At 39.7% G+C, this 67120-nt stretch overlaps 1 protein-coding gene across 3 annotated transcripts; it reads left to right on the top strand.

Moving 5' to 3' along the window:
* The first annotated feature begins 33669 nt into the window (after nt 1-33669).
* LOC100674450 (flavin-containing monooxygenase 3) lies at nt 33670-66893 on the top strand. Of its 3 annotated transcripts, XM_023554257.1 has the most exons (9): nt 33670-33801; nt 46752-46940; nt 50529-50691; nt 53085-53227; nt 56752-56951; nt 58776-59131; nt 61834-61906; nt 62639-62882; nt 66888-66893. In XM_023554257.1, exons 1-9 carry the CDS (start codon nt 33670-33672, stop codon nt 66891-66893), a joined length of 1506 nt encoding a protein of 501 aa, XP_023410025.1. The 3 variants fall into 3 exon arrangements, with proteins under 3 accessions (XP_023410025.1, XP_003414926.1, XP_010593267.1); XM_003414878.3 differs by lacking the exon at nt 66888-66893 and having other exon boundaries at nt 62639-62981; XM_010594965.2 differs by lacking the exons at nt 46752-46940; nt 66888-66893 and having other exon boundaries at nt 62639-62981.
* Nucleotides 66894-67120: the final 227 nt, after the last annotated feature.

Raw genomic sequence — 67120 nt, 5'->3', positions numbered from 1 at the left:
GTCCCTCCTAATAACATTTCTGAAGTATGTGAGATGAAATCTCACCATCCTTGTTTATAAGGAGCATTTTGACTGTACTTCTTCCAAAACAGACTTGTTTGTTCTGGCGGTCTATGCTATATTCAATCTCTTTCACCAACACCATAATTCAAAGGCATCAATTCTTCTGTCTTCCTATTCATTGTCCAGTTTTCACATGCATATGAGGCGATTGAAAACATCATGGCTTCTGTCAAAACCCAAACCAAACCCAGTGCCGTCGAGTTGATTCTGACTCATAACGACCCTATAGGACAGAGAATTGCCCCATAGAGTTTCCAAGGAGTGCCTGGTGGATTCAAACTGCTGACCCTCTGGTTAGCAGCCATAGCACTTATCTACTACACCACCAGGGTTTCTGGCTTCTGTCAGGCACACCTTAATTCTCAAAGTGACATCTTTGCTTTTGAACACTTTAAAGTGGTTTTTCTGCAGCAGATTTGCCCAATACAATGTGTCATTTGATTTCTTGACTCATGTTTCCATGGGTCTTAATTGTGGATCCAAGTAAAATGAAATCCTTGTCAACTTCAATCTTTTCTCCGTTTATCATGATGTTGCTTACTCACCCAATTGTGAGGATTTTTGTTTCCTTTATGTTGAGGTGCAATCCATACTGAAGGCTATAGTCTTTGATCTTCATCAGTAAGTGCTTCAAGTCCTCTTCACTTTTAGCAAGCAAGGTTGTGTCATCTGCATATTACAGGTTATTAATGAGTTTTCCTCCAATCCTGATGTCCCGTTATTCTTATAGAGTCCAGTTCTTGGATTATTCACTCAGTATACAGACTGAATAGGTGTGGTGAAAGGATACAATCCTGATGCACAGCTTTCTTTACTTTTAACCATGTAGTATTCCCCTGTTCTTTTCGAATCACTACCCAATCTGTGTTCTTCATGAACACATTTAAGGGTTCTAGAATTCCCATTCTTCACAACGTTAATTGTAATTTCTTATGATCCACACAGTCAAATGTCTTTGCGTAGTCAATAAAACATAGGTAAACATCTTTCTGGTATTCTCTGCTTTCAGCCGTGTTCCATCTGACATCAGCAATGACATCCCCGGTTCCACATCCCCTTCTGAGTCCAGCTTGAACTTCTGGCAGTTCCCTGTCAATGTACTGGTGCAGCCACTTTTGAATGGTCTTCAGCAAAATTTTACTTGCATGTGATATTAATGATATTGCTCTACAATTTCCACATTCAGTTGGATCGTCTTTCTTTGGAATAGGCATAAATATGGGTCGCTTCCAGTCAATTGGCCAGAAAGCTGCCTTCCAAATTTCTTGGCATAGATGAGTGAGCACTTCCAGTGCTACGTCAATTTGTTGAAACATTTCAATTGGTATTCTGTCAATTCCTGGAGGTTTGTTTTTCCCTAATGCGTTCAGTGCAGCTTGGACCTCTTTCTTTAGTACTGTTGGTTCTTGATCATATACTACCTCCTGAAATGGTTGAATCTCAACCAATTCTTTTTGGTATAGTGACTCTGTATATTCCTTACATCTTCTTTTGATGCTTCCTGCATTAAATTTGAATTTCATATAAAGAGCAAATACTTTTTTTAGTATAAATGTGTGACATTTGAGACATAACTTATACTAAAAAAGATGTATTCCTTGTTTATATGAGATTCAAATTTAACTGGATGCTCTGTATTTTGACTTGTGAAATCTGCCAACCCTGCTGAACACAGTATGAGAGCCTAGGCAGAATGAGGCTTTCAGACAAAGGCCTGATAGGAGATGAAATGGGAACTTGTCTGTTACTGATTCCTTCCTGTAAGTGGGTGGGTTGTAAATAAAGAAAAGAAAATCAAGCTTTTAGAAAAGGAAAAAGGACATTTAACGTCACTTAGAACTCCGGTTTTGGGTGGGCTGGGTAGAATACTTTAGAGAGGAATTATCATCAATTGATAAACTTAAGGAATCTTTAGGAACAGAAAGTGTAACTAGTTTATAAAAGTTATAAAATGCAGCATTTTCAAGGACTTGGGATTTATGTACCAGTTAAGCAGAATTTCACTAATCACTTCTCCCGACAGGTTGTGACAGAACTCCATTTTGGGGTAGAAAATATAAAGACATCCTCAATGGAAGCATCTTAACAAGACGTAAGAAGATAGCTGTGAAGTCCCTTCCCAGCACCTCCACCAGTCTGTGGGAAACCTTGCCTGAGAACTTCCCAACTCTGAAGGCTTGAAAAACCCTTTGGGGAGTGCCCCTAACTCTTTACCTCTGTCTGCGATAATAATCACGTCCCGGGGTGATGCAAATGGTTTGCACTTGACTACTAACAAAGGTTGGCAGTTTTAGCCTACCCAGTAACATTGTGAAAGAAAGGCCTGGTGATCTCCTTCTGTAAACATTATAGCCAAGAAAAGCCTATGGAGCGGTTCACTCTGTAACACATGATGGGGTCACCAGGAGTTGGGATCAACTCAATGCCAATGTTTTTTTTATGTTTTGGGGTTTGTTTGTTTTATTGGTCTCTGACTTAGTTGTTTCCAGAAAGCCCACTTGAGTTTCTTGAAACAGAATAATCTTTTCTTTCTTCTCTTAAATAGGACCAAATCCTCTACAACCATATTTTGTTGGCTCTGTCCCCCATCCAACCGATTCACTGAAATCAACAGCACAGAGATTACACACGCTGTGCTGTTGTGCTGCCCCTGTTTACGACGCATAGTTTCAGAATCATACTCCATTTCTGCTCAAATAAAAAGGCTCATCTGCTGCTCTTTCTCTAGAAAATTCTAGGATTTTTCTGTAATCTCAACATCAGTTATTAGGCAATGGAAAAAGTTCTTTAAACCCAGCCATGTTCTGTTGGGGAGGATGAAGGAATGAAAGCTATTCTTGGAATGATCAGATTATGAGATTGGACAGATAGAATTCACAGATCCATCACTGTGCATATTTTGGCATAGCTTGTGATCCATTTTGAATGTCAAGCTGGCTGTTGGTTTAGTAATATTTAATACCCCAGTATGTCCAGACTAACAAGTGTTAAAATATCTGTTTCTAATGTACAAAGATTTAACATTAATTGTGTGGCTCGTGAAGTCACTTATCCTCTGAGCTGTGGTTTGCTCATTTGTAAAATAGAAAAGGTAACATCTATCTTCCAGGACTGTGAGGATTAGAGGCAACGTAACCACTTAACACAGTGTCTGGCACATAGTAGGGACTCAAAATTGCAATTCTACATTAAATGTTTGCAGGGCATCGAGTAACGTCACATATACCTTATTTAATCCCCAGGACGACACCATGATATAGATATTATTTTGCACTGGAGGAAACTAAGGATCAGAAAGAAGTGGCCCACCTGTGGTCACAGAGCCAGGAGCTGGTGGAGCCAGAACTCATACTTTCTCACTTCACTGGCTGAAGTGTCTGCTGGCAACTATGAGGAAATGTACTTGCTACATAAAGGAACACACTTTTGAGTGTTCTGGTGACTTCCACTCAATGCAAGCACAATCTAGTAACTGTTAGTTCTTCAAAAAACGTTAAAGGGCCTCACCTGGCTTGACACTTCCTCAGGACCTAGGAAGATTCAAAACCCAGCATACAAACTAACTTCCTGGAAGCTAGGTCAAAACTGGACTCTTGGGTTGGAGCTGGGGGCAGAAATGATACATTTTACTAGTTTTCATCACAAAATACTGTATTCCAGGCTGGGGATAGAGCAGTGAATAAAGGCAAAGGAAATCTTTACCTTTATGAAACCTCCTTCCTAGTAGAAGGTAGAAGAACAGATACAGGGCAAAATAGATAAATAGAAGATGGTTTATGTCAGTGATGGAAAGCGCTGTGGAGAAGAATCTTCTCTGGGAAGGCGGAGAGGAACCGTGGATGGAGAGCAAACTGTTCCAAGCAGCCTCTTCTGTCCTGTACATGCCTAAGGCATAAAATCAGAAAGGTGCATCTTATGGCTGAGAGCAGCCCAGGAGGCCTGGTTTGCTTGCCCCTGACCAAGGAGATAATGGCAAAGAGAGCTGCTGTTATCAGAGCAGGGCCTTGCACTCCAGTCATAAAGTGTTGCTTGCAGGAAAGACTTGAGCCTAGCTGCTTTGAGAACAGGACTGTGGAAGTTCCAGATCTGAGGGTTTTCCTATCGGGGTTGTTAATTTCCTGTTATTGCTGAGGTTGCTTATTTTAGATGGTCCAGATAATATGGTGGTAATACCACTGGGAGAAGGAATTGGATGGCCCACCTTTCCAGGGTAACCTACCAGTTCAGCAAACACACCATGCTGTGTGCCAGGCTCTGTACTGCCCTGGGAACTCTCCACCTATATAAATCGGTTGGCACATCCGGTTGAATTTATAGGGTAGGAAAAGTCATAGGAAGATAGTATCTTATAGGGTAGATAAATCAGATGGTGTTTCAAAGAAAGTTTATTTCTTAATAGGCCTATATTCATGCATATCAGGCTTCAGAGATTTTATTTTTATGGTTTGAAAGCACTTTCACATTTATTATCTCATGTTACAGTTTTTATCATAAAAGATATTTACAAAGTATATTGTAGTTTGATTTCTCAATTGCCATCAACACTGTTAAATTTCTGTTTCTTATAACACCATAAAATTGGTCTTTTAAAATATTTACTTTTATATTGTATGATTTAGTGTTTTGTGTGATTTACTCTCTTTTGCATCTAGTGACTTTCCCCTCCTTTCAGCCTCCACTCCCGGAACTATACCCTGGACCTTGTCATCACCAGGAATGACCTCATGCTGAAATCTTAAATTCAAGTAATCTTGCTTTGAGGCTTCAACCTCTTGTCTTTCCAAAACCCTGACACCTTCATCCCTTCTATACCTGGTCTTCAACTTCATTGGGATATTCAGACTTTTGAGTCATTCATTGTTCCCCTATCTCAACAATTCATATCTTAATTTTCTTCTTTGTATAGTCTGCGGCTTTTGTCTTTTACTTCGGTCTCCCTCATATCAAAATCTGCAACTCCATCATCCCTCTTCCATTAGAGCCATCTAAGAAAACCTTGGATCAATTCACCCTTTGCACCTCCCTCTCCTCTCCTAGGTCAGCGCTGCTCCTGGAGAAAAACCACACAAGTACACAGAATGGTGCTACTGCACACGAGAAAGTCATGCTCTATTAGAAATTCACACTCCTCAACCCCAATTAGAGTCTGATGCCCCAGGCAATCCTTATACCCGGTCCCTAACTTTAACACTCTCCTGAAGTCTACTACTATACCACTTCCCCACTCATTCTCAACAGATGGTTTTGCTCCCTACATCATAGAAAAAATAGAATGCATCATCCAGGAAATCCCTCAACTCCATGTCTCCCACCTACCAACATTTGCTTCTATTTGCTTTCTTATTCCAAATCTATATAAACTGGAATATACTTAGAACGAGAGGCAGTCGGTTGAGCAGAACAAGGGGATACTGTGTGGTTTAAAGAAAGGTGTGTGTCAGGATTGTATCTTTTCACCAGACTTATGCAATATGTATGCTGAGCAAATAATCCAAGAACCGGGGCTATAAGAAGAAGTACGTGGCATCAGGATTGGTCGAAGACTACTTAACAACCTGCAATATGCAAATGACACAACCTTGTTTGCTGGAAGTGAAGAGGACTTGAAGTACTTACTGATGAAGATCAAAGACTACAGCCTTCAGTATGGATTACAACTCAACATAAAGGAAACAAAAATCCTCAGAACTGGACCAATAAACAATATTATGATAAATGGAGGAAAGATTGAAGTTGTCAAGGATTTCATTTTACTTGGCTCCACAATCAACAGCCATGGAAGCAGCAGTTCAGGAAATCAAATGATTTATTGCATGGGCAAATCTGTGGCAAAATAGCTCTCTAAGCGTTAAAAAGCAAAGATGTCACTTTGAGAACTAAGGTATGCCTGACCGAAGCCATGATATTTTCAATCACCTCATATGCATTAGAAAGCTGGATGATGAATAAGGAAAACCAAAGAAGAATTGATGCCTTTGAATTATGGTGTTGGCAAAGAATATTTAATATACCACGGACTGCCAGAAGAATGAACAAGTCTTTCTTGGAAGAAACAGTACAAGAGTGCTCCTTGAAAGTGAGGATGGTGAGACTTCGTCTCACATACTTCGAACATGTTATCAGAAGGGATGAGTCCCTTGAGAAGGACATCGTGCTTGGTAAAGTGGGGGGTCAGCAAAAAAGAGGAAGACCCTTGATGAGATGGATTGACACAGTGGCTGCAACAATGGGCTCAAGTGCAACAATGATTGAGATGAAGGTGCAGGACTCAGCAGTGTTTCTTTCTGTTGTACTTGGGTCTCTACCAGTTCGAACCGACTCCATGGCACCGAATGACAACAACAATGGTATTTCTATTTCTATCTTCTTAAGGATGTGCCATATCATTTTCCAAAATAGTTATATCACTTTGAATTCCCACCAGCAGTACATAAGAGTTCCAATCTCCCCACAACCTCTCCAGCATTTATTATTATCTGTTTTTTTGATTAGTACCAGTAATGTTGGTGTCAGGTGGTATTTCATTGTAGTTCTGATTTGCATTTCTCTGCGGGCAAGTGATCCCATTTCCTCATGTCTCTGTTAGCCACCTGAATGTCTTCTTTGGTGAAGTATCTATTGATATCCTTTGCCCTTCTTTGAATTGGATGATTTGTCTTTTTGTTGTAGAGGTGTTCACTTTTCCTATACATTTTAGAAATTAGAACTTTGACAGATTTGTCATAGCCAAAAACTTTTTCCCAGTCCATAGGTTTTCTTTTTACTCTTTTGGTGAAGTATTTCGATGAACATAAGTGCTTAATTTTTAGAAGGTCTCAGTTATCTAGCTTATTTTTTGGTGTTTGTGTATTGTTAGTATTGTTAGTTATGGTTTGTGTTTGTGCCCCATATTAGGGCCCCTAGCATTGGCCCTATTTTTTCTTTCATGATCTTTCTCATTTTTCTTTTTATATTTAAGTATTTGATCCATTTTGAATTAGAACTTGTATATGGCATGAGATATGGGTTCTGTTTCATTTTTTTACAAATGGAAATTCAGGTTCGCCATCACCATTTGTTAAAAAAGACTGTCTTTTCCCTATTTAATAGACTTTGGGCGTTTGTCAAAGATCAGGTGACTGTAGATGGATGGGTTTATATCTGGGTTCTCGATTCTGTTACACTGGTCAATGTGTTGTTGTGCCAGCACCAGGCTGTTTCGACTACCATAGCTGTATAGTAGGTTCTAAGGTTAGGTAGCACAAGGCCTTCTGCTTTGTTCTTCTTCAATAATGTTTACTTATCCGGGCCTCTTTCCTTTCCACATAAAGTTAATGACTAGTTTTTCAATCTCGTTAAATAATGCTGTTGGCATTTGGGTTGGGTTTGAATTGTATTTGTAGATTACTTTGGGTAGAATTCACATTTTCACAATATTGAGTCTACCTATCCATGAGCATGGTATGTTTTTTTCACTTATATAGGTTTCTTTTGTTTTCTTGCAGCAGTGTTTTGTAATTTTCTTTGTATTTGTATTTTATGGCCCTGGTTTTATTTGTTCTTAAGCATTTTTTTTTTTTAGGGGCTATTTTAAATGATGGTGGCTCGAGAAGACAAAGTAAAGTATTATAATGACATGTGCAAAGACCTGGAGATACAAAACTAAAAGGGAAGAACGCACTCAGCATTTCTCAAGCTGAAAGAACTGAAGAAAAATTTCAAGCCTCGGGTTGCAATATTGAAGGATTCTACAAGGAAAATACTAGATGATGCAGGAAGCATCAAAAGAAGGTGGAAGGAATACATAGAGTCACTGTACCAAAAAGAATTGGTTGATGTTCAACCATTTCAGGATGTAGCATATGGTCAAGAATCGATGGTACTGAAGGAAGAAGTCCAAGCTGCACTGAAGACATCTGCAAAAAACAAGGCTCTAGGAATTGATGGAATACCAATTGAGATGTTTCAAAAAACAGACATAGTGCTGGAAGTGCTTACCATCTATACCAAGAAATTTGGAAGACAGTTACCGGCCAACAGACTGGAAAAGATCCATATTTTTGCCTATTCCCGAGAAAGGTGATCCCATCAAATGAAGAAATTATGGAAGAATATCATTTATATCACACAAAATGTGGCTGAAGATCATTTAAAAGCAGCTGCAGCAGTGTATCAACAGAGAACTACCAGAGCTTCAAGCTGAATTCAGAAGAGGGTATGGAAACAGGGATATCATTGCTGATGTCAGATGGATCTTGGCTGAAAGCAGAGAATACCAGAAAGATGTTTACTTGTGTTTTATTGACTATGTAAAGGCATTTGACTGTGGGGATCATAACAAATTATGGTCAACATTGCAAAGAATGGAAATTCCAGAACACTTAAGTGTGCTCATAAGGAACCTGTACATAGAGGCAGTTGTTCAACAGAATAAGGGGATACTGTGAGGTTTAGTCAGGAAAAGTGTGTGTAAGGATTGTGTCTTTTCACCATACCTATTCAATCTGTATGCTGAGCAAAAAATCCAAGAAGCTGGACTATGTGAAGAACAATGCAGCATCAGGATTGGAGGAAGAGTCATTAACAACCCACGATATACAGGTGATACAACCTTGCTTCCTGAAAGTGAAGAGCACTTGAAGCACTTGCTGATAAAGATCAAAGACCACAGCCTTCAGTATGGATTGCACATCAACATTAAAAAAACAAAAATCCTCACAACTGAACCAATAATTGACATCATGATAAACAGAGAAAAGATTGAAGTTGTCAAGGATTTCATTTTACTTGGATCCACAATCAACAGCCATGGAAGCAGCAGTCAAGTGATCTCAAGATGCATTGCGTTGGGCAAATCTGCTGCAAAAGACGTCTTTAAAGTGTTCAAAAGCAAAGGTGTCACCTTGAAGACTAAGGTGTGCCTGACACAAGCCGTGGTATTTTCAATCGCATCATATGCATGTGAAAGCTGGACAATGAATAAGGAAAACTGAAGAATTGACACCTTTGAATTGCGGTGTTGGTGAATAATATTGGATATACCACAGACTGCTAAAAGAACTAACAAATCTGCCTTGGAAGAAGTACAACCAGAATGCTCCTTAGAAGCAAGGATGGCGAGACTGCATCTCATACACTTTGGACATGTCCCTGGAGAAGGGCATCATGCTTGGTAAAGTAGAGGGTCAGAGAAAAAGAGGGAGACCCTCAACAAGATGGACTGGCACAGTGGCTGCTATAATGGTTTCAAGCATAAAGCTTGTGGTGATGGTGCAAGACCAGGCAGTGTTTCATTCTTTTTGTGCACAGGGTAGCTGAGTTGGAGCAGACTCGACAACACCTAACACCAACAAACATAAAGATACCATATTCATGTGCAAATAGGGATAGTTTTACTTCTTTCCAATTTGGATGCCCTTCATTTCTTTTTTTTTTTTTTTTTTTTCTTTTTGCCTTATTCCTCTAGCTAGGACTTCCAGCACAACGTTAAATAGGAGTGGTGATAAAGGGCATCCTTGTCTGGTTCCCGTTCTCAAGGGAGATGTTTTCAGCCTCTCTCCATTAAGAATGATGTTGTCTGTTGGTTTTGCAGAGATGCGTTTTATTATGTTGAGAAATTTCCCTTCTATACCTATTTTATTGAGAGATTTTTTTTTATATCAGGAATGGATGTTGGACTTTGTTGAATGTTGTTCTGCTTTGATTGAGGTGATCATGGGATTCTTTTGTTTTATTTATGTGGTGGGTTACGTTGATTGATTTTCTAATGTTGAACCATTCTTACATACCTGGTATGAATCCCACTTGGTCGCAGTGTATTATTTTTTTTTTATATGATGCTGAATTCTATTGTCTAGAATTTTGCTTCTACATTCATGAGAGATATTAGTCTTTGATTTTCTTTTTTTGTGTGTTTTTCTCTGGTTTTGGTATCAAAGTTATGCTGGCTTTATAGAATGAATTTGGAAGTATCACCCCCTTTCCCATGTTCTGTAATTGTTTGAGTAGTACTGGTGTGAGCTTTTCTCTGAATGTTTGGTAGCATTCTCCAGTGAAGCCACCTGGGCCAGCATGTGTTTTTTTTTCCTTGGGAGTTTTCTTTTTTACCTTTTCATTCTGTTCTCTTGTTATGGATCTCTTCGGATTTTCAACCTCAGTTTGTGTTAGTTTAGGTAGATAGTGAGTTTTTAGAAATTTGTCCATTCCCTCTAGGTTTTCAAATTTTTGCAGTACAACCCTGGTGGTGTAGGCGTTAAAAGCTACAGTTGCTAACCAAAAGGTCGACAGTTTGAATCCTCCAGGCACTCCTTGGAAACTCTGTGGGACAGTTTTACTCTGTCCGATAGGGTCACTATGAGTTGGAATTGACTTGACGGCAATGAGTTTGGATTTTTTTTTTTTTTTTTTTTCCTTTTATGATCCTTTTTATTTCGGTTGAGTCTGTTGTAAGGTCCCCCATTTCATTTCTTACTTTGGTTATTTTCATCCTCTCCTGTTTTTCTTTTGTCACTTTGGCCAATGGTTTGTTGATTTTATTGATCCTTTCAAAGAATATTTTGGTTTTGTTGATTCTCTCTATTGTTTTTGTATTCTCTATTTCAGTTATTTCTTCTCTGATCTTTATTATTCCCTTTATTCTGGTGGCTTTAGGATTCTTTTGTCGTTCTCTATTTGTTTGTGTTGTATTGTTAACCTTTTGAATTTGTCCCTTTCTTCTTTTTTGATGTGTGCATCTATTGCCAGAAATAGATCTCTGAGCAATTGCCTTTGCTGTGTCCCAAAGGTTTTGCTATTATGTGTTTTCATTCTCATTTGATTCTAGGAATTTTTTTATTCCATCTTTTATTTCTCGTATTGCCCAGTGTTTTTTAAGCAAGGTGTTATTCGGTTCCATTTTTTTTTTAACTTGCTCTTCCTGTTATTTATTTCTACTTTAGTGGTCCTGTCATCAGAGAAGATGCATTGTATTATCTCTATGTTTTGAATTTTGTTGAGGGTTGCTTTGTGGCCTAAGATGTGGTCTATTCTGGTATATTTCCATGTGCATTGGAAAAGAATATGTACTTTGCTGCTGTTGGGTAGAGAGTTCTCTATATGTCTACGAGGTCAAGTTGGTCGATTGTGGTCTTTAAAACTGTATCTTTGTTGAGATTCTTTCTAGATGTTCTGTCCTTTACCAAAAGTGGTATATTGAAGTCTCCTACTATTATTGTGGAACTGTCAGTTTCTCTTTTCAGTGGTGTTAGAGCTTGTTTTATGAATTTTGGAGCCCTGTCATTGGGTGTATAGATATTTATTATGGTTACGTCATCATGGTGGATTAACCCTTTAATCATTATATAATGTCCTTCCTTGTCCTTTATGGTGGATTTTGGCTTAAAGTCTATTTTATCTGAGATTAGTATTGCCATTATTGTTTTGTTTTGTTTTGCTGTTCACTTGAGACGTATCTTTTTCATCCTTTGATTTTTAATATATGCATGTTTTTGATTATAATGTGTGCCTCTTGTCGACAGCATATTGATGGGTCATGTTTTTTTGTCCATTCTGTCACTCTCCGTCTCTTCATAGATGCATTTAAGCCACTTATGTTCAGTGTGATTATTGACAGGTGTGTTTATCGCTGCCATTTTGTAGTGCTTTTAGTGGTGTTGTTGTTTTGTGGTGCTGACATTTTCTTTGTTCCTCTTCCTCTCCTTTGCTGAGTTCCTTTTGTTTGTGGTTTGCTTTTGTTCCTTTTTGTTTTTGTAGATTTTGTGTTTACTGTGATTTAATGTTTTTCTTCTTTATTTTGATGAGTAGGCTTGTTAACTTTCTGGGTGGTTACCTTGAAACTTACCCCTGTCTTCTAAGTTTGAAACAGTCTTTTATTACTTGATATCACCTTGACTTCCTCTCCATTTGAAAGTTCTATATCTACATCATTTTATAGATCTGATTTTGCTATCATTTACAGATTGATATTTCTGGTTTCCTGTTTTAAATCTTTTCATTATTTTATCCTTGAGAATTCATTACCTAGGTTGCCATCTGGTTGATGCTGTCCTGTGTCCCAGATTCAGATTGATGTCTGATGTTGTTGGTGTGAAGGACTCCCTTAATAATTCCTGTAAGCTTGGTTTGATTTTTACGTAGTCCCTTCATTTCTCTTTATCTGGAAATGTCCTAATTTCACCATCATATTTAAGTGAGAGTTTTGCAAGATATATTAATCTCTGTTGGCAATTTTTCTCTTTCAAATTTTTATACATATCCTCCCATTGCCTTCTTACCCGCATAGTTTCTGCCGAGTAATCAGAGCTTATTCTTCTTGTTTCCCCTTTGTATGTGAATTTTCTTTTTTTCTTCAGCTACTCTCAAGATTCTTTCTCTTTGGTTCTGGCATGTGTGATTATGATATGCCTTGGTAACTTTCTTTTGGGGTCTATCATATATGGGGTTCGTTGAACTTCTTGGATGGTCAGCTTTTCATTTTTCATGATGTTAGGGAAGTTTTCTGTCAGGAAATTTTCAATGATCCTCTTTGTGTTTTCCAGTTTCTCCCTTTATTCTGGAACTCCAATCACATGCAGATTTTTGTTCTTGATTGTATCCCACATAGTTCTTAGGTTTTCTTCATTCTTTTCTCTGTTTTCTCCTCAAAAATGATACCCATTGATTTTTCTTCAGTTTCACTGATCCTGTCTTCCACTGTTTCAAATTTGTTCTTAACACCTTCTACCGTGTTGCCCATTTCTGAAATTTTGTTGTTTATCTTTTGAATTTTTAATAGGAGCTTTTGTATGATTTCTAATTATTTATTTTAACATTTTGTTCTTGTATTATTTTCCTGAATTCTTCCATTACTTTGTCTGTGTTTTCCCTGATTTTGTCTGTGTTTTCCCTGATTTTGTCTGTATTTTCCATGGTTTTGTCTATCTTTTCCTTAGTTTTGTCTGTGTTTCCCTTGATCTCTTTCCTAATATCTTGGAGTGCCCAAATATTAGATTTCTGAATTCCTTGTCAGGTATTTGCAGTACCTTTTCTTCTACCAGAAGGTCATCTGGTGTTTTGTTTTGGTTGTTTACTGGAGCCATCCTTTTTTTTTTTTTTTTAATGTTTTGATATTGTCTATTGTCCCTGAGACATTCAGGAATTATTTTCTCCATTTATTGATTGCAGGTTTGTTTGTTTCATTCTGTCTTATTTGGTTATGTCTGGGCAGGAGAGCAGTGTGTGTTTTATAGCTTGCTGGTCTGTGGGCATGGTAGTTCTCACCACGTTGTCTAGGTGGGCAGGGTCCATTGCTCAGTGGGTGATCTCCATCCTGTTGGGAGCTCGGTGAAGTTGCCATCCTGAACTCCCTGTCCAGGGTCATTGTTGGCTGTGCTCCAAGATGGTGAAACTGTTCCACATTAGCTGGCAGGGGACCTCCACTTCATAGCTCTCCTCCTTTTCTGTTCTCTGTCAGTTTCTTCTTCCATCCAGCACTTGATCTAGTTCTTTATCCCTTCATTTGGTGCTTAGGGTTTCAGGATTGATGTTCGTATCTGTTTTACTTAGTTTTTCAGGTCTTTACTGGAGAGGTGAGGCATGGTGCTTCTGCCAATAATACCATATTGGCTCCTGAGCTAAAAAATTATTTGTAACTTCTAAGTGGCTTTTGTCTTTTGGGAGGCTAATAAATGAATGATCTCCTCCTCTTGAGGGTATTCTAGGGTAGGGAGGGGTAGTGAAATGGAAGAATATCTCTTCAAAACTTACTCTGGGATACTAAATTTTACCATTATACTACTATTATCAGTCATTTGGGATAGAACTGGAAAAGCAGCAGCAAAGGAAATCACTTTAATATAAGCTACATGACAGGAAGAACTTAATCTGATATTTACCACAATATAAATACATGCCTAAAGCTTAGAACAATACCTGGCACATAAGAAGTAGTCATTTACTAGATTAATGAATGAAATTTGCATATGAATGTAGCTTAAGATACAAATGAAAAAGTCACGTGTATTCTTCTCAGTTATAAGTCTCAACCAGCCTGCTTCCTTGGACCTTATCTATTTGCTATTTGCCTATTTATAGGCCATTCAACTTGGCACAATGGACATAGTGTGTGTGTGGTGTATAATGGTGAAGCTAACTATTCATGTGTCTGTCTCCTCTGCTACAGTCTGAAATCTGTGTCTTATAAATCTTTATATTTTCAGCATCTAGCTGAATGCCTGATATATGGTATTAGTTCATGAAGTGTGTTGAACTAGCCAGCTACAATTTGAATAAAATCAAGCTAATTCAGATTTTTTTGTCTAAAAATAAAATGAGTGGGTTGATCTATAAGCATTTCTCAATGGAAGGAGTAGTACTTCCCCAAGGGAACATCTGGAAATGTATGAGGGCAGATTTTTGTTTTCTTAATGTCGGGGAGGTAACACTGGCATTTAGTGACTATGTACCAGTCCAGCTAAATACTCAGCAATCCCTAGGCTAGTCCTACACAGTGAAGAATTGCTTTGCTCAAAACACAAATAGTGAGGCCATTGAGAAATTTAATACGTAAAGTCCTTTCAATCAAAATTTTATGATTGTATGTAGAAAGTAAATTTTGAAAATTATTATTTTAAAATGCAGACCTGAGTATCAAGCTAACATCAGATATTAGAGTTCCTGTTTTCATTCTGTTTTGCCTTGGGATGTATTCCTAGCCAGCACATTGCTTGCCAAGAGCAATATATACATTAAATGGAGGAAACAACCAGTTTCTCTAATGTGACCCCAACTATCCTTATTCTTCATAAAGCTAAAACTAACCTGAAAAATCTTTTTTAACCTTTCTACATCTGCAGGTGATGGTATCTGGGAAAAGGAATGGGGCCCAAAAAGGTATCTTCTCATTCCACTGCCCCCACACTCCCTCAAAAAAGAATTATCAAAGCAGCTAAGGTAAGGAATCTCCTTCTAACAAAGTCACATAAGAGTTTTTCTTATTCCCTAAGCCTCCTACTCAGGAAAGCTCTGGTAATCTCTGCCATTTTCCTGGAGACTTATGATTATTTGTAAATTCATCGTCTGTTGTGGAAGACTTTTTCTGACGGAAAATCAGAGCTATAGGGTATGTTCTTCTTCACTTGTTGTTGTTAGGTGCTGTCGAGTCAGTTCCAACTTATAGTAGCGACCCTATGCACAACAGAATGAAACACTGCCCGGTAATGAGCCATCCTTACAATCATTCTTATGCTTGAGCTCATTGTTGCAGCCACTGTGTTAATCCACCTCGTTGAGGGCCTTCTTCTTTTCAGCTGACCCTATACTCTGCCAAGCATGACGTCCTTCTCCAGGGACTGACATGTCCAATGTATGTAAGACGCACTCTTGCCATCCTTGCCACTAAGGAGCATTCTGGCTGTCCTTCTTCTAAGACAGATTTGTTCAATCTTTTGGCAGTCCATGATATATTCAATATTCTTCACTAACGCCAGAATTCAAAGGCATCAATTCTTTTTTGATCTTCCTTTTTCATTGTCCAGCTTTCACGTGAGTATGATGTGATTGAAAATACCATGGCTTGGGTCAGGCACACCATAGTCCTCAAGGTGACATCTTTGCTCTTCAACACTTTAAAGAGGTCGTTTGCAGCAGATTTACCCAATGCATTGCATCTTTTGATTTCTTGACTGCTCCTTCCATGGCTGTTGATTGTGGATCCAAGTAAAATGAAATCCTTGACAACTTCAATCTTTTCTCCATTTATCAGGATGTTGTTCATTGGTCCAGTCCTGAGGATTTTTGTTTTCTTTACTTTGAGGTGTAATCCATACTGAAGTCTGTGGTCTTTGATCTTCATTAGTAAGGGCTTCAAGTCCTTTTCACTTTCAGCAAGCAAAGTTGTATCATCTGCAAAATGCAGGTTGTTAATGAGTCTTCCTCCAATCCTGATGCCCCATTCTTCTTCATATAGTCCAGCTTCTCGTATTATTTGCTCAGTGTGCAGATTGAATAGGTATGATGAAAGAATACAACCCTGATGCACACATTCCCTGACTTTAAATCAATCTGTATCCCCTTGTTCTGTTGGAACAACTGCCTCTTGATCTATGTAAAGGTTCCTCATGAGCACAATTAAGTGTTCTGGCATTCCCATTCTTCTCAATGTTATCCATAATTTGTTATGATCCACACAGTTGAATGCCTTTGCATAGTCAATAAAACACAGGTAAACATCCTTCTGGTATTCTTTGCTTTCAGCCAGGATCCATCTGACATCAACGATGATGTCCCTGGTTCCATGTCCTCTTCTGAAACCAGCCTGAATTTCTGGCAGTTCCCTGTCAATGTACTGCTGCAGCCATTTTTGAATGATCTTCAGCAAAATTTTGCTTGCGTGTGATATTAATGATATTGTTCTATAATTTCCACATTTGGTTGGATCACCTTTCTTGGGAATAGGCATAAGTATGGACCTCTTCCAACCAGTTGGCCAGGAAGCTGTCTTCCATATTTCTTGGCATAGACGAGTGAGCACCTCCAGCACTGCATCTATTTGTTGAAACATCTCAATTGATATTCCATCAATTCCTGGAGCCTTCTCTTTCGCCAATGCCTTCAGAGTAGCTTGGACTTCTTCTTTCAGTACAATCAGTTCCTGATCATATGCCACCCCTTGAAATGGTTGAACATGGACTAATTCTTTTCGGTATGATGACTCTGTGTATTCATTCCATCTTCTTTTGATGCTTCCTGCATCATTTAATATTTTCCCCATACAATCCTTCACTATTGGAACTTGAGGCTCGAATTTTTTCTTCAGTTCTTTCAGCTTGAGAAACACTGAGGGTGTTCTTCCCTTTTGGTTTTCCATCTCCAGCTCTTTGCACATGTCATTATAATACTTTACTTTGTCTTCTCGAGACGCCCTTTGAAATCTTCTGTTCAGTTCTTTTACTTCATCAATTTTTCCTTTTGCTTTAGCTGCTCGATGCTCAAGAGCACGTTTCAGAGTCTCCTCTGACATCCACCTTGGTCTTTTCTTTCTTTCCTGGCTTTTCAGTGACCTCTTGCTTTCTTCAGGGATGATGTCCTTGGTGTCATTCCACAACGCGTCTGGTCTTCAGTCACTAGTGTTCAATACATCAAATCAATTGTTCAGATGGTCTCTAAATTCAGATGGGATATACTCAAGGTCATATTTTGGCTCTCGTGGACTTGCTCTGATTTTTTCAGTTTCAGCTTGAACTTGCATATGAGCAATTGATGGTCTGTACCACAGTCGGCCCCTGGCCTTGTTCTGACTGATGATATTGAGCTTTTCCGTTGTCTCTTTCCACAGACGTAGTCAATTTGATTTCTGTGTGTTCCATCTGGCGAGGTCAATGTGTATAGTCACCGTTTATGTTGGTGAAAGAAGGTATTTGCAATGAAGAAGTCGTTGGTCTTGCAAAATCCTATCATTTGATCTCCAGCATTGTTTCTATCCCCAAGGCCATATTTTCCAACTACTGATCCTTCTTCTTTGTTTCCAGCTTCTGCATTCCAATCGCCAGTAATTATCAATGCATCTTGATTGTGTGTTTGATCAGTTTCAGACTGCAGCTCACAGAGACTTTGATTTTTCTGTACCTGGGGTCATATTGGAGTCCTGTTGGCCCAATGGTTAAGAGCTCAGCTACCCAAAATGTCAGCAGTTTGAATCCACCAGCCATTCCTTGGAAACCCTATAAGGCAGCTTTAATCCATCCTGTAGGGTCACAATGAGTCAAAATTGACTTGATTGTGATATGTTTTTTACAGGAATAGTATTATCAGCTAGAGTAACAGTGACCCTGACCCTTTGTAAAGGAACACTAAGTGGAAGGACCACTCAGTACCTATAGTTGGACCTCATTTTCAATTCAGTGTTTCTCAACAGTGCATCCAAGGGTCAAAATTCACAGTGAATCACAGCCAAACTTTTTCTTAGACCCTATTCCAATTTTCACATGTGTCTGAGCTTCAGGATGAAACATACAGTCTTTTAGTATCTAAATCCTGTTTATTTTTTCCCTGCTCAGGATTTTTTTTGTTTGTTTGGTTTTCTTCGGTTTTTTTTTTTTTTTTCCTTATCTCTGTGCTCTACTCACATGTAATTATTGCCACACACATAAAAGGTAAAGCATACCAACAACTTGGAATATATCATTTCAAGTTTCCCTGATCAAAATCCATTACAGGTTATATGAGTGATGATGTTTGTGTGTGTTCATATATAGTTTTTTAAAAATAATTGGTTATTTTTGAAATTTGGATCACACTATAAGCACTTTTCAGCATTTCACTTTTTTTCCCCCCAACACTTTGTGGGGTATTTATTCAAACCATCTGTTACAGCTAAAATTCATGCTTTTTAGTAGCCAAAAGCTATCCAATGGTGGGAATGGAATAACTTATCCATTTGAACAACACTGAAATAAACCTCCTTATACAATACCTTGGAAATCCTGGTGGCATAGTGGTTAAGAGCTACAGCTGCTAACTGAAAGGTTGGCAGGTTGAATCCACCAAGCATTCCTTGGAAACTCTATGGGGCAGTTCTGCTCTGTCCTATGGGGTTGCTATGAGTCAGAATTGACTCAACAGCAGTGGGTTCGATTTTTGGGTTTTTTTTTTTTTTAATACAATACCTTGAAACATACTTGTGTTTTTATTTCTGTAGGATAGATTCCAAGGAGTGGAACTGCTAGATCAAACAATATATACTTTTTCCTTAATAAAAAGAAAAACAGTGAGTACTTTATTTTTATCATCTTCATCATCATTATGGAAGTTAATGATTGAAAAACTCATTAAAGGTAACATTTTACAGAATTTTACATCAGAGTTCTAGGGCCACAGATACACGACGTATAGCACATGAAAAATATTTTTGGAATTAAACACAGAATTCCTTTGGCTGTAAAACTAAAAAGCAAAGGATGCTTATTAAATTCTGTAGCAGAAAGTGGAATAGACCGCCTGAATCTAACTTAGCACTGCCTGCACAAAATGTTGTACGGTGGTCATCTCCTGAGAGGGTGGCTTCAGAATACGGACTGAGAAGAAGTTGATTCTTTGGAATGTTCCACAGGAGCTCTGCAGATCAAGTCTGAATCCCCAAAAGCCGTCATCAGATTATATAGACCTTTCAACCATTATCAGAAATGACAACACAACTTCTCTAGGACATATGCCCTGTCTCTAGCAAGCTGATTAGAAGATAAGAAAACCAAAATTTTCTTTGAAATGCAAAGTAAATCTGGGCTTCTCTCTTAGGAAGCATAAAACAGACTGACAGGACTAGATATGCATCTAGTTTTACCAACTAGCAGGTGTGGGTTTGATAAAGGTATCTGGAAAGTTAGTGGTATAGACACTGCTCTCAGTACCCCTACTGGCCTGCAGCAACATAAAAGCGTGGGCAAGTTGGCAAATCCAGCCTGCACTCTCTCCATAGCACCTGCTTATCAATAAGATGAATAAGTAAAATGGGAATATGTTAACTAATGGTAAGTACTAAGAAAAAAAATTAAACAGAAATGAGGGTTATAAAGTATCTGGGGGAAAATCAAAACCAAACCGAACCCGCTGCCATCTAGTTGATTCCAATCCATGGCAACCCTATAAAAAAAAAAAAAAAAGTGAAACTGTCCCATAGGGTTTCCAAGGAGCAGCAGATGGATTCAAATGGCTGACTTGCTTGGTTAACAGCTGAGCTGTTAATCGCTGTGCCACCAGGGTTCCTTCTGGGGAAAAGAGGGTTGTAATTTGAAATAGGTTAAGGCTATCTATTTGTATGTGCCTTCATTTACAGGATACACTAGAAACTAGTAAAAATGATTGCCCTTTGGGATGAAGAAGGACAAGGTGATCAAAGGCACGGTAGATGAAAGAATGTCACTGTATACCTTTTTATATAATTTTGATACTTGAACCATGTGAATATATTACCTATTTTTTTCAATTAAAAAATAAAATAGCATTCTGACATTTCTTCTCTCCCATTAACTTGCTTGGTATTTTCTTCACAGCACTCATCATTACATGTTGTGGTTAGCTGCTATCAGGTCAACACCGAACTATTGGTAACCCCATTCACAACGGGATCAGACTTTTGTGACCCACAGAGTTTTCAATGGCTGATTTTCAGAAGTAGATTTCCAGACCTTGTTTCTAAGTCCATCTTAGTCTGGAAGCTTCGCTGAAACCTGAGCAACATCCTAGCAACGAGAAAGCCTCCACGGACAGGTACATAGGTGGTGTCTGTGCATGAGGTACACTGTCTGGGAATCAAACCCAGATCTCCCACGTGGAGGGTGAGACTCCTACCACTGAACCACTATTGCCTCATCGTTATTACATACATTATCTCACGTGTAAGTTTCGTATATTGTTGGTTCTACCCAACTATTGAAAGTCCCTTGAGGGCTGGGACATTGGATTCTCCAAACTAGAACTGTGCATAATGAGCATTTACTGAACAGATGAATTTCCTCCCATGTTTCCTAATGCCTCACTAACTTCTCAAAATCACTTACAACCTTGCGAAACTCATCCTAACTTGTTAACCCACTCCAGTGAGGCCACCTCACCATTTATTTACTGAGACAGTAGTTGAAAACATCACAAGATAACCCTCAATCAGGGCTGCCTCAGTGCAGGCTGGGAGGCTCAAATGACATGCTTCCCCTCACACCAGTGTCACTTAGCCCCAGGGAGGTGCTGACAGGCCTAGTAAAGGTAGATACAGCTCCAGCAGTGAAGATGTCAGGCGAGGAGATGCAGAACACCAAGCAGAGAGGTGGACCGGGATGTGGGCAGTGGCTGGGAATTAAAGTTCTGACACTGTGGAAAAAAAAAAAATGGACACTGTAGCAAGGAAAATTCATCAACCTGCAAGGCAACATGTGGGAAAATTAAAGGAACCGGAACAGACGAGATTCTTTTTTTTTAATAATTTTTATTGTGCTTTAAAAAAAAAAATTTTTTTTAAGTGAAAGTTTACAAATCAAGTCAGTCTGTCACATATAATCTTACATACACCTTACTCCATACTCCCACTTACTCTCCCCCTAATGAGTCACCCCGCTCCCTCCTTCCAGTCTCTCCTTTCCTGACAATTTTGCAAGTTTCTAACCCTCTCTACCCTCCTATTTCCCCTCCAAAAAGGAGATGCCAACACAGTCTCAAGTGTCCACCTGATACAAGTAGCTCACTCTTCGTCAGTATCTCTCTCCAACCCATTGTCCAGTCCCTTCCATGTCTGATGAGTTGTCTTCGGGAATAGTTCCTGTCGTGGGCCAACAGAAGGTTTGGGGACCTTGACTGCCAGGATTCCTCTAGTCTCAGTCAGACCATTAAGTATGGTCTTTTTATGAGAATTTGGGGTCTGCATCCCACTGATCTCCTGCTCCCTCAGGGGTTCTCTGTTGTGCTCCCTGTCAGGGCAGTCATCAGTTGTGGCCGGACACCATCTAGTTCCTCTGGTCTCAGGATGATGTAAGTCTCTGGTTCATGTGGCCCTTTCTGTCTCTTGGGCTCATAGTTATCGTGTGACCTTGGTGTTCTTCATTCTCCTTTGCTCCAGGTGGGTTGAGACCAACTGATGCATCTTAGATGGACGCTTGTTAGCATTTAAGACCCCAGATACCACATTTCAAAGTGGGATGCAGAATGTTTTCATAATAGAATTATTTTGCCAATTGACTTAGAAGTCGCCTTAAGCCATAGTCCCCAAACCCCTGCCCTTGCTCCACTGACGTTTGAAGCATTCAGTTTATCCCGGAAACTTCTTTGCTTTTGGTCCAGTCCAGTTGAGCTGACCTTCCATGTATTGAATATTGTCCTTCCCTTCACCTAAAGTAGTTCTTATCTACTAACTAATCAGTAAATAACCCTCTCCCACCCTCCCTCCCTCCCCCCTCGTAACCACAAAAGTATGTGTTCTTCTCAGTTTATACTATTTCTCAAGATCTTATAATAGTGGTCTTATACAATATTTGTCCTTTTGCCTCTGACTAATTTCACTCAGTATAATGCCTTCCAGGTTCCTCCATGTTATGAAATGTTTCACAGATTCGTCACTGTTCTTTATCGATGCGTAGTATTCCATTGTGTGAATATACCACAATTTATTTAACCATTCATCCGTTGATGGACATCTTGGTTGCTTCCAGCTTTTTGCTATTGTAAACAGAGCTGCAATAAACATGGGTGTGCATATACCTGTTTGTGTGAAGGCTCTTGTATCTCTAGGGTATATTCCGAGGAGTGGGATTTCTGGGTTGTATGGTAGTTCTATTTAACTGTTTAAGATAACTCCAGATAGATTTCCAAAGTGGTTGTACCATTTGACATTCCCACCAGCAGTGTATAAGAGTTCCAATCTCTCCGCAGCCTCTCCAACATTTATTATTTTGTGCTTTTTGGATTAATGTCAGCCTTGTGGAGTGAAGGGAATCTCATCCTAGTTTTAATTTGCATTTCTCTAATGCCTAATGATCGAGAGCATTTTCTAATGTATCTGTTAGCTGCCTGAATATCTTCTTTAGTGAAGTGCGTATTCATATCCTTTCCCCACTTTTTGATTGGGTTGTTTGTCTTTTTGTGGTTGAGTTTTAACAGAATCATATAGATTTTATGATCAGGCGCTGGTCGGAGATGTCATAGCTAAAAATTCTTTCCCAATCTGTAGGTGGTCTTTTTACTCTTTTGGTGAAGTCTTTAGATGAGCATAGGTGTTTGATTTTTAGGAGCTCCCAGTTATCTGGTTTCTGTTTGTCATTTTTGGTAATGTTTTGTATTCTGTTTATGCCTTGTATTAGGGCTCCTAACGTCCCTATTTTTTCTTCCATGATCTTTATCATTTTAGTCTTTATGATTAGGTCTTTGATCCACTTGGAGTTAGTTTTTGTGCATGGTGTGAGGTATGGGTCATGTTTCATTTTTTTGCAAAGGGATATCCAGTTATGCCAGCGCCATTTGTTAAAAAGACTACCTTTTCCCCAATTAACTGACACTGGGTCTTTGTCAAATATCAGCTGCTCATATGTGGATGGATTTATATCTGGGTTCTCAATTCTGTTCCATTGGTCTATGTGCCTATTGTTGTGCCAGTACCAGGCTGTTTTGACTGCTGTGGCTGTATAATATGTTCTAAAATCAGGTAGAGTGAGCCCTCCCACTTTCTTCTTCTTTTTCAGTAATGCTTTACTTATCCGGGGCTTCTTTCCCTTCCATATGAAGTTGGTGATTTGTTTCTCCATCACTTTAAAAATTGTCATTGGAATTTGGATCGGAAGTGCATTGTATGTATAGATGGCTTTTGGTAGAATAGATATTGTTACTATGTTAAGTCTTCCTATCCATGAGCAAGGTATGTTTTTCCACTTATATAGGTCCCTTTTAGTTTCTGGCACTAGTACTTTGTAGTTTTCTTTGTATAGGTCTTTTACATCTTTGGTAATACTTATTCCTAAGTATTATATTTTCTTGGGGGCTACTGTGAATGGTATTGATTTGGTGATTTCCTCTTCGATGTTCTTTTTGTTGATGTAGAGGAATCCAAGTGATTTTTGTATGTTTATCTTCTAACCTGAGACTCTGCCAAACTTTCTATTAGTTTCAGTAGTTTTCTGGAGGATTCCTTAGGGTTTTCTGTGTATAAGATCATGTCATCTGCAAATAGAGATAATTTTACTTCCTCCTTGCCAATCCGGATGCCCTTTATTTCTTTGTCTAGCCTAATTGCTCTGGCTAGGACCTCTAGCACAATGCTGAATAAGAGCGGTGATAAAGGGCATCCTAGTCTGGTTCCTGTTCTCAAGGGAAATGCTTTCAGGCTCTCTCCATTTAGAGTGATGTTGGCTGTTGGCTTTGTATAGATGCCCTTTATTATGTTGAGGAATTTTCCTTCAAGTCCTATTTTGCTGAGAGTTTTTATCATAAACGGGTGTTGGACTTTGTCAAATGCCTTTTCTACATCTATTGATAAGATCATGTGGTTTTTATCTTTTGTTTTATTTATATGGTGGATCACATTAATGGTTTTTCTAATATTAAACCAGCTTTGCATACCTGGTATAAATCCCACTTGGTCGTGGTAAATTATTTTTTTGATATGTTGTTGAATTCTATTGGCTAGAATTTTGTTGAGGATTTTTGCATCAATGTTCATGAGGGATATAGGTCTATAATTTTCTTTTTTTGTGATGTCTTTACCTGGTTTTAGTATCAGGGATATGGTGGCTTCATAGAATGAGTTAGGTAGTCTTCCGTCATTTTCTATGCTTTGAAATACCTTTAGTAGTAGTGGTGTTAACTCTTCTCTGAAAGTTTGGTAGAACTCTGCAGTAAAGCCGTCCGGGCCAGGGCATTTTTTTGTTGGAAGTTTTTTGATTACCGTTTCAATCTCTTTTTTTGTTATGGGTCTATTTAGTTGTTCTACTTCTGATTGTGTTAGTTTAGGTAGGTAGTGTTTTTCTAGGAATTCATCCATTTCTTCTAGGCTTACAGATTTGTTAGAGTACAATTTTTCGTAATAATCTGATATGATTCTTTTAATTTCAGTTGGGTCTGTTGTGATGTGGCCCTTCTCGTTTCTTATTTGGGTTATTTGTTTCCTTTCCTGTGTTTCTTTAGTCAGTCTGGCCAATGGTTTATCAATTTTGTTAATTTTTTCAAAGAACCAGCTTTTGGCTTTGTTAATTCTTTCCATTTTTTTTCTGTTCTCTAGTTCATTTAGTTCAGCTCTAAATTTTATTATTTGTTTTCTTCCGGTGCCTGATGGATTCTTTTGTTGCTCGCTTTCTATTTGTTCAAGTTGTAGGGACAGTTCTCTGATTTGGCTCTTTCTTCTTTTTGTATGTGTGCGTTTATCGATATAAATTGACCTCTGAGCACTGCTTTTGCTGTGCCCCAGAGGTTTTGATAGAAGTGTTTTCATTCTCATTGCATTCTATGAATTTCTTTATTCCCTCCTTAATGTCTTGTATAACCCAGTCTTTTTTCAGCAGGGTATTGTTCAGTTTCCAAGTATTTGATTTCTTTTACCTAATTTTCTGTTATTGATTTCCACTTTTATGGCCTTGTAGTCTGAGAAGATGCTTTGTAATATTTCAATGTTTTGGATTCTGCAAAGGTTTGTTTTATGACCTAATATGTGGTCTATTCTAGAGAATGTTCCATGTGCGCTAGAAAAAAAAGTATACTTCGCAGCTGTTGGGTGGAGTGTTCTGTATAAGTCTATGAGGTCAAGTTGGTTGATTGTAGCAATTAGGTCTTCCGTGTCTCTATTGAGTTTCTTACTGGAAGTCCTGTCCTTCTCCGAAAGTGGTGTGTTGAAGTCTCCTAGTATAATTGTGGAGGTGTCTATCTCACTTTTCAGTTCAGTTAAAGTTTGTTTTATGTATCTTGCAGCCCTGTCATTGGGTGCATAAATATTTAATACGGTTATATTTTCCTGGTCAATTGTCCCTTTACTCATTATGTAATGTCCTTCTTTATCCTTTGTGGTGGATTTAACTTTAAAGTCTATTTTGTCAGAAATTAATATTGCTACTCTTGCTCTTTTTTGCTTGTTGTTTGCTTGATATATTTTTTTCCATCCTTTGAGTTTTAGTTTGTTTGTGTCTCTAAGTCTAAGGTGTGTCTCTTGTAGGCAGCATATAGACGGATCGTGTTTCTTTATCCAGTCTGAGACTCTCTGTCTCTTTATTGGTGTATTTAGTCCATTTACATTCAGCGTAATTATACATAAGTATTTTTTAGTGCTGTCATTTTGATGCCTTTTTATGTGTGTTGTTGACAATTTCATTTTTCCACTTACTTTTTTGTGCTGAGACATTTTTCTGTGTAAATTGTGTGTTCCTCATTTTCATAGTATTTGACTTTATGTTTGCTGAGTCGTTATGTTTTTCTTGGTTTTTATTTTGAGTTATGGAGTTGTTATACCTCTTTGTGGTTACCTTAATAATTACCCCTATTTTTCTAAGTAATTGTATATCACCTTTTTTCCCTCTCCATATGGCAGTTCTATGCCACCTGTATTTGGTCCCTCTTTTTGATTATTGTGATCTTTTACATATTGACTTCAATGATCCCTGTTTTGAGTGGTTTTTTCTTTTTAAAATTAATCTTAATTTGTTTTTGTGATTTCCCTGTTTGAGTTGCTATCAGGACGTTCTGTTTTGTGACCTTGTGTTGTGCTGGTATCTGATATTATTGGTTTTCTGACCAAACGATTTCCTTTAGTATTTCTTGTAGCTTTGGTTTGGTTTTTCCAAATTCTCTAAGCTTGTGTTTATCTGTAAATGTTTTAATTTCACCTTCATATTTGAGAGAGAGTTTAGCTGGATATATAATCCTTGGCTGGCAGTTTTTCTCCTTCAGTGCTCTATATATGTCATCCCATTGCCTTCTTGCCTGCATGGTTTCTGCTGAGTAGTCTGCACTTATTCTTATTGATTCTCCTTTGTAGGAGACTTTTCTTTTAACCCTGGCTGCTTTTAAAATTTTCTCTTTATCTTTGGTTTTGGCAAGTCTGATGATAATATACCTTGGTGATTTTCTTTTTAGATCAATCTTAAATGGGTTTCAATGAGCATCTTGGATAGATATCCTTTCGTCTTTCATGATGTCAGGGAAGTTTTCTGCCAACAGATCTTCAACTATTCTCTCTGTATTTTCTGTTATCCGTCCCTGTTCTGGGACTCCAATCACACGCAAGTTATTCTTCTTGATAGAGTCCCACATGATTCTTAGGGTTTCTTCATTTTTTAAAATTCTTTTATCTGATTTTTTTCCAGCTATATTGGTGTCAACTCCCTAGTCCTCCAGATCCCCCACCCTCCATTCTGATTGCTCGAGTCTGCTCCTCTGACTTCCTATTGAGTTGTCTAATTCTGTAATTTTACTGTTAATCTTTTGAATTTCTGAATGCTCTCTCTCTATGGATTCTTGCAACTTATTAATTTTTCCACAATGTTCTTGAATAATCTTTTTTATTTCTTCGACTGCTATATCAGTGTGTTCCTTGGCTTTTTCTGTAGATTGCCTTGTTTCATTTCTGAGGTCATCCCTGATGTCTTGAAGCATTCTGTAAAGCATTTGGGAAAGATTTTGATTCTTTAGTTTGGGGAGTTGTAGAAGCAATCATGGTCTGCTTCTTTATGTGGTTTGATATCGACTGCTGTCTCCGAGCCATCTATAAGATATTGTAGTGATTTATTCTATATTTGCTCAGTGAGTCTTATCTTCTTTTGTTTTCTTTCAATACACGTAGATGGGCTACTAGACTGTGCTGTCTTAATTGTTGTAGCCCTTGAATCACTTATGTCCTATTACCAGCTGGTTTGGGCTGTTACCAGATATATAAGCCTAAGAGTCCATTCACTATTCTTGAGTAGAATCTGATTTTGGGTCATCAAGTGTGTGGTGCAGACTGTCACCTAACCACCTAGAGAAGTAGTGGTGATAGTTGTGTGCACCAGATTCTAGTAGCAGCAGGGTTTCACACTCCAGGGAGGCAGGATGCTGACAGGCTTTCCCCAAGTGCCAGTGAGGTAGGTGAGTCTCTATTCCTAAAGCACTTTGGTGGGTGGGCTCTGCAGCTGTACCTTAGGCACCCAATGCATGTACCTCTACAGATTGGTAGGTGTCACCCTCCTTAGACCCCCTGAGGCAGGAGGCTAGGTGGTCTGGGAGGAGCTTCAGCCCTCAGTTCCCTGTTGTGGGTCAATGAGGGCTCTGTTGAATATGCAGTGATATCAGACCTGGGAAACTTATCTTTCCAGTAATCCGCTAAAACAATTACAGTCAGATCCCTATCAGCATTGCCTTTGCATTATAATAGCCACCTTGTTCCCTGTAGGGATGAAAGCCCAAGACTGTGGATCACATATGCTTGGCTCAATTCCATTCTGGCCAGGTGGTAGGCTGAAGTCCCCTTAGTTTCCTTGTCCAGGTAATTCAGATAAATTATCATCTGTAAGATGCAATTTTCTGTTTGCGAAAAGCATCAGACGTTTTCCTATTTAAGAAAAAAAAAAATCTTTCCTATATTTGCTCTTCAATGGTACCCTGACTCAGACCAAAAACACATCTGGAAATACAAAGTTTGCTTTTCTGTTAATACACACATGTCTGAATAGTCTGGGAAATCAATCACCTCCTGTAAAGTAGGATTCAAGCAGCCTTCTAAGATTCACTTGATCCTGCTCTCCAGTGGACTCCTTAAAAGGAGGAAGCTGGCTTAGCTGAAGGGGACATGTTTAGAAGTGGGGCTCATAAATCCAATCTGTTAATTAGGGATGTGTTTGACCTGGACTTGCCTTTATTCCGTTTGATTTTTTAAACCTTCAATTTACATCATTTTTGGTCATTGTTGCAGCCTGAAGGGATTCGTATTTCTGTAAGAAAACAATGTGAAACTGATAAGGCATTGACGGTCTGGAGAATGGGTGCAGTTTCCTGAGTTGCCTCTAGTAACTGGAAGGTAATTCTGCCTCTTCATTTCTGAAGGGCGTTCGCAGGTGGTGCAAATGGTTAATGCACTCGCTGCTAACCAAAAGGCTGGAGGTTCAAAGGTTAGAGGTCCAAGTCTAATCAGAGGCATTCTGAGTCCACCAAAGGCCTAGCAATCTACTTCTGAAAAATCAGTCACTGAAAACCCTATGGAGGACAGTTCTACCGTGACACACATGGGGTCACCATGAGTCTCAGTCAAGATAGGATTCCAAGCAGAATAAAAATCAGGGACTCAGAGATAAATGCAAGTGGAACAGAGCAGAAAGGCATCATGAGCAAAGTGAGAAGGTCCTGAGAATTAGATGAATGCATTTCTGAGGCAGGCAGGAGTGTGGCGAACATCTTTACCCACCAGAGGGAGCCCAGGTCCATCAGGAAAGGTAAGCTGAATTTGCAAAAGGCATATTCATTTAGAAATTCTCTTCCTTGTGGAATTCCTTCAGAACACAACTAAGTGCTTATACTTCGAAGCTCATTAATAAGATCAGCTCACAGAAGACCACTGACACCCTGAACAGTGACTCACTGTGGGCCAAATCTGGCCCTGTCTTCCTTTGTATAGCTCACAAGAATCATTTGTACATTTTCAAATGATTGAAAAAAAAAATCATAGTATCTTGTAACTCATGAAATTCAAATTTCAGTGTCCATAAACAAGCTTCATTGGAACACAGCCATGCCCATCATTATATACTGTCTATGTCTGTTTTTGAGATACAACAACAAAGTTAAGTTGGTGCAACAGAGACTTCGGCTTATGTGAAGAAATGGGGCCAAAATCCCTCTTGGCACATACAAAATGAACATCTCTTTATAAGCACCTGTATTAAAAGGAGAAACCCTGGTGGTGTAGTGATTAAGTGCTACGGCTGCCAACCAAAGGGTCGGCAGTTCGAATCTGCCAGGTGCTCCTTGGAAACTCTATGGGGCAGTTCTACTCTGTCCTACAGGGTCGCTATGAGCCAGAATCGACTCAATGGCACTAGGTTTGGTTTTTTTTTGGATACTGAAAGGATCAGGATGAATTCAACCCCCCAAACATGGAAGTTGATCCAGTCCTCGCATTCCCACGTCTCCATCCTCATCACAAGCCACTCCCATGGTAACACTCTCTCTCTCCCTCTCTGACACTAGTCACCGGAGCTAGGTCAGAGCTCACAAGTTAGATGGGCACCGTCCCTCAAACTCTCACAAGTTTGGAGAGTCTACACAACACCTCAACCTTCTGACCCACTGTTCACAAAGTCAGGGCTGGTTTTCCACTACCTCTTCAGGATGCCAGCCCCAAACTCAGGATTACACACACCTTTACTTCCTGACCTGCTGGATCCTGTTACCCCTTTGGGTTCAATAATTTGCTAAAATGTGTCACAGAATTCGCCAGCATACTTATGGATGCAGACTTATTATAACCAAAAAGGATAAAATTGAAGAGGCACATAAAGAAAGCCTGGGAGGGTTCCTGACACAGAGCCTGTATGTCCCAGAGGATGTGTTGCCCTCCTGAAAGATGTACTCACCAACCAGGAAGCTCTCTGAGCCTGTGTTCGGGGCTTTTGTCAGTCAGTCCTGAATAACAGGCTAGACCTGCCTCCTGAAGTTAATTGACATGGACCTCCCAAATGAGCCTTTTCCAATCTGGCCAGCCCCCACTTGTCAACACAAACTCTCAGTTCTGGCCTTGAAATCCCAGACCAAGGCACCCCAGTTGCTCTAAGGGTTATTTCTCCAGAGCCGAGGACAAAGGCCACCTTGCTTAGTGTAAACTAGGTCCTTTGCCCCACGGCATCTCTTCTGTGCAGTTATAGGGACTGTAGAAGACAAGGACTAGAGAAAATGGTGCAACCTAGCAGTCTCAGTGCTTATCTCAAACAAGCCCTCAAGAAATATCAGTTGTCAGGCCTCTCACTGAAGCACCTGCACTCAAACCACCGCCTAAAGCCTTGAAGCAGTGGAATTTAAGAGAATGCACAGGGAACATGGTCAGGAATTTTCTGCTACTGAATAAGCACTTTATTTCTGCACGTCAAAGTAACCTCAGGACTCCCAGGTCCACGTCTGAGGTGCCACACCCTCTGAGTTCAATGACTCTACAAGTTCCCTTCCCTGCTCACTCTCACTCCTGGGAACATAAAGGAAACAAGATAAAAACATTGGAAAAGCAGGGACATTGGAGCAAGGAGTGGTTACTCCCCTAAGACAGGGCAAGGACATGAAGATTCAGAAGATGAAGAAGGGGCTTTGCAGAAAGCAGCAGTATGCAAGCGCTGTGGCAGAGGTGCCAGGAGGGAGCCTGGGCTAAGAAACATGTCTGTTGCAGATGGAATACCCTCCTGCAAACAGCAGGAAAAAAGACTGGTCTTTTCCATGTCCTGGAATCCCTGCGGGCTGTTATGAGTCAGAATCGACTCGATGGCAGTGAGGTTTTTGTTTTGTTTTGTTTTGTTTTGTTTTGTTTGGAGAGAGAGAGCAGTATCACAGGCCAAGGTGGAATTCTGGTATATCCTGTCCTTCTGAGATAAAAAAGGCTACAGGAATGATATCGTTCCTAAATAATCTACCCAAGATCTGTTTTCACACTGTTGTTTATCATTAAAAACTGAAAAAAGAGCTTCAGGTAAAATGAGACAAGATAAAATCTCGTGGTCTGAATTTCAGCCCTAGAAAATTTAATGAACCATGTCATTTTTTTTTTAATTTGACCCAAAATCCAGAGTTACCATTTGGTAATTTCTAACTACATGCCAGGTTATATATTATCTGTGGATATATATATACACACACACACACACACATCTGTATCTACATATTTTCTAAGCCTTACAACAGTCCAGCAAGACAGATAGTGGTAACTCCATTTTATTAATGAAGAAATCAAGAATCAAAAATGTTAAGTGACTTGCTTAAAGCCACACAGCTATAAGTGACATGACAGAAATAAGATTTAAAATCCTCTTCTCTACTTCACCATGCTTTCTTTGGAGATGAGCATTGCCATCTCCAAAAGACATAAGGGGGCAATTCATTAAGAATTAAATATATGCCCAACCAAAAAACCAAACCCCTTGCCGTGGCGTTGATTCTCACTCATAGCGACCCTAGGGTTTCCCAGGTTGTAAATCTTTTATGGAAGCAGACTGCACATCTTTCTCCTAACCTTTCAGTTAGCAGATGAGCACTTAACCACTGTACCACCAGGGTTCTCTGAATATATGCCAGTTATTGCTAATTATCACAGGCTAAATGAAGGGACTAACTGGATAAAATAATTGATATATAGGAATATGGTTAATAGGGAAACAAAGTTTAGAAATATCACTCTATTTCATGACTGAAGAGTTAGGTACTGTTTATTCAGTCTTAACTGCCAGCATAAGCTTACCTTGTACAAATTGGATCAATTTGTGGAATTTGACCTTTTCCATGACCACACACTGTTCTGCAGAGTATAAGAAATACAAATTTGAGAAACACAAGCCTTTGACCACAAAGGTCAAAAAGACAACCCGAGGAGAGAGAGGAGAAATCCATCTTCGCTACTGGGTTATCTGAATTAAAAAAAAAAAAAATTAGGTAGCTAATTTTCTACAGTATGTGGATGTTAATGTGAAAGGTACCCACCAAAGAACTAGGAATGAGGAAAATAATGTAAACTTTGAAAACCCATAATAAAATGGAGCAGAAAACCGCAAAGTCAGCTGGGAGAACCTGTCTCTTTCCTGAGCCAAGTGGCCAGGAGTGTAACTGGTATGTTGTGTTTACAGTGACTACAGGCAAAACCTTGACCAGGCAGCCAGAGGCTGGCCCAGAGCCTGCCCCTCACAGGGAGTTGTTGGCCAGCTCACTTGCTACAGGACCAGGTAATGAGGACCTCTTTAAGAGCAGCTCCTCCCATCTTCGAACACTTCCCCACACAGAGTGTGGGGTCAGGTAAAGCATTTCTCTTCCAAACTGCCCAAACACCTCGGACAGGAGTCAGGCATACAGAAGAAAAGAAGACAAAGATAAGGTAGCAGAGGGGAGAAAATGATACTGTAAAAGGCTGAGAGGGAGGAGGGTAGGGTTGGTGAAGGGAGTAGGAGCATGCTGTAGTTTTATAGAAAATATGGCTGGAAGGAGAATGGCATGTAATTCAAATAGATTTGTTTTTCCTGGGATTGCAGAACATAATTCTTGTAATCCAAGTCCATTTCACTGCATAGCTATATGTTTTTACCTTAAGAGAACTTTAAAAAATTATAGAAGCAATAATAAGGGCATAAAGATACTGTCAGGAATAGAGAAGATTAGGAAACATAATTTTCTTAGGAGAAGATGGAGGTTGGGGAAGCAGCTAGCGGGAAGGAGTTGTTTTTTAGGTAAAGGTGCTTAACGTTTCTTATTAACTGAGAAGGGGAAAAACATTATTAGGGGAAGAACACACAGGAAGTGACAAACAGGCATGCTGAAATACATTTCATTTTAGCACTCATTTCAGCCTCTTCTCTCACTAAATCTATGTCACAATAGAAAGAATGAATCGATAGATGACAGATTGGTAGGTAGATAGATAGACAGACAGACAGACAGATAGATATACAGATACATAGAGCGTAAACACTGCCCAGTCCTGCACCATCCTCACAATCTTTGCTATGTTTGAGCCCATTGTTGCAGCCACTGTGTCAATCCATATACGTGTATACATACTACTGGTATGCCTCAGTTAAGCTGAAAGCTGTAGCTTATGTATATTGTGAATCTCCTTTTCTTTCTCTTGCTCATTCTTATTGGCATAAAGTAAATGACAAAATGCCAGAGGCAAAAAAGATGAAGACATATGCTGGATCATCAATTTCTTAATTTTGAAGAGTTGACTAAAAAAACATCGAGCTTCTTTTTGGATGAAAACATTCTTTTCAGAAATTAGACAGAAATGCAAAATTTAGTCAGATGACTGAAATGAGTTCTAGTCTGTTCAAAATTAACATTTTGGTTCAAAGTTACTTACTTGGTTCAAAAATAAAGTTTCTTTCTAAGCCAAAGACTCATGCCCAAAAATTAAGTTTCATATTTTATCTATATAACACTGTTGCTAGAAATTCCCTCTGGGCCTTTTCACAGGAGACCATGGGCAAGAGAGTAGCCATCATTGGAGCTGGGGTCAGTGGCCTGGCCTCCATCAGGAGCTGTCTGGAAGAGGGGCTGAAGCCCACCTGCTTTGAAAAGAGCGACGATGTGGGGGGTCTGTGGAAATTCTCGGTGAGTGGGACATCTCTGCAATAGAAAGGGAAGGCGGTAGAATGTGTGCAAGATCGCGCTACTCCGGCAAGGCTGCCCAACTAACTGCCATGGCATTTATAATCTCCCTTGGGTTTGGAATCCAAGAAGCACAATGTTAGGAGCAGATTGGAAGGTAAGCTACTTCCAAGTCAGAAGTAAAGTAGACGATGGCTAGCTTTGAAGATCTCTGCTTGTGTACAGAGTTCACCCCTGATAAATCATAAATAAGTGACCTACTTGGAGATAAAATCAGTGATCGAATATTGGTTAGAATTACATGGTTCACTCATTTAAAACACAATGACTCTTCCCATTCTTCTGTGGAGATTACCAAGTGCCCACCAGGTGATTCACATCACAGGTTTTAAGGTCTCAGGGACTGACTTCAGTCTTTTGAACACCACACAATTGATTAGACAGCTACAAGAGGCACCAAAATGAGGACAAGCTGATTTGATTTGAAGTTCTTCAATCCCCTTTGTTTCAAAGCATTTATAATAAGGGCCATATCAGTAGACATGTACGTACGTACCCACGCTATCACTTCCTATGTTGTCTGACAACCATGTCAGCAGGTGTTGGGGCCACTTTGTGCCCCTAACCCCATCAGTGTCCTCAATGTTAGGACCACTGCCTGGCTGAGCCTACCCCAACTTCTTATTTTTCTTCTTCTGATACTCCTATTTTTATATATGTAAATTTAGAAAGATCAATAATCCTTTTTAAGCCACTGTTTCCCCCTTTAAATGCAAAATTATATAACGTACCCGAATAAATAAAATTTTGAACTGGAACTGTTGCTGTAATTGGTCGAGATATTTGGGAATGTTGGGATGAGGTGGATGCATTTTGCATGTGGAACGTACATGAATCTTTGGGGGCCAGAGAAAGGGCTGTAGTAGGCTCAATAAGGGCTACCTAAAGATATCAGGTCGTAGTCCCTAGAACCTGTAAAGATGACCTAATAAGGAAAAAGGGTCTTTGCAGATGTGATTACATTAAGGATCTTGAAATGAAAAGATTATGCTGGGTTATCCAGGTGAGCCCAGAATGCTGTAATATGCATCCTTATGAGAGGGAGGCAGAAGGAGATTTGTCATAGAGACAGATGGGAGAAGGCAATGTGATGACCTCAGCAACAAGAGAGATTTGAAGATGCTTTGCTGCAGGACTTGAATAAGCCAAGGCATACAGGTAGCCACTGGACACCAAAAAAGCCATGGAATGCCAGCAGCCCCACAAGCTAGAAGAGATGAGGAGTGGGTTCTTCCCTAGAGCCTCCAGAGGGAGCACGGCCTTGCTGACTCCTTGATGTCACCAATGATACCGATTTCCTGACTCCTGGCTTCCAGAACTGTGAGAGAATCGATTTCTGTTGTTTTAAGTCACCAAGTTTGTGGTCATTAGTAACCATGGCTACAATTGCTTTTTTAGCGTTTTCTAACTACTTTACTGTGAGAGGAGTCACAGAGTGCAAATGAGGTCATGAGCTGCAGTGTCTCTCAAATACCACTGAGTCATAGGAAAGTTCATGTTCTGAGATTATATGACAAAATTATATTAATTCTGTATTTTCATTACTTTCTAAAGTCAGTGTTGCACATTCTCTCAATTTTTTTTCTTTCAGAGGGACCTAAACACTAGTCAAGTGTGAGAAACAGTAAGGGTATAGATAGAGCAGACTTTTGTAACTGTTTTCCATAAAAAATCAGTCGCCACTGAGTCCCCATCTGTGTCAGAGTAGAACTGTGCTCCACGGGGTTTTCAATGACTGGTTTTGCAGAAGTAGATGGCCAGGACTCGCTTCCGAGGTGCCTCTGGGTGGATTCCAACGTCCATCCTTTTGGTTAACAGAGAAGTAAGTTAGCTGTTTGCACCACCCCCGGGCTCCCTGTTTCCTAGAGCACTTCCCTCCCCTTCTAGCTCTTACTTCTAACCTTGGTCTAAAGCCGGGCAATGTGCTTCGCTCACCTTCTTCTGTCACTGGGAAAATAAGGTACTTGCTGATGGGGTCACAAGTCTAGTCTAATGTCTTTTTTTCTCAGGAGCCCCCAAATAATAAATCAGTAAATTCTCTCTAGAATTCACCCTGGGGTTAATGAATAGAGTCTCCTTCTTCTGAGTATACAACCCTTTGTTCATTTCCCCTCATTTTTTCTAAAGTATATATCTGCCTGCCCTGTAACATATCTTCTCACCTGATGTTGATTTCTATCTCTGGCAAGCTTCCTAATCCCACCCAAAGCAACAGATTCCTTCATCTCCCCACCCAGCAAGTGTCCCTAGCAGGGACAACAAACCAGGTGAGCCTCAGGAAACTCATGTCCTATTTCAAGATCCCATTTTTGCAAGGAGAACATTGCAACTCATCTACCATTTAATCACTTGTCAAACAGGCCCGTTACATTGGCTTTTGACGTAATTGTAATATTTCAGTATTATATTAAAAATTCATATCCTGGGGGCACTGACAACTTAGAATTATATGATCCCTAATTAGAAATTTCTAGTGCTCAGTCCCCTCAATTATGAACTAGCAATTATCCCTAGAAATCTGCAGTTTGATCTTTCATCATAGGAAAAACCATTTAAGGAAGGAAATGTTTTTCTTTGACGTGACTTTTGGAGTTTTATTGATACCTTATGTAATGATATTTTTAAAAATTTGGTAACTGTTTTCTTTTCTTAAGGGTATGGTAACTTTTGGCCAAATAGTAGCTTCGCAACCATTGTGCCTTGCACTTTGTCCTGTCACAAAGTGGCTGCTTACAAGCCTTCTCCCTCATGTTTTCTACAGAGGTGAGAGGGAGGCTCCCAAGATATGAATCTTGGGAAGATTCTGTCCCATCAAAATTTCTCATTAACAGTGCTGAATAATGCCAAGAATTTAAAATTAGGAAGAAAAGTCAAAGCCAGTTCTAGTCCCATATTATTCCATGGCCCTTGCCTCTTCAGCCGTTTCTTCCACTATAAAGTGGAAGTTTCCCCTATCTCTCCCCTACCTCCCCAAGTGAAGTGCCTTCAAGAAACAGATCAGTCATTTAGTTTCGTACAGCCATTAAATGGCTGTATTTGAAGTTATAGTTTGGAGATATATTTATTTTATCTAGTAAACCCTTACACGGAACTTACAGTATATGTCAGACATTGTTCTACTCACTTTATGTATTATAAAAGACCCTTTTTACTTCACCCTAATTTTCAACTTAAAAAAGAATAACACAAAATTTGGAAAATGTGACACATTCTGTGTGGCCTTGCTCCTTTCATCAACCCACTTAGCCCAGCAAGCTATTTTTTTTACGTGAAAACTTTTTTGAACAACCTATGAATGTGAGGAAATGTGTGTGTTTGTATACATATGTATACAACTTACTGCACCGGGCAAAACTTCTGCAAGAGAATTCTTTAAAGTTTTAAAAAGCAAAGATGTCAATTTGATAATTAAGGTGCATCTAACCTAAGTCACGGTCTTTTCAATCTCTTTGTATCCAGGCAAAAATTGTATGGTGAACAAAGGAAGACAGAAAAATTGACATATTCTAGTTGCAGTGTTAGGGAAGAATATCGAATATATTGTGGACTTCCTAAAGAAAAAACAAATCAGTCTTAGAAGAAATACAACCAGAATGCTCCTTAGAAGCAAAGATGACAAGACTTTAACTCGCTTATTTTGGACATATCCTCCAAAAAAAACCAAACCCACTGCCATCAAGTCGATTCCGACTCATAGAGACCCTATAGAACAGAGTGGAACTGCCCCATAGAGTTTCCAAGGAGCGTCTGGCGGATTTGAACTGCTGACCTCTACGGTTAGCAGCCGTAGCACTTAACCACTAAGCCACAACGGTTTCCAACAAGAAAGACCAATTGCTAAAAAAGGACATTGTGTTTGGTAGAGGGCTGACAAAAATGAAAAAAAAAACACTCAGTGAGATGGACTGACACGATAGCCACGACAATGAACTCAAACATAGCAATGATCTTAAAGATGGTGCAGGACCAGGCAACATAAGTGCAGTGTGATGGATCACTTTTGTGTGGCTTTCAAGTGACTGGGTGGGACCACTCTAATAAGGTACGTGGAGCCCTAACAAGTGGGTTGGTCAGGTCTGCCATTCTGCTGGGCTTTAAATGAGCCATCCCAGAAGCGGGAAAGCAAGGCTCTCACCCACGCCAAGGAAGGAGAGCCAGGAATGGAGTATGTCTAACAAAGATGTCAAGAAACAGTGGCAGAGAAATGGCAGGAGAGACTGGCAGGAGCCAGCGTGATGGGCTTCCCAGCCCATGGAGCAAGATAGCTGAGTGCCTTTGAGCAGGATGCTTGCTGGCAGAGTAGAACACCTCTGGGCATTTAGTGGAGCCAGGTTTGCTGACCTCTGGAGCTAGAGCTGAGTGCCTTCGGGCCAAGGCTTAAGGGTGGAATGGGGTACCTTGGGGCACTTAGCAGCAGAGCTAAAAGAGCTTTGTAACATTTGCCTGATCAGGGCAGAGGCTGAGGGGCCAGAGAGAAGCATGCCTGTGAGTACAGCTGAGAAGAGGCTATCCTAATGGAAGAACTCTATCCCAAGAGCTCCTCAACCACTACAATGAACTGGAGAGTGCCATGTCAGTGACAGTTGGTGACAGACTTGGTAAAATGGTGAAGAGAGAAGGCATATCTGATCTCTCCCTCATAGGATTCAGCCTCGAGCTGTTTATCTTGATTCTCCTTTCCTCTTGTGAAGTTAGAGGAGGTCAGATGCTGCCCCATGCCATTTTTACAATAAGGTTGCCAGGAGCCGAATCTGACTTGACAGCAACTAACAACAACAAATATGTGTGTGTGTGTATAGATATATATACATATATGTAAAATAAACTAGCTACTTTAGCATTTAGGTTTTTTGCTCATGAGCCACAGAAATTGACTAAGGCATAGCTGAGAAATTTTAAAAATTAATTGAAAGGTCCTGAGATAGCCACAGGAACAGAGAGGAATAAGGCTACTCCAGAATGTTTCATTAACAAGAACCAGTCAGTGTTCTCCCCAGAGAGCACCAGAAGAATGAAGAAATGATAACCATTTTGCCCATCTTTGCTTCATTCCCTTCAAAATTCCAAGTTTCTCAAGAGAGAGCCTGACTTGCTATTTAAGTCTCGTATTTGCCAGTGTTTCCCATATAGCGGAATAAATAGCGGAAAAATGAAGCTCTCTCTGCTTCCCTAGTAGAAGAGCAGGCCTGGACTTATCATTTAACCAACATACACCAAGCTGGGGTGGGGAGAAAAGTTATTCCCTGAAAGAAATTTGGAATACGGCTTAAGAAAGAGCTTATGAAGGCTGGGTGGCCTAAAGGGACAAATGTCCATTACAAACTCTTTTCACATCTCCTTCAGGTATACTTTTTACTATTGAATCCGTTTTCTGTTATCAGAATAGCTAGCCGTGTTCATCTCAGCCTCTGATCTTTTTGCCGCAGCTTGACTGGTACCTACCATGTCTCAAGACTTAAAGCCTGTGCAACAGCCACAGCATAGACGATTATATGCAAACACGTTAAGTAATCAAACAGTATTGTTTTGGGGACAGATTTACTGGTATGGAAAGACATTTCTGATATATTAAGTGGAGGATAAACTTACAAAATACTACATACACATAGTACTGTGTTCATTTTGTAAGAAAAGCTCATACATACGGATAGAGAAAAGCCTGGGAGAGTATAACTAAAATGCTAATGGAGAAGTTATCTCTGAAGAGAATTATGAGTGATTTATATTTTCTTCTCATCTGTGTGTTCCAATTTTTTACAGCGAATCTGTATTACTTGTATGTCATATTTTTAGGCAAATAATGCACTCTTTTGGCATTTGTTTGCCGGCTGTGCCCCCCGCCCCCCCTTCCCCCCCCCCCCGCCATGAGGTATTTTCGTAAGCGTGTTGTGCTAATTTTTTTTACAGCAACATGTGGAAAAGAACTGGAATAGTTGGCACTTGTGAGGATGCCTTACTGGGGGAGGGAGGGCGCGCCCAGGAAACAAACATAGAAGGAACACGTTATTTGTGTAAAAATATGGTAATCAGAAAAAAAAACAGTAAATTGTTTTATAAAGCTGAACAGGGACAAATTGAGACAAGTTTAAGTGACTTGTTTTAAAAAAGCAGTATTTCACTGCAGTGAAACTGATTACTAAATATTTTAAATATCAGCTCTTCCCACTAACTAAAATTAGCCGCTGCTAACATTTTATATGAGGGCAGCGGTAGTTCACTGGCAGAGATCTCCGCCTTCCAGGCTGGACCACTTGGGTTCAAATTCCAGCCAGTGCCCCTTAGGAATGAACAGCCGCCACCATCTGTCGGTGGAGACTTGGCTGTCGCTATGACGCCGAACAGATTTCAGAGCACGACAACAACAAGCACTCTTTTTATTAAATGTACACAAATAGATTTCCTACAAAATACAATTTTGTAGCCTCTTATTTTTACCTAAAAATGTCAGAAGCATTTCTTGTACCTTCAAATATTCTTTGGGGACATGAAAACACAATATTTGTTGATGTGTAGACTTCACTCTACTAATTTTATTCCGTCATCCTTATTATTAACCACTGAGATTATAATCAAGTTTTTGCAATTGCCAAAGTAGTATCCCAGAAAGATTATCCTAATTTATATTCTTATTTCAATATAAAAGTTTGCCCATATCTCTTTGAAAAATTTGGTATTATAACTTCTTAAAATAAGTGTCAATAAGCAGTGTATCATTTTGTGAACTCACATTTCTTTGAAGTTGTGTATCTTTCAAATTTTTTTCTTAAGCATTTGCATTTATTCTTTTGTAAATTGCGTTTTTAAAATCATGTGACTTTCTCCTTACTAATTTCTAATAACCTTTTAAATATTAACGATACAATGACAATCTAAAAGCATACACTGTCTGGGTGGGAAGGGGTATTAAAGTTTGTATTGGAAACCCTCGTGGCATAGTGGTTAAGTGCTACGGCTGCTAACCTAAGGGTTGGCAGTTCAAATCCACTGGGCGCTCCTTGGAAACTACATAGGGGCAGTTCTTCTCTGTCCTATAGGGCCGCTATGAGTCGGAATCAACTCGACGGCAACGTGTTTGTTTTTTGGTTTTATAGTATAACCACTGTCCATCTAATATGCCTGGGAGAACCCTGACAGAACACATTAGGCTAAAACAAACCGAAGAGTTAACTAGATTTTAGTCGTTTGATACAATAAATGGGCAATCAATACTTCTGGCATGCTTCTTGTTTACAAAATCTTATTAGGTTACCATTTCTATCTAAAATTTTCTTTTAGAATAGAAATAAACTCCAGATATAGAAAAATGTGAGGTGAGGATACAAGATAAAGATAAATCCAAAGACACAGCCCAAATAATTGTTTACCCCAATCCAGGATTTCTGTGCAAAAAGAGCATATATCAAAGGAGTTGATTTTCTCCATCTCTGGGCTTTGGAAGCAATTAGAATGAACCTTATCTCTTTGAGAATGTTAGGGTAACAAACTGATATGCAAGGAAATTTACAGAAAATCTTTCCACTACCTTCGAACTTTACATATTTTCCTCTTTTTTGCTGAAAGAAAACTTTTTCTAAAACAAAACTAAAAGGCAAAAGTGGTTTGAATTTGGTGGTAACACAACACCTTATGTAATATCATTTCATCCTAAAAGTCCCAAGCAAGCCTCACTGATTTAGTGTTACCTCCCTGGAAATTACATGTGAACAATTTATCTTTTTTCTAATGAGGAAACTTAAGCCTTTGGAAATTTCATAGTGATGAAATACCAAGTCATGTGTATATTTTAGTCAGAAGTTTTTTAAAAAATCACAGGATTATTTAAATCCTGTTTTTATCTTGGTCTCTTTCCCTCCCAACACACATCCAGCTTCACCATTCTTTCATTGCACCCACTTTTGTGTTAGAAGTCATTGCAAACTGACCTAGCCAGTCTGGTTCTTCCTGGTAGGTTAGAGAAGTCTATTAGTTAGAGATGGGAGAAGCTTAATTATCCTTCCACAGCATTATTAACAACTTATAATGGAAACCAGTTTCAAACCAAAATCTGCCACATATAAAGACACTAATTAAGCAAATATTTATCAGTAAGCAATACAAGATAGTTTATGTCAACTATCCTGTATGTCCCCCCACACGTCTGTCAGTTTGTTGTACTGTGGGGGCTTGCATGTTGCTGTGATGCCAGAAGCTAGGCCGCTGGTATTCAAGTATCAGCAGGGTCACCAATAATATCCTACACATTAGTGAGCTGAAATGGACTGGCACTGGCCATTTTTAATTGAACAATCATATGGTCTACTATTCCAGGAAAGACACCTAGAAGAGGAATGGCGTTGCATTTATCGTCCTAAAGAACATTTCAGGATCTATCCTGAAATACAAGGCTGTCAGTGATAAGATAATATCCACACACCTACAAAGAAGACCAGTTAATATGAATGTTATTCAAATTTACACACCAACCACTAAGGCAAAAGATGAAGATACTGAAAATTTTTACCAACTTGTGAAGTCTGAAATTGATCAAACATACAATCAGGATGCATTGATAATTACAGGTCATTGGAATGCAAAAGTTGAAAACAAAGAATAGGTGTTTGGAAAACACAGCCTCAGTGATAAAAACTATGCCCGTGATTGCATGATAGAATTTTGCAAGACCAATGACTTCTTCATTGCAAATATCTTTTTTTCACCAACATAAATGGCGACTATACACGTGGACCTCGCCAGATGGAATACACAGAAATCAAACTGATTACATCTATGGAAAGAAAGGAAGCCCTGGTGGCGTAGTGTTTAAGTGCTACCGCTGCTAACCAAGAGGTCAGCAGTTTAAATCCGCCAGGCGCTCCTTGGAAACTCTATGGTGCAGTTCTACTCTGTCCTACAGGGTCTCTGTGAGTCGGAATCGACTTGGCGGCAGTTGGTTTTGGTTTTTTTGGTGGAAAGAGATGAGGGAAAATCTCTATATCATGAGTCAGAACAAGGCCAGGGGCTGACTGCAGAATAGACCATCAATCGTTTCTATCTAAGTTCAAGTTGAAGCTGAAGAAAATTAGAACAAGTCCACGAGAGCCAAAGTACAAACTGCAGCATAACCCACCTGAATGTAGAGACCACCTCAGGAATGGATTTGACATGTTGAACACTAATGACCAAAGACCAGGCGAGTTGTGGAATGATTATCAAGGACATACCCAGTCCCAGGGCCGTCGAGTCGATTCCGACTCATAGAGACCCTATAGGACAGAGTAGAACTGCCCCATAGAGTTTCCAAGGAGCGCCTGGCGAATTGTAACTGCTGACCCTTTGGTTAGCAGCCATAGCACTTAACCACTACGCCATCAAGGACAGAGTACATGAAAAAAGCAAGAGGTCATTAAAAAGACAGAAAAGAAAGAAAAGACCAACATGGCTATCAGAAGAGACTCTGAAGCTTGCTCTTGAACCTAAGTAGCTAAAGCAAAAAGAAGAAATGATGAAGTCAGAATATTTCAAAGGGCAGCTCAACCAAGACAAAGTAAAGTATTATAATGACATGTGCAAAGATCTGGAGATAGAAAACCAAAACGAAAGAACATGTTTGGCATTTCTTAAGCTGCAAGAACTGAAGGAATAATTCAAGCTTTGAGTTGTGATATTGAAGGATTCTACGGAGAAAATATTAAATGACACAGGAAGCATCAGAAGAAGATAGAAGGAATACACAGAGTCACTACACCAAAAAGAATTGGTCAATGTTCAACCATTTCAGGGGGTAACATAAGATCAGAAACCTATGGTAATGAAGGAAGAAGTCCAATCTGCACTGAAGGCATTGGTGAGAAACAAGGCTCGACAGAATATCAGTTGAGACGTTTCAACAAACAGATGCAGCACTGGAGGTGCTCACTCAACTATGCCAAGAAATCTGGAAGGCAACTACCTGGCCAACTGGCTGCAAGAGACCCATATTTATGCCTATTCCCTAGAAAGGTGATCCAACTGAATGTGGAAATTATCAAACAATATCATTAATATCAAATGCAAGTGAAAGTTCACTGAAGATCATTCAAAAGCAGCTGCAGCAGTGTATCAACAGGGAACTGCCAGAAGTTCAAGCTGGATTCAGAAGAAAAAGTGGAACAAGGGATATCATTGCTGATGTCAGATGGATCCTGGCTGAAATCAGAGAACACCAGAAAGATGTTTACCTGTGTTTTATTGACTATGCAAAGGCATTTGACTGTGTGGATCGTAACAGATTATGGATAACATCGGGAAGAATGGGAACTCCAGAACACTTAATCGTGCTCATGAGGAACCTGCACATAGATCAAGAGGCAGTTATTCGAACAGAACAAGGGGATATTGTGTGGTTTAAAGTCAGGAAAGGTGTGTGTCAGGGTTGTATTCTTTCACCATAGCAAATAATCTGAGATGCTGGACTGTATGAAGGAGAACAGGGTGTCAGGATTGGAGGAAAACTCATTAACAACCTGACTTATGCAGATGACACAACTTTGCTTGCTGAAAATGAAGAGGACTTGAAGTACTGACTGACGAAGATGAAAGATCACAGTCTTCGGTATGCATTGCACCTCAACATAAAGAAAACGAAAATCCTCACAACTGGAGCAATAAGTAACATCATGATAAATGGAGAAAAGATTGAAGTTCTCAAGGGTTTCATTATACTTGGATCCACAATCAACACCCATGGAAGCAGCAGTCACGAAATCAAAAGACACATTGCATTGAGCAAATCTGCTGCAAAAGACCTCCTTAAAGTGTTGAAAAGCAAAGATGTCGCCTTGAAGAATAAGGTGTGCCTGACCCAACCCATGATATTTCCAATAGCCTCATATGCATGCAAAAGCTGGAAGATGAATAAGGAAGACGGAAGACGAATTGATGCCTGTGAATTGTGGTGGCAGTGAAAAATATTGAATATACCATGGACTGCCAAACGAATTAACAAAATCTGTCCTGGAAGAAGCACAACCAAAGGATGGGGAGACTATGTATCACACACTTTGGACAAGTTATCAAGAGGGATTAATCCCTGGAGAAAGCCTCTTGCTTGGTAAAGTAGAGGGTAAGTGAAAAAGAGGAAGACCCTCAATGAGATGGATTGACACAGTGGCTGCAACCATGGGCTAAAGCATAACAACGATTGTGAGGATGGCACAGAACTGGGCAGTGTTTCGTTATGTTGTACATGGGGTGGCTATGAATTGGAACCAACTCAAGGGCACCTAACAGCAACAACATTCCGCATGTACAACAAAGACTAAGCTCTCTGTCCTTCTAGGTAATAAATACTCTGCAGGCAGAATCCACCTAATCTTGCAGTTAAATTTAGTAACCAAAATATTCTAAATCAATGTTTAGAATAGGACCAATTAGGAACAAAGCCTTAGGTGCCAACCTCAAGGCAAAGAGCTAACTTGATTCTCACTGTCTGTTCATGTAAGCGTCGCTATGATTCAGAATCTACTCGATGGCAATGGATGGGTGGATTCATGTAAGGCCTGGGAGCCTCTTTAATGTATTTTATTCAGTCCAGGTGTATTGAACACCACTCATTTCACTAGTGAGAGCATCTAAAGTTATCCTTTGTCTACTACATATGAAGAATTTTATAGCAGAAGAAGAACTAAAATTGCATTGAAGAAGAAAAAATATATGAATGTAATGTGGCACAAATGATAAAGCGCTCAACTACTAGCCAGAAGGCTGGAGGTTCGAACCCACCTGGTGGCGCCTCAGGAGACCGTCCTGGCGATCTGCTTCTGAAGGGTCACAACCTTGAAAACCCTATCGAGCAGTTCTACTCTGCACACATGGGTCACCATGAGTCAGAATTGACTCAACGACAACTAACAACAGCAACAACAGTATATGTTAAGTGGTTTGGCTAAAGTCATTTATTAGCAAATGAGTCCATCAAATCATTTTTAAGGTAACAATCAATAAAACCAAGGAAATATTTATGACCTTCAGAAAGAGTAAAAACACATTTTGTTAATCATTTTTATACAAGGGTGAGCATTATCAGGAGTCATCCTTAGAATTTTGCCTGCCATGTGCCTTATGTTATATGTTGAAGCAACAATCATGAGGTAGTTGAGTGAAGCAAATCAGACCACCCTGACACCCTCACACTGTCCTAGGATAGTCTCTCCCATTTTCTCCTTGTGAGTTCTTGATATCTTGCAATTCTGTATTTATAAACACTGAAGTACATACTAGACTACTAGGTACTCAGGTCACTCTGTCATGTCTAATCAAACACCCAGATTTACGTGGGGAGAAGGATAAAAGTCTTCCGAGACGAGAAAAGTGGAAGTTCCCTGAGGTGGCACAGCTTAATCTCCAGGTGTCTTTTCATCCATGCTCAGTCTTTCAGATTCCTCGCCTTGTTCTCTGGCCCTTTCTAAGACTGCATCTGAGCTTTTGGAGAAAGGGGACTTATGTGGTCCAGGAAAGATAAGCTGGTCAAATTCAAACGCAGATCCTGCTACTGTCCTCTGTCCCCTCTGAGTTGACACATACAAACCATGCAAGGTTGAACTTTGGAAAATATCCATCACCATATTTAGTGGTTTGAAGAAAAAAGTAATAACTGTAATTACATAGGCCCAAAAGGATAAAAGGATAGAGTGAAATTCATTTTCTAAGAAAAAACAAATATGTTAAGAAAGGCATATTCTCCTGCATCCTAATTTCCTTGATAAGCTTTTGTGATTAGCATCAATATTTGAAGTAAAGCTTATTTATGCCTCACCTTACTGAATTTACTTGTGGGTAAAGGCAGATTCAAAATAAGTGATAATTATTTGGAACTTGCCCTGACCTTAAGTATTCTCACTTACAAACTCTCTTCCATTTATAACTATACATTACAGGACCATGGAGAGGAAGGTAGGGCCAGCATTTACCGGTCGGTCTTCACCAACTCTTCCAAAGAGATGACGTGTTTTGCAGACTTCCCATATCCTGATGACTTCCCCAGCTTCATGCACCACAGCAAGCTCCTGGAGTACCTCACTGCATATGCCAAAGAAAAGAACCTTCTGAAATACATACAGTTCAAGGTAAGTTGTTAGCAATAAATCAGCCCTCGGCATAACAGCGAGGACATCCATGTTCATTACTGGATTCTCATTTTTTCTTTTCGGCATTTCTTTCTTTTTTTTTTTTTTTTAACAATGTGACCACATAGAGTTCTTAGACGACAATGCTATTAAATTAGAAATCAATAACAAAGAAATAAATGTAAAATACCCATGAATTGGAAAATTAAAACTTTTTGCCTAAATAACTTACGGATCAAAGAAGAAACTGTAATGTAAATTTAAAAATATTTAGAACTGAATAATTTAGATTCTATGTAACAAAATTTGTGGGAAGCAGATAAAACTATATGTTTGTGAAAATTATAAACAATGCTCATATTAAAAAATGAGAGAAGTTTAGAAATTTAAGAGGTAATGAAGTGTAAGAAATTAGGAAAAGAAAAGCAGCATGAGTCCCAAGAATGTAAAATGAAGGCGATGATAAAGAAAAAGTAATTAATAAAAGAAATTAACAAACTTGAGAGTTAATTATTTGAAAAGTCCAGTAAAATCAACAATAGAAAAATAGCTGGCAGTTTACGGTGGAAAGAAAGAGTGAAGGCACAAATGCATAATATTAGGGATGAAAACGTAGACAAAATAGATAAAAACGAAATAAAATTAAAAAAAAACTTGCCAAATACTTTTCCTTTAATTGGTCACATTAAAAAACTCTTTCAAGAAAACCCTTACTAAAACTCACTCAAAAAGAAATAGAAGCGTAAAAAGTTTCTTGATGATTTGTAGTTCTTGTGGCTCAGACAAACATCTTACCGTAAAGAGAATAAACAGATAGTTCCATAGGTGAGTATTTCCAAATATGTAAGGCAGAGATCATTTTATTATTCTATAAATTCTTCCAGAAACTCACTCTATGATATTACAATTTCGATATCAAAAGTAGACAAGGATAATATGAAATAGGAAAATTAGAGACCAATCTCCTTCAAGAAAATAGACACAAAAATCCTTTAAATCATGAATCCAACTAAAGCAAAAGGAGAGGAGACAAAGGGAGGGGAGGGGGAGAGCAAAGAGGAGAAAAAGCTTTCAATAAACTAAGACTAGAAGTGAATTTTCGTGACCCACCAAAACATACACAAACATCATTCTAGCGTTCAGTGTGGCAGCCATTAGCCGCAGTAACTGAGATGCCGTGTAAGTGCAAACTACACACTCGATTTCAAAGTCAGCATTAAAAAAAAAAGGAAAATATCTTAATAATTTTTGTATTAATAACATATTGAAATGATAATATTTCATATATAAAACCCAGTGCCATCGAGTCGATTCCAACTCATGGCGACCCTATAGGACAGAGTATATTGGACATACATATTGGGCTAAATTACACATTTTTTTCATTTTATTAAATGTGGCTACCAGAAAATTTGAAATTATTTGTTTTGCCCGTACTGCATTTTTACTAGACAGTGCTGTCCTAAAAAGTCAGTATTAAAAGGTTTCCTTTTTAAGTTCAGAACAAGATAAGGATGCCCATTATCACTGCTTCTTTTCAATAGTCTTAAGAAATTGAAGTAAAAGGAACAACTTGAAAGAAAAAACAAATATTGTGCACAGACATGATCATGCACATAGGAAACGCGAGAGAATCTACAGACAGGTTATTAGGGTAACAGCGACGACAGAACAGTTTAGCCCAGCGGCCGTCTAGAAGCTCAGCAGATAAAAGTCAGTTGCATTTCTGTAAGCCGGCAACAGAGAGAAGCCATAACCCATAAAAAGGCGCCAATAACAATAGCATAAATAAATAAATAACCCCGGAATTATTCTAAATAAATGATACATATGCAAGTTTTTATGGGTGCGTAAGTGCTCATTTTATTATATATTTCATAAGTAACGATGGTGTTGTATTGATGCATACATACACTCTTGCATATGTAAGCCAGATTTGGAAGAGGGCATGGAAAAAGGGATATCACTGCTGATGTCAGATGGACCCTAGCTGAAAGCAGTGACTACCAGAAAGATATTTATCTACGTTTTATTAACCATGCAAAGGCCTTCGACTGTGTGGATCATAACACATTATGGATAACATTGCGAAGAACGGGAATTCTAGAACACTTAATTGTGCTCATAAGGAGCCTGTACATAGACCAAGAGGCAGTCATTTGAACAGAACAAGGGGATACTCTGTGGTTTAAAATCAGGAAAGATGTGCGTCAGGGTTGTATCCTTTCACCATACTTATTCAATTTGTATGCTGAGCAAATAATTCAAGAAACGGGACTATAAAAAGAAGAACAAGGAATCAGGATTGGTGGAAGACTCATTAACAAACTGGTTATGCAGAGGACACGACCTTGCTTGCTGACGAGGATTTGAAACACTCACTGATGAAGATCAAAGACTACATCCTTCACTGTGGATTGCACCTCAACATAAACAAAACAAAAATCCTTACAATTGGACCAATAAGCAACATCATAATAAATGGAGAAAAGAAGTTGTCAAGGATTTCATTTTCCTTGGATCCACAATCAATGCCCGTGGAAGTAGTAGCAAGAAATTAAACGACGCATTGTACTGGGTAAATCTGCTCCAAAAGACCTCTTTAAAACACTAAAAAGCAAAGATGTAGCTTGAGGACTAAGGTGTGCCTGGCTGAAGCCATGGTATTTTCAACTGCCTCATATGCATGCGAAAGCTGGGCAATGAATAAGGAAGACGGAAGAAGAATTGATGCCTTTGAATTATGATGTTGGTGAAGAATATTGAATATACCATGGACTGTCAGAGAATGAACAAGTCTGTCTTGGAAGAAGCACATCCAGAATGCTCCTTAGAAGGGAGGGTGACGAGGCTTCATCTCATGCACTTTGGACATGTTATCAGGAGGGATGAGTCCCTGGAGAAGGTCAGACACCATGCTTGGTAACGAAGAGGGTCAGTGAAAAACAGGAAGACCCTCGATGAGATGGATTTACACAGCGTCCGCAACAATGGGCTCAAACATAGCAATGGCTCTGAGGATGGTGCAGGACAGGGCAGTGTTTTGTTCTTTTGTACATGGGGTTGCTATGAGTCAGAACCAACTCAAGGGTACCTAACAACAACGAATGAAATATTACATAATAAAGTTTTTAAGAAAAATTAAGACCAAAAATAGGTTCTCAGAATTAACAGGTTTTTTTTAGGAGAAGGGACACACCAACAGGCAGCCACTTCACCGTGCCTAAATACATATGTATGTATTACAGGAAGTATTCACCACCAGCTAACTTGCTAGATGTTGCGTGTGCCTCTTATAACTAAAGTATAATTGGATTTACTGTCATACCTCCAAAGGGTATCACTTTGGTACTGCAGAAAATACCGTTTATTCACAAAAAAAGTAAGAATAAATAATATATACACACCATTTTATGTGCTGATTTACTCTGAGGGAATTTTGAATTTGAAGTATTTTTTCCCTAAGCCACTATCTACGAAGGATTTTTTTCATACTACTTGATCTGTGTGTGTGTGTACTTGACCAGGTTAGCGCCAAATCCACCTGCTGGCAAAGAAGTGAAGGCTTGCTTTCTGTGTTTCTCTTAGACACTTGTATCCAAGGTCAAAAAACGTCCTGATTTCTCAATCACTGGCCAATGGGATGTTATCACTGAAAAGGATGGTAAACAGGAATCTGCCATCTTTGATGCTGTAATGGTTTGTTCTGGACATCACGTGTACCCCAATATCCCAAAAGAGTCCTTTCCAGGTAAGGCCGAAATTTAGCCTGCCATCTACATGTCTGGCAAGAATGAATAGCTTTACAACATCTATATCTACACATATATCTCTACATCTATCTATCTTTCTATCTATCCACAAACTGGTTAAATTAAAATATGTTGTTGTTCTTGTTAGGTGCCGTCGAGTCAGTTCCAACTCATAGCGACCCTATGCACAACAGAATGAAACACTGCCTGGTCCTGCGCCATCTTTACAATCGTTGTTATGCTTCAGCTCATTGTTGCAGCCACTGTGTCAATCCACCTTGTTAAAGCTTGCGTGTGACATTAATGATATTGTTCTATAATTTCCACATTCAGTTGGATCACCTTTCTTGGGAATAGGCATAAATATGGATCTTTTCCAACCAGTTGGCCAGGAAGCTGTCTTCCATATTTCCTGGCATAGACAAGTGAGCACCTCCAGCGCCGCATCTGTCTGTTGAAACATCTCAATTGATATTCCGTCAATTCCTGGAGCCTCGTTTTTCTCCAATGCCTTCAGAGCAGATTGGACTTCTTCCTTCAGTACCATCGGTTCCTGATCATATGCCACCTCTTAAATGGTTGAATATCGACTAATTCTTTTTGGTATAATGACTCTGTGTATTCCTTCCTTCTTCTTTTGATGCTTCCTGCATCATTTAATATTTTCCCCATGGAATCCTTCACTATTGCAATTCAAGGTTTGAGTTTTTTCTTCAGTTCTTTCAGCTTGAGAAATGCCGAGCGTGTTCTTCCCTTTTGGTTTTCCGTCTCCAGCTCTTTCCATGTGTCATTATAATACTTTACTTTGTGTTCTCGAGACGCCCTTTGAAACCCTCTGTTCAGTTCTTTTACTTCATCAATTCTTCCTTTTGCTTCAGCTGCTTAACGCTCAAGAGCACGTTTCAGAGTCTCCTCTGACATCCATCTTGGTCTTTTCTTTCTTTCCTGGCTTTTCAGTGACCTCTTGCTTTCTTCAGGGATGATGTCCTTGATGTCATTCCACAACGTGTCTGGTCTTCAGTCACTAGTGTTCAGTGCGTCAAATCTATTGTTCAGATGGTCTCTAAATTCAGGTGGGATATACTCAAGGTCATATTTTGGCTCTCGTGGACTTGCTCTGATTTTCTTCAGTTTCAGCTTGAACTTGCATATGAGCAATTGATGGTCTGTTCCACAGTCGGCCCCTGGCCTTGTTCTGACTGACGATATTGAGCTTTTCCACCGTCTCTTTCCACAGATGTAGTCAATTTGATGTCTGTGTATTCCATCTGGCGAGATCCATGTGTATAATCGCCGTTTATGTTGGTGAAAGAAAGTATTTGCAATGAAGAAGTCGTTGGTCTTGCAAAATTCTATCATTCTATCTCCAGCATTTTTTCTATCCCCAAGGCCATATTTTCCAACTACTGATCTTTCTTCTTTGTTTCCAACTTTTGCATTCCAATTGCCAGTAATTATCAATGCATCTTAATTGCATGTTGGATCAATTTCAGACTGTAGCAGCTGATAAAAATCTTCTATTTCTTCATCTTTGGCCCTAGTGATCGGTGCATAAATTTGAATAATAGTCATATTAACTGGTCTTCCTTGTAGGCATATGGATATTATCCTATCACTGACAGCATTGTACTTCAGGATAGATTTTGAAACATTCTTTTTGACGATGAATGCAACACCATTCCTCTTCAAGTTGTCATTCCCAGCATAGTAGACTATATGATTGTCCAATTCAAAATGGCCAATACCAGTCCCTTTCAGCTTACTAATACCTAGGATATCGATGTTTATGTGTTCTATTTCATTTTTGATCATTTCTAATTTTCCTAGATTCATACTTCGTACATTCCAGGTTCCGATTATTAATGGATGTTCACAGCTGTTTCTTCTCATTTTGAGTCATGCGACATCAGCAAATGAAGGTCCTGGAAGCTTTACTCCATCCATGTCGTTAAGGTTGAATCTACTTAGAGGAGGCAACTCTTCCCCAGTCATCTTTTGAGCGCCTTCCAACCTGGGAGCCTCATCTTCCAGCACTATATCAGACAATGTTCTGCTGCTATTCATAAGGTTTTCACTGGCTAATGCTTTTCAGAGTAGACTGCCGGGTCCTTCTTCCTAGTCTGTCTTAGTCTGGAAGCTCAGCTGAAACCTGTCCTCCATGGGTGACCCTGCTGGTATCTGAATACCGGTGGCATAGCTTCCAGCATCACAGCAACACACAAGCCCCCACAGTTACGACAAACTGACAGACATGTGGGGGAAATTAAAATATACTTCTATTATATCTACCAAGAGGACTAAACTGGGATTGTTAAAATTCCATATTACGGTGACTACCCCCTCACAAGGTCATTTCTGTTAAAATGATTCTCGTTTCTCACTTTTCACTCAGGTCTAAAACATTTTAAAGGCAAATGCATCCACAGCTGGGACTATAAGGAACCAGGAATATTCAAGGGGAAGAGAGTCCTGGTGGTCGGCTTGGGGAATTCAGGCTGTGATATTGCCACAGAACTCAGCCACACAGCAGAGAAGGTAATGCTTCCCAGGTACTGGGGAGGGGGGTGGGGAGGAAGGACTTATCTTTAAAGATCAGGAGTCATTATTATCACCTGAAAGGTGTGATGTGAAATAGGGGGAAGGGCCTCTGTGAAAACTAAGTGGCATTTCATATAGCTCAGCTTCCCTTGGCAACAAAGGAGGTTTTAAAAAGGTTGGTAGGCAAAGGTAGAACTTTGGGAAGGAGTGATGTTGTCATTTAACAAATCTTCTCCTTCAAGGCATTTGGTGTCTAACATGTGTCTGATCAACTCCCACAAAACAAGAGTGGGTTTAGGATTCAGATTGTGGCTCTTAGACGCCTGGGTGAGTCCTTCAGTCCCTCTTAGTCTCGGTTTTCTCACCAGTAAAACAGAGATAAAAATAGAGCCTACTTTTTGATCTTCTGAAGAAGTTAAATCATGGGGTCTTAAAAGCCTGTAAACGTCCATTCAGGATACTCCACTGGTCTCACCCCTTCAGAAGCAAAGAAGAATGAAAAAAACTAAAGATACAAGGGAAAGATTAGTCCAAAAGACTAATGGACCACATCTACCACGGCCTCCACCAGACCGAGACCAGTAAAACTAGATGGTGCCCAGCTACCACCACGAACTGCTCTGACAGGGATCACAATAGAGGGTCCTGAACAGAGCTGGAGAAAAATGTAGAACAAAATTCTAACTCAAAAAGAAAGATCAGACTTGCTGGCCTGACAGAGATTGGAGAAACCCTGAGAGTATGGCCCCCAGACACCCTTTCAGCTTAGTAATGAGGTCACTCCTGAGGTTCACCCTTCAGCCAAAGATTGAACAGGCCCATGGAACAAAGCAAGACTAAAGGGGCACACCAGCCCTGGGGCAGGGACTAGAAGGCAGGAGGGAACAGGAAAGCTGGTAATAGGGAACCCAGGGTTGAGAAGGGACAGTGTTGACATGTTATGGGGTTGTTAACCAATGTCATACAACAACGTGTATACTAATTGATGAGAAACTAGTTTGTTCTGTAAACCTTCATCTAAAGGCCTATAACACTGAAAAAGAGGCACAGTGTCCAGAAGTCTGGAAGCAGGAAGGAGGCCCTCTGGCTGGAACTCAGGGGTTCTGGAAAAGAATAGATGAGGAGAGGCTGTAGTGAGGACAGAGATGAGGTAACACAGGCCTTTTAGGACATGTTAAGGAGTTCTAACCAAATGTCCCCTGCCGGCTTTGGAAGATTCTTTAGGGTCCAGAGGCTTAAAGCCAGGAATCTTATCTTCAGTTGTAAAGCCTACTGATGTCATGCCATGTGTCACCAACACAGGCCGAATTATGCATGAGGAAACAGAGAGAACACTACCGAACACATGGCATAAAAATATATTTCTATCTATCTGTTTGGAGTCCCTGGGTTGTGCAAAGGTTAACGCATTCAGCCAAATACTTAGAGATCCAGTCCACCCCAGAGGTGCCTTGGAAAAAAGCCCCCATGATCTACTTCTGAAAAATCAGCCATTGCAAACCCCATGGAGCACAGTTCTACTCTGACACACGTGAGGTGTGTCAGACAGTCAGCTCGGCAACTGATCTGGTTTTTATCTATCTGTTCAAAGCACTAGACTGGGCAATGTGGAGGAATACAAACAAGTTACTTTGTGGCTTCTCTCCTCAAGGAGATTAAAATCCCATTGGGAAAATAATACATGGACATAAGCTAAACCTAACCTCCAAGGTTAAATAGAAAGCAATGCAAGAGTATGCACGAGAGCTACCACTAGCATAAAGGATAAACGAGTGATTCAGACGTACTGTGATTTCAGAACTATAGGCCGTGGCGTAGTGGTTAAGTGCTACAGCTGCTAACCAAAGGGTCAGCAGTTCGAATCCGCCAGGCACTCCTTGGAAACTCTATGGGGCAGTTCTACTCTGTCCTATTGGGTCACTATGAGTCAGAATTGACTCGACGGCACTGGGTTTGGTTTTTTTTGGTTTAGCCGGGGAGGCCTCCTGAAGGAAGTATGCCTGAATCAGCCCTGAAATAATAAATATAAATCATAGGTGGAAGAGGTGGTAGAGGGTGTTCCAGGCAGGGCGGACAACAGGAGCAAAGTTTCGGAGACAGAAATGTGTACTGCATACTTAACTGTTAAAGCTTTGTTTTCCTGGAATGGAGGCTCTTAATAATAATGCCTTTCATTTTCAGAATCCATTATGGTACTCAAGAACCTTCACTTAAATTAGCTACTTTGATTGTGGGAAGAAAGCAGTCCAGGCTTTATTATGCCCATTTTACAGAAAAGAATACGGAGGACTAGAGATGTCAATTGTCCTCTTGAAAGTCAAGGAGGAAATTACTGTTTGAGCACCAGATGTGTTAGAGGACTATGAGTCAGGTCTTCTGATTCCAAGGAACAGAGTAGTTATGGAAACTGAGGTGGGAAAGAATGATTGGAGTCACATCATGTCAGATCTTAAGGACTTGAATGACAGGCTAAAGAATTTGGATACCTTCATAAATAATGACGAATCGTTTCCACTTCTGGAGCTAAATAAAGATATGGTGAAACCATAGTTTTAAGAGATGTGTCTGTTGGTTGTATATAGGATAAATTAGAGGGAAGAATGACTCTTAAAAATTGATCCTTCAGTCTCTTGTTATTTGACCAGGTTCCATGACAAGAAATATCTATATAAGGAACCTAATATAGTAGAAACTGTTCCTTTAAAACTGTACTGTTAGAGATTAATATAACAAAAAAGGTGACAGGAAGAAAACTGACATTTACTAAGTGCATGCTAAATGCGGGCAACACTGAGCACAGTACTCAGGTAATGACGTTGCATTAATCCTTTATAAATTCTATGTGGTTGGTATTTATTATTCCCATTTCAGGATTGTGGAAACTGAACATGACAGAATTTAAAGAAGGTTGTCCCAAATCACATCATTAGTAAGTGGTAGAGTCAGGATTTGAGCCCAAGTCTTTCTGATTCCAAATCTCTTGCCTTCTTTTGGGATGGTGGCGGGCATTTTAATTCAAATGCCATAATTTGGGATCATAATTGTTTCTTTACTGACAATATCCATCAGATAAGCATTAGGAAAAGTATGGCTAGAATTCAGTTACTGGTCATCTACCATATAAGATTTGACCAGTATCTGAAAACTTTCCTGCAACAGTATGTCAGGTTGGTTTCCCTGGGAATCTGACTCTGAGGTGCAGATTAAAGTACAGGAGGTTTATTTGGGAGTGCTCTCAGGGTCAATATCTCAGCAGGAAGGGATGGAAGCTTCCATTTTACTGGCCTCTATAATCCTGCATCCACCAGTCATCAGATGCAGAGAGCCCAAAAGGGTGCAAGACATTGGGTAAGACCACTCTCTTTAATCAAGGCAACTCCCAAGGAGGGCTGACAGCATCCAGCAACACACCCAGTCGCTGGGCTAATAGGTCCAGTCCTGAAGCGGGACCGGGCGGGGCATAACACAATATCTGCTACTAACGGTCACTACATTCATGGTTGAATTGGTGTTTTTTTAAGGTCATCATCAGCTCCAGAAGTGGTTCCTGGGTGTTAAGCAGGGTCTGGGATGACGGCTACCCATGGGACATGCTGCTTATCAGCCGATTCGAAAACTTCCTCAGGAACAACTTACCAAAACCCATCTCTGACTGGTGGTACATGAAGCAGATGAATTCAAAATTCAAGCATGAGAACTACGGCTTGATGCCTTTAAATGGGTAAAGCTGACCTCAACATTATATGCCTGTTAACTTTTGTCTCCATGTCAATACCTGAAAGAAAGCCTCCAAACAAATCCTCAGGGCATAAAGGACTACAAAATTTAGGATTTCTTTCTAATTTCACAATCCTTACCAGATTTCTCAGGAGTAATAGCAGTTAACACATTTTAAGAACTTAATACATGTCAGATCCTGTGCTAGGACCTTCACATGCATTATCTCGTTTAATCCTCCCAAAAACTCCATGAGGAAGGCTCTATTATTATCACCATTTTAGAGGAGAAAATTGAGTTTCAGTTAATGATGACCTAAATCCCACAGCCAACATGCAGAACCAGGATTCACAACAAACCCTGACCCTCTGTTAGCCACCATGCCCTACTGCCTCTGACGTAACCCCGACGTTAGGTTGAACAGAGCAGGAGTTCCTCTGTGCTGCACCCTCCAGCCCACCGAATGGAGCCCTCCCTCTGAACTGTGACCATGACGTTTGCATCTCCCCCTCACTCTCCCACAGCACCGCCCAAGGTAGTCGCATGATACAAAATTACTTTGACATGGTATTAAAAAAGCCCTGGTTGTGCACTGTCTACAGCAAAGTTAATTCACTAATTCACCAGTATTTTAGCAAGCATTTATTATATGCCAGGTCCTGTTCTAATCCATGCACAAAACAGGCAAAATCCCCTGATTTCACGGAGCTTCTGTTCCAGTAGTAGGACAAACAGTAAGCAAATGGCAGAAGACCATGTGGACATGTGTGCTAGGGAGAAAAACACAAAGCAGGGATGGGTGACGGGGAGTGCCTTCAGGATAATGTTAGAGTCCTCAGAGTAGATGGTGCTGAGGAGACGTTTAAACAAAGCCCTGAAGGAGATGAGAAAATGAGCCATGGGGAAGAATATTGCAGAGGAAACAGCCAGGGCAAAGGTGTTTGTTCAGGGGCATGACTAAACCACTCAACAACAGCAAGGGGACCTCTTGACCTGGAATAAAGAGGATGAGGGTACAGTAGTAGGAGGTAAGCCCAGGGAGGTAAGAACAGCCGAATGGGTTTGGGCCTTGTAGGCCATTGTAAGAACTCTGAATGCAATGGAAAGCTATAGCAGGCACCCAAGTAGACAGTAATGAGATCTATATTAACATTGAAAAGGTCACTCTGGCAGCTGTGGTCATCATTCAGGGTAAGAGGGTGGGCTAGGGGAGGAAGGAAAAAGACTAGTTGAAAGGCTATTGTCAAAAACCCAGATGAGAAGTGATGGTGGCTTGGACTAGGACTGTTAGCAGGCAGTGGTCAAAAGTTATCAGTTTCTGGGTGTGTTTTGAAGGTAGAACCAAACAGCATTTTCTGTTAAATTGGAAAACGGTAAGAGCAACAAAGGGGTCAAGGACTTCTTCAAGATGTTTGATCTGAGCAAGTATGCAAGCAGGAAGTAGATGTTACTGAGATAAGGAACAGTGCAGGTTTACGGGAAGAGTGAAAGTTTTGTTTTCAGACATGTTAAAGTTGAGATACCTGTTAGACATTCAGGCAGAGAAGGGAAAGGTCACAAGAAATAGAGAAGGGATCAGCAAAAGGCAACATCTTTTATTTCATAATGTTGTTTTGTGTCAGTTTTGTTCTTTGTCCACATTGGCAACATTTCATAGCACAGAAAAAAATTTTGGGTAGTTTTCTCCTTCCTGATGAATATACCTATATATCTATATAAGCTAGATGCATATCTATGCATCTATCTCTATGTGCAGATAGAGATATAGATATCGATGGACAAAAGGAAAATATCACAATCCTGGCTGTTGTCTCTGTTTTCCATACAGAACCCTGAGGAAAGAGCCTGTGTTTAATGATGAGCTCCCAGCTCGAATTCTGTGTGGCGCTGTGTCTATTAAGCCTAATGTGAAGGCATTCACAGAGACCTCGGCCATTTTTGAGGATGGGACTGTGTTTGAGGCCATCGACTGCGTCATCTTTGCAACAGGCTATAGCTATGATCACCCCTTCCTTGATGATTCCATCATCAAAAGCAGAAATAATGAGATCACCTTGTTTAAAGGCATCTTCCCTCCTCTACTAGAGAAGCCAACTATGGCAATGATTGGCTTTGTCCAGTCCTTTGGATCTGCCATCCCTACAAATGATCTGCAGTCTCGCTGGGTAGCACAAGTAATAAAGGGTGAGTAGAAAAGGAAGCTGATAGATTGGAAAGATGGATGCCAATGAGTCTTTGTGAAAAGAAGAATCCTAACTACAATGGACCAATAATTATTATGAATTGATTATAATTACATGTTTATTTTTTATATAAATTTGACCGTTTAATTATAATAATTAATAGCCCAGGAGTCCCTGGGTATCACAAATGGTTAAGTGCTCAACTACTAACCGAAAGTTTGGCAGTTCAAACCCACCCAGAGGCACCTTGGAAGACAGGCCTGGTGAAGTGTTTCTGTAAGGTCACAGCCTTGAAAACCCCATGGAGCAGTTCTACTCTACACACACAGGATCGCCATGAAGTCAGAATCGACTAGATGGTGACTAATAACAACAATCCTAGGTCCCTTCCAGTCTTGACAGTATAAGATTCATATTCTTACTACTATAATATATAAGCAATTTAAAATATATCATGTCGGATTATCATTGTAATAGTACATGGTATTATTATAGGAGCCATTTTGTGACTTATAAGTCCTTAAAAAAAGCTCATTCATTAGACTTGAGAACGCCAAAACTTCTAATCTTAAGTGCATGACAGCTTTATAAAATTATGACATAAAATTATGATTTTAAAACTCAATTGAATGACAGCACTTGAAAGGTTAAGGGAAGATGTTCCCAAGCCAATTTCAGCAACTTCAGATATCCACAGTCAAAAAAGAATTACTATTATTGGAAAGATAGTTGTTTTTGCACTACTTACTGTTTTCTCCCCTGCCATGTGTCAGACAAGGACAGATAGTGAATCATTAGAGGCAGAAAGTTTTAGGTGTGGAAAATAGTCTCTCATATACAGGAATATTGGGTTCCTATATTTTAAAAGGAGCCCTGGTGGTGCAGTGGTTAAGAGCTATGGCTGCCAACCAAAAGGTCAGCAGTTCGAATCTACCAGCCGGTCCTTGGAAACCCTATGGGGCAGTTCTACCCTATCCTATAGAGTCGCTAGGAGCTGGAATTGACTCAATGGCAACGGGTTTGGTTTTTGTTTTTTTATATTCCAAAAAGAAAACAATAAACTTGATTGGGGGCCAGGAAAGGAAGGTAAGCAGCATCCCCCAAGTGTAGGTACTAGAATCAGATTCACACTCAGATTTTAATGTAGATGTGGGCAGATGTGGGTCATAAAACCAAGCAGGACCATGATTAGAGAACAAAAGAGATACCAAAGTTTAGTGTGCAAAGTTTAGTTCAATCTGTAGGTATAAAAATCCTGGATGAGGGAGATTTAGTAGGCTTACTTCCTTTTGAAGCAATGTTCTAAGTCTTCCAGCCTTTCCCTGACTCGCTGGGGAGGTAAAAGGCTCTTCTTATTCAGGAGCCTGGAATCTGCCACTATGTATCTTGGGCCATCTCTTCCCGGCAGACTGATACCCACTTCATCATAGTCCTGCACATCAGTGATGTCCCTGAATCTCCTTTACTTTTCCCAGCCCAGGCAGAGATGCATTGCAGAATGATATTGCTTTAGGGAGGCCGCAGCCAGGCAGGTGATGGTATGAAATTCCACTCAGAAAGAAGAGAGCATGAGGTTCAGGCCTGGAGAGACTGGCACTGAAGGTGGGACTTTTACTCTCTGTGAGGACACGAGTTATGATCTGGGCTCTGAAGAAAGGAGACAAGGCAGAGATCCAATTGATAGGCACTGAGGTACAAAGCAAAGACTCCATCTTAGGGGAAGTGGGAGCTAAAGGAAACAATCCAGCTCGGGGGAACCAGAGTACCAGGACAGAGGGGCCAGTTACAAGCAACCCATTGGCAGTAGCTGGTGGGTTACCGAGTCCAACCTCTTTCTTCTCTGTGTGTCTCTCTCTTCTCCTGCCTAAGCATAGAACGGGCTACAAGGTCTAGAATAAGGGCAGACTAACAAAGGCCACTCAAGACTCAGCTAGTAATGATTGCTGGGACGGGAAATTCAGCAAGTTACACAGCTCTTAAGAAATCAGAGCTGAGTCAGCAGTTCTAGTCTTGTTCAAGGTGGTCCCAAGATTGCAAAAAACAAAACAAAGCAAAAGAAAAAAACCTACATTTGAAGTATCTTTGGACTTTCAGATTGGGCTCAAAGGCATGTTTTGGTCATGGTTTCAGAGAACTCTGCCTGAATGAGTCTAAAATCCTGGAGCAGTCCCAACTCAGATATAGAATCCTGGGGCACCCCATGTCCTTGACTTGTGGACGGTCCATACCTCAGTCTCATCCATAATTGTTGGGTCCAGAGAGAGACTTGGGGCTTCACTAAATTCTCTTATCTACTGGAAATTCCCTTTTCTGGCAAAGCAGGCTTATTTCTTATGAAGGTTTTTTTTTTTCCTTAAATCTTAAAAAAGAGATGCTTATTTCCCTGTGCTTAGTTAATATTTATTAGATAATACTATTTAAAAGATTACTAAGAAATTAGAATATAATCCTGGAAACAGATTTTAAACATCTGGTAAGTGTTTAGGGTAACAGTTTTTAATTATTGTGACAGGTATTGGTTCTGAGAAGACTAGGAATGAATTATATACTTGTCCACAAATGGTCACCAGTTCATTTGTTTGAGATTTTATTTTGCTGGACAGTGACAAAAAATTGGAATTACTACTGTCACAATTTCTTATCAAATAGGAGAAATTGCAGACTGGCCCTATGCCAAACTTATTTAACTATTATCTTTTTTAGGAACTTGCACTTTGCCTTCTGTGGAAGACATGATGAGTGACATTGATGAGACAATACGGAAAAGGCTCGAATGGTAAGAGTACCTATTATAAAGGGGATCTAGGATTCCCATAAAGGAGTCAAATCTGTGAATGCTTGGAACCGCTTCTGTCTTCAGTGACCCTGAGTGAGGTCATTATGGTGCCCAGCTATAAGCTGAATTCATTCATCCAAAAAATACTTATTGAGGATCTACTTTGCACGTGACACTGTCTTAAATCCTGTTATGTGCAAGACACAGTGGACAGTAGAAGTAAGAACCTACATTATACTGTCAGCCCTCCATGGCTCCTGCCAAACATCACAGAAAGGAGACCTGGAAACGGTTAGAACTTAGAGGAGTTTTGGGACCGCATGGATGCAGACTTCTATTCACTAGTCCATAACTCCTATAAGATGTACAGGCGAGCCTCAAACAGGTGCCTCTAATGACAATGACTCAGCAAAATGAGGATGAGGCACTGATTAGCTCAGTGACCATGAACGATTAGCTTCACTTGAGCAAGAAGCAATGTCCCCATTTGTAAATGGGAATAAACATGCCTTCTTCAGCTGCCGGGCAGAGGTGAGGAATGTCCAGATGAGATCAATATGAAAATCCTTCGAAAAAACTACAAAGTTTTTTCAAAGAAATATCATTATTAACACAAGGGCTTGACATTAATTCCAGTTTACACACTGGTGAAAAGGTGTGAGGCCTTTTCCTTACCCTTGTTTCTACACAGAGGTTGGATATTCATGCTGTTGTTTCCTCTCCTCCCTCTAGGTTTGGCAAAAGTGAGACCATACAAACGGATTATATTACTTATATGGATGAACTTGCCTCTTTCATTGGGGCAAAGCCCAGCATCCTATGGCTTTTTCTCACAGATCCCAAATTAGCCTTGAAAGTTTTCTTTGGCCCGTGCAGCCCATACCAGTTTAGGCTGGTGGGCCCAGGGAAGTGGCCAGGAGCCAGAAAAGCCATCCTGACCCAGTGGGACCGGGCAGTAAAACCCATGAAGACACGAGTTGTTGGGAGTCCTCAGAAGCCTCACTTGTTTTTCCCTTTTCTCAAGCTCCTTGCTATTCCTGTTCTGTTCATTGCTGTTTGGCTTATGCTGACTTAATCATTATTCTCTCTGGGATTTTTAAAGTTAATGACAATACCTGGGCAGGACTTTGCTGTTTAAAAATTAAAAATTTTTCATACCTCCTATTTTACTATCGGAAACCCTAGTGGCAGAGTGGTTAAGAGTTCGGCTGCTAATCAAAAGGTCAGCGGTAAGAATCCACTAGATGCTCCCTGGGAACCCTGCGGGGCAGGTCTACTCTGTCCTGTGGGGTCACGATGAGTCAGAATGGACTTGATGGCAATGGGTTCAGTTTTTTGAGGCTTTTTACTTTCCTATTCACCTTTCTTTATCAGCACTGTGTAGGCATTACTCAGTAAAACTGCTATTTCTAGGCTTTTAGATAAGCCATTAATCATTTCTTGCTAGTCCCACCATCATTTCATAATCAGAATTGTGGCCCTGTGCCAGATTTCCGTAACTATTATTTCAATATGCCAACCTAAATCATCTCCCTCAAATATTTGTCAGGACTTTCTCCTTTAAACAATGTTTAAAATATGTACTTAATATCTGAAGAAAAGCAAATTAAGCAGACTGGTTATATACATGATACTCTCAAGCTACCTCTGCAAACTGTTTTCAGAGTCAAGGAGAGAGTTAGGCTCCTACATCTCTGCCCGTGTCATGCAGCATCTTCCTGGCGAGACTTCCTATCCCCTGGCCCAGAGGCACAGCGTGAAGACTTAATTTGTATAAAGAACCTCAAAGCACAGGTATTGACAGTGCAAAAGTAACTTCTTTTGTTTGTATTTTCAATTAGAAAAACAAACTTTACAACACATTGACACAAAATAATGATAATAAGAAGAAATGCCTCCACATATTAGCTGAATGGAAAGTCTTATTTTAAAAAATCAAGCATTTAGCAAAAGCTGTGCTCAAAGTCAAATACTGACCTTACAGGATGAACTTCTGGGGTACCGGAAGAAATTTGAAATTTTACTTTTAGAAACGAGTATTATTGCATTCATAAAATACACTAAGAATAAGCAGGAGAATAAATTAAAATTTTGATAGACGAACTTTTAAAGCGTGACACGGTAGAGCAGATAAAATACCACAAACTGTATCGAGGACTCTGCTGGTTGTTATACTATGTACACATTTCTTACGACAACTTCACTTTAACTGAGGTCAGGGAAGAACAAAATATTTGGGAGATGAGAAACCACATTTTTTCTAATACTTCCTTCTTTTCTATTTTTTTCTCTTTATATTTTTGTTTTCTCTGAAACTAAGATTTATGATGTTTGAGCTTGTATGTGATCCTAAAATGTTCCCTTTTCCTAATAGTTTTAGGTAGCAAAATACCAGTCTGCTTTAAGGTCTCCTCACAAAATGTGAAATATTCCCCAAAAGAGCTTTTTTGAAAATCTTGTGGCCTAAATGGAATCAAGTAACTAAAAATTAAACATAGCCTGTAAAATTTGTTTTGTTTAATGTTATAAATGGTAGCACACAAAATAATTTGAAGATTAAAACTGCTATAATCCAATGTCTATTACTCTTCCTTTTATGATTAAATTTTTATAAGCATCAATTTGCTCATAAAGGATAAAATATTCTTCCTAAACTATTCTAGCTAAGACACACTGTCTATTACTCTTCCTTTTATGATTAAATTTTTATAAGCATCAATTTGCTCATAAAGGATAAAATATTCTTCCTAAACTATTCTAGCTAAGACACACTCTTAATAGCCCTATTAAAATCAATCTATTTTCATTACTTATTGAACCAATGCCAAGGTCTTAATATTTACTTTTGAGTATAACATTAATGAATTTTATAATCATTCATTTTTGCACATTACACTCTGAAAAAAGTATATATACATGCATCTCAACGGACTTACACCATTTGAATATGTGAAGCACAAAAGATTTTCTTTTACTCCCAGTTTTTCATCTAGGAAGTCTTACCAGCATTTAAAGTGAATCGTGCTGTAGTTAGGCGTTTGGCTGCTAACCAAAAGGTCAGCAGTTTGAATCCACCAGGCACCCTTTGGAAACCCCATGGGCAGTTCTACTCTGTCCTACAGGGTCGTTATGAGTCGCAATCAACCCGACGGCAACAGGTTTGGTTCTTACTGTTTTGTTGTTGTTGCTCCTGTTAAAAGGAGCCCTGGTGATGCAACATTAAGTGCTCAGCTGCTAACCAAAAGGTAGGCGATTTGAACCCACCCAGCGGCTCTGCAGAGGAAAGCCCTGACGACCTGCTCCCATAATCCAGCCTAGGAAACCCTACCGGGCAGTTCTATTCCGTCACATGGAGTCGCTATGGGCCGAAGTCAACTTGAAGGCACTTAACAACAACATTCTTGTTAAAACTGAAGGTTGTGCAGCCGCAGTTAAATGTTCCAGACACAAAGCATTAAGTGTAAGGTTACAGATGGCCAAATACCTCCTCTGGGGTCCCTGGGCAGTGTAAATTGTTAATGTGCTCACTGCTAACCAAAAGTAGGTTCAAGGCCATCCAGACAGGTCTCGGAATAAAGGACTGGTGATCTGCTTCCAAAAAATCAAGGACTAAAAGCCCTACGTGGCAGGCTTCTACTCTGACACACAGGGAATTGTCATGAGTCAGAGTCGACGGGACAGCAGCTGGTCTAACCCTAGAGCAGTGGGGATCACGGAAGCCGAATGACTGTGGTCTACATTAGGTAGCAGAGAAAACTCACTGGAGCCACTAGCCACCAGAGGGTCTGAGCAGCCGTGCTTTGACAAATGCCTAGAGCCCTTGATGCCTGAGAGTCAGGAGATGGAATGGAAAACCATCTGCTTTTAATTCAGTTAAAAGGTGGACATCCTTATTACTACCTTCTCATATATGTATATTGGGGTCCTCAAAGAAGGAGTTCTGCAAAGGCGTGTGTATTTGCCACCACTCATCTGCCAGCTTGCCATATGTGGTGGCTTGCCTGTTGCTGTGATGCTGGAAGCTGACACCAGTATTTCAAATACCAGCAGGGTTACCCATGATGGACAAGTTTCAGCAGAGCTTCCAGACAAAGATGGACTAGGAAAAAGCACCTGGCAGTTTACTTCTGAAAAAATTAGCCAGTGAAAACCTTAGGAATGGCAGTGGAGCACTGTCTGATATAGTGTCTGAAGCCCATGTGGTAAGGACAGACATCAACAAGTGTGTGTTCGCATTACTCGTTTTAAGGTAGCTCATACCTGTAAGTGCTAAATAGTTGTTATCCTTAGCTATTCCTTCCTGTCTCTTCAGAGAAATATTCTATGTGATTCTCTGTGCCTGTGCACTGTTGTTGTTGCTGCTGTTGGGTGCTTTTGAGTCTGTTTTCAACTCTTAACAACCCCGTGTGAGAGAGTAGGGTTTTCTAGGCTGTAAACTTTCTGGGAGCAGGGCTTTCTCCCATGGAGTCATGAGGTGAATTTGAACTGTCAACCTTTTAGGTAGCAGCTGAGTGTTTAACTTTTGCACTACGGGGCTCCTATGCCTGGGCATTACTGTGCTATCAACTGAAGATCGTCTTGCCTTTGTTTAAAACAAGAGCCAGGTAGCTGTTGTTCTCAGCAACAATTGTGCCAACACTACATGGATGGTGTTTTGCTAATACGTTCTCTTTGCCAACATCTCAGATAAGTTCCCCAAATATTGAGAGCCCATTATGACCAAATTGGCAGGTATGCTAGATTTAAGGATGAAAAAGCTGATACAAATGGTTCCTGTCTTCGGTCAGTTATTCTCTGGGGTATAACAGAGAATTAAAACCTCCTAACACCACTTACAGCAACCAAGACCACTTTTATAGAAAAATCCAGTCTCTGCTCTCAGCTGTCCAGGATTTTCAGAAATTGCCAGTAACTGCTGTAGTGTTGAAACTGAGAAAAACCCCTTGAGGTAGCTCTTATCACTTCTTAGAGATCAAGAGAGGCCTAAGAAACTTCCACTTTTTTCTCATTATCTTTTTTAAATGAGGAAATACTAGAAAAAATTATTAAAATTGTAGATTTTTTTAAACATTTATATAAGACAAATTAAAACTTTAAAACAAGAGAATACAGTGTAATATTGCATAGATATTCACAAGATAGTAACAGGTTTTCTGACAAAAATACTGTTATTGTTGTTAGGTGCCTTCGAGTTGGTTCCAACTCATAGCAATC

The sequence above is a fragment of the Loxodonta africana genome, chromosome 3, assembly GCF_030014295.1.
Source record: "Loxodonta africana isolate mLoxAfr1 chromosome 3, mLoxAfr1.hap2, whole genome shotgun sequence".
Taxonomy (NCBI): Eukaryota; Metazoa; Chordata; class Mammalia; order Proboscidea; family Elephantidae; genus Loxodonta; species Loxodonta africana.
Note: the sequence above shows the minus strand (reverse complement) of the source record. Positions and strands in the feature narration are given on the sequence as shown.

Bases quoted from the DNA above. Each gene is read 5' to 3' on its own strand.
- LOC100674450 (XM_003414878.3), top strand. From the start codon at position 33,670: ATGGGCAAGAGAGTAGCCATCATTGGAGCTGGGGTCAGTGGCCTGGCC. The intron at 46,941-50,528 runs GTAAGTTGTTAG...TGTTTCTCTTAG, and splicing joins TGAAATACATACAGTTCAAG to ACACTTGTATCCAAGGTCAA. The intron at 61,907-62,638 runs GTAAGAGTACCT...TCCTCCCTCTAG, and splicing joins ATACGGAAAAGGCTCGAATG to GTTTGGCAAAAGTGAGACCA.